Source organism: Rousettus aegyptiacus, unplaced genomic scaffold (assembly GCF_014176215.1).
Source record: "Rousettus aegyptiacus isolate mRouAeg1 unplaced genomic scaffold, mRouAeg1.p scaffold_m13_p_9, whole genome shotgun sequence".
Taxonomy (NCBI): domain Eukaryota; kingdom Metazoa; phylum Chordata; class Mammalia; order Chiroptera; family Pteropodidae; genus Rousettus; species Rousettus aegyptiacus.
The window spans coordinates 74298176-74370264 of NW_023416312.1; the positions used below are offsets into that span (position 1 = coordinate 74298176).

A 72089-nucleotide genomic window follows, 5' to 3' on the forward strand; every position below is an offset into this window, starting at 1 on the left:
AGCTGTTCTCACCACTATGCCACAAACACCAACTGTTACTATTTGGGTTCAAATCCAGATTCTGATACTTCATAGCTTGGTATCTTGGACAAGTTACTTAGCCTCATTTTCCTCAGTTTCTTCATCCATAAAATGGTAATACTAACAGTATTTACTTCATAAAGTCACTCAGAATTAAATATATTAATACGTGAACACCCTTGCAACAGTGTCTGGCTTAAGATAAGTATTCAATAGATGCTAACTATTATTATTGTCATACTTGAAGATATAGGAAAGAGGTAATAACAGATTGAGTAAGGTTACTGAGGACCCATATGTGAATGAGATCTGGAACACAGAAGGAACTAGACCTGGGTTGGAAGAGGGCTATCTCTCATTTTAACAGTAGAAAGATGGCTGTGAATATATTCCTAGTTTGGTAGTAGTAGGTAGTAGGAAGTTGGTTTCCTACGTGAAGACTTTTGAAGGGATTAAGAAGTACAAATTGGCAGTTACAAAATAGTCATAGGATGTAAAGTACAGCATAGGGAATATAGTCAATAATATTGTAAGAACTATGTATGGTGTCAAGTGGGTACTAGTTTTATTGGGGGATCACTTCATAAATTATGTAAATGTCTAACCATTATGTAATACACTTGAAGCTAATATAATATTGATTATCAACTGCGAATGAAAAATAAAAAGAGGTGAGTTATTTTATAAGATCGAGGATTTGGAGTTTTGAAGAAAATGGAGAAGCTTTGAAAGAATAGGTGGGGAGAATGAGAGAGTGAACTGAAAGTATGGAAGGATTCGTAGGAATATTGAAAGTCCACTTGAGTTTGGCAACTATGAATTCAGAGTGGTATCAATTATTCAACTGTGTGATTTTTTTCTTGCAGTATTTAACAACAACACTAGAGTGGAGAGGAAAGGCTGTGATCTAGATGCCAGATCTTCAATGAATGAATAGAGGACAGGAAAGAGGGAGTTGGGGTGTAATCAAATGGAAACTCAGAGGAAGAAGAAGCATGGGTTTTTTTGTTCGTCTTTTTTTTTTTTTTTTTTACCTGAGGGTGAAGGAGGGATTGTCTGGAAGTTGTAGTGTGGCTGGAAGAGGATGTTCACCTCACCTCCTGACTCTGCAGTACATGCAGTTTGTTGGTAAAAATCACTTTCACTTGAAATGGTTGTAAGGGAAGTTCCATCCTCATGGGAAAGCCAGGAATATCAGTGGATAGTCAGAGGTGAGTTGGAGGATAGTAGGAGAATTTGTTAATCATGGAATGGTGTTCCAGGAGGCACAGCAGAAGCACCTGGAAGTTAAGGTAAAAGTGACAGGTCAGGTGTGGGAGAAGCAGCACAGAGGGATATGGGAATGATGTTAGAGGAGAATAACAATAACAGTAATTGCAGTAATTTAATAATAACAATAATAATTTAACAGTGCTGTGCATAGATTATCTCATTGAATCTTCATAACCTCATGAAGTAGAGCTTTTATTATATAGACAAGAAGACAGGCACAGAGTTTAAGTGACTTGCCCAAGGTCGCATAGCAAATAAGCTGACCTGGGTGATTACATATTGGGTAATGACAAAGGAAGATAGGAATGTGAGTGAGACATGGTGGGTTTTGCTTATCACAAAGTTGGTAAGATGTTTAGTCCTGATAGTCTTTTGATAAATAGGGGCTCTCAGATCTCCACAAATTTAGCTGTATTTGGGACTGGAGGTGGGAGCTGAATTTTGTTGGTGTTCCTTATATTTCTCAGTATGAAAGGATCCAGGTGGCGGCCAGGACAATGTATTTTATTACCTGTGCTCTCCAGAGTAATTGGTGGTGGTGATAGTGGTGTAATTCTTAGATATGTCTTGCCCTTGTAGAGCATATGTAGCCAGCTGCAGGATGCTCTAAGGCGTGAGGCTGAGAGGCAGTTTGTGGGAAAAGTGACCCTACTGAAATATTTCACAGGCTGCAGGTACTTAGAGATGTGAGGCCCAGCAGGGGTCTGGCAGTAGCCCAATTCTTTCTTTCCAGGGAAAGTAGCTCTTCCAGTATTCAAAACTGTGTCCTAGCTCCTTTAGAAACTTTTCTTTACCAGAGACCTGAAAGATTTTGGTGCCATGCTTATTGCTCAAAGAAGCTTATGAAGAAGAAAAGGAGGCCTTACTGCAAACATCTGGGGCAGCATTTTAGAACCTCATGTAGAAATGACCCAATAAAATTCTCTCAAAATTCTAAGAAGGCAAATACAATCACTAAATATTTAATGCTTGTTAGAGCTAGGTTATTTATTTTGGTAAGATGTATGATAGACTTGGGTTTTCTGTGTCCTGTGCTGAATGTACATTGAGGATCCTTGTGAAATAAATTGCATAGAACACTAATGCACAAATTATAGTACAGAACATGTATGTCTAAAGCATAAGGGTCCTTTATAACTATTCATTGCATGAATAAGCTCATTATTTTAATTTTTGAAGAGGTTTGTTTTAAAGCATTTCTTCTTTAATGACATATTATTTGTTGTAGCAATGATTTATTTGAAGATGAATTCTTTGTCTGGAGCAAACCCTCAATTATAACCTTGGAAAAACAGAATCCACTTTATGATGATACCATGTGCAATACAAAACTAGAAACAGATTGTGGTGACAAGTGGGCTCTGCTTATGTATCTGTATAGGTGGATTATTAATGAAGGTATTCATGTACACATACAGAACTTAATACCTCATTAATACTAATAACCTGACTTGGCATTTTTTATAATTCAAATTCAGTTTCTGTGATTATCAGAGTGTATGAAAGTGGATTAAAATATGCATGTACAATAATTGAAATTAATATAATGCTGAATATCAACTGTAATTTAAAAAATTAAAAATTTAGCTATATATCTATTCCCATGCATGTGGGATCTGTCATAATTTAGATAGAGTATGTCTAATTTTTGTAGAATTAAAAGTTAGCTATCATTTCTAACTGAAAATATTCAGTATAATTATTTTATTTGTTTGTTTGTTTGTTTGTTTGTTTGTTTTATGCCTCCAGCACCTGGTCTTCCTAGGTGGTTTCCCACCCAAGTACTAACCAGGCCTGACCCTGCTTAGCATCTGAGATCAGACGGGATCAGGCTTGTTCAGGGTGGCATGGCCATAGACTCAGCATAATAATTTTAAACGAGTCTAAAATTAGTAGGTTTCTCAAACCAATAGTTCAGTAAATTAGGAAATCCATCTAGGTGTTATTAATTTGGGGGTCCATCAAGTTAAATTTTATTTACTAGTGGAATATATAGTTATTACATTGTGTATCAATGTATAGATCGAATACAAATTATCTATTTTCACTCACCTCAAACTGCTTAATAGTAATCGTTTATTCCTGTTATAATTTATTTATTGTTACATAGTAGGTACTCAGGATGATACGAGATTTGCCAAGGGAGTAGAAGAGCTATTTGGCAAGGAGCCGGACAGTGTAGTACTAACTACAGCTTGGGGTCTGGGCTTCAGCTTTACATGTTCCAGGACTCAATATTCTAAGCGTCACAGAACTGATTGATGCTGGGAATGCGAAGTCACACTAAGGATGTTCACAAGAGCACTATGTGTAAGCCGGAATGCCAATTTATTAATTTACAAAGACAAACAATCGTTCACACAGATTTGTCAATAGAAAATTCTTTCCCAGCAGATCTTCATGGGAAGCTATTGTATAATCAGAAGATTGCCACCATAGAATCAAGACAAGGTGAGTTAGTTGCACAATTTAAATACATAGTAGCATTTGATATGTTGGCTCCAACCACCCATCTCCTCTATGGAGACTAGTTTTTGCTCCCTAGAGAGACTAGTGTATTTAACAGGTCAGTGCACATCGACCCCAACGCCTAGGGGTAGTGCCTGTTTAGCTTTTGTATTTTTCTATACTTTCTTTGATGATCAAAACCCTTGATTCACTCTACTTTAAAATAATTACAAGTAAAACGTTTATTTAGCTGTTATCTCTTCCATCAGATTAGTCAAGTATTACTCTCCTAAAGGCCGTTCTATCACTCAAAGAAATTACTTCTCTTGATTTATAGCTCACTTATAGGGATGGAGGTGAGGCAGGGGATGGCAACCTAGTGAATAATTCTCTGGGGGTACCTCACTGTGGCAAGTGAATATGGTTGCTGGGTTGAAATACAGGATGCTCAATTAAATTCAGATAACAAGGATTTTTTTTCTATAAGTATGTTCCAAATATTACCTGAGGTATAGTTATACTTTAAAAAGTATTCGTTGTTTATCTGAAATTCAAATTTAACTGGGCGCTCTGTATTTTTATTAGCTAAACTCGGCAAACCCACGAGTGCGTTAACATGAGGATATAAGGCTAGCCTGGGTTCGTGTAGGTCGGTAAGCATCAATCCATTCGGTTGCCTCAGGAAACAATAAACCTTTCTCACTAAAAATTTGTTTAACAGTAGGTCGCAACAAAAACACGGAAGAATCTTGACCCTTTGAGGAACCCGTAACTGATACTACTGCCAATAAGTGCTGTTTTGATTGATTTACCCGCCCCCTCCAGTCTTCTCTTCCTGCAACTAGAATGATTACTTTATTTCTTCTTCCTTCTCAAGTCTCGCCCTTTCAGCTACTTGCTCTGCAGACCTACCGGTTGACCAAATGAGCCGGCAAAAATGCCGACGTCTTCAAAAGAGCGGAAGAAGACAAATTTCACTGAGAATCGTCAAGTGCGGCTTGCTGGCTGTCTCCCTTTCCGGATAACGGCAACAGTTCCGACTGTCAGTGCCAGCCTTCCTTGTGTAAGGGGATCTGCCCGACCCTTGCTAATTCAATTTTTCCCCATTCTGAGCCCTTCCCTATCATCACCCTCTTCACCTTGGATCATGTTCAAGAAGTAAGGACACCCTATGGCCTCCATCGGCTGCTCACAAAGGTGGTGGGGATGGGAGTGGATTAGAGGGCGAGAGCCAAGATCCTCTTTCTCTCCCCTGCCCCTGCCATACTTACTCCCTAAGGTTTTCTATAGTACTATGTTCTCACTCGCAACTTGCAGCACTTCTTTAAGCTTTCCATCCCTAACCCTCAGTCGGTTTTCTGTTCTCTCACTTTTATTTTCTTTCTCCTTACCCCTTTCTCTTTTGCCTTCTCTCCCAATCTTAACTCCGTTGCGAGGGTTCTACCAATCAAATACTTGCACTGTGACTTAGGGGGCATATCTTCTTTAGTTAGCAGGAGAGCTCTTCACCAACTTCGATATGTTTATTAGTTATGAACTGAATAAAGGAGGGCTTGACTTCCTAGGTCATAGGAGTGAAGGAGTCTGGGTGACAGGAAGCAAGCGGGCTGTCATGCCTCTTGCCTAGCTGCCAGATTAACCTTGTCTTGAAAACAGCGTGATTACCCCATAGGCTATTCAGTGTAAAGAAGACAAGAATTCCTTGGGAACCTACCTAGTGGGTTTGCCTTCCAGATTTGGTAGACGCAAAAAGCAAAGGGGGAACATGGGAAAAGGAAGGTGGGTTTTGTTCATCACATTTTGAGCAAAAATAAACAAAGATCTTAGAAATCATCATCATCATCATCATCATCATCATCATCACTTAAAAAAATCTCAGTAGATTGCATAGCCTAGCAGAGACTGATTTTATGTTATATTTATTTGGGTTGGTCTTTTGTATCTCAATGCTTGAGGGCTCTTTTATTTTGATTTGATTCCCCCCACACACAGGCTTTATTATAGGTGGGAATCTGTGTTTCTTCCTGGTGAATAAGATATTTCAGAAAGGCTTTTTTTTTTGGTAGCTGATTACAGATCATAGTGTGGAATATGCCTCATATCCCCTTTCAGTTACTTATGTGTACATGACAGTTTAATTTAATATTGTATTAAGACATTAGTTGTGCTGGACAGAATAAAAGGGAAATGCTATTAAACAATTTCATAATTATTTTAAGCACCTAAATACTGCTTGGGAAGAGATGACTAATTAAAACAATACCTTTAGCTATTCCGATATGCCTACTTATAAATGTTTTTTTTCCCCCTGCAAAAATCATTTGGCAGATTTGATGAAAAAGAAAATGTATCCAATTGCATCCAGTTGAAAACATCAGTGATAAAGGGTATTAAGAACTAACTGATAGAGCAATTTCCAGATATTGAACCATGGCTTAATCAAATCATGCCTAAGAAAGATCCCGTCGAAATAGTGCGATGGTAAGTCTTTATTTTTCTTCATGTAAGTAGCTGAATATTGTATGATTAGTTCCACTCATAATAAGTGGAATTATTTTCACATTAAATAATGTTAGATTAATTATGGGGTAGATAAATAGAATAACTCTAAAACTAAGCAATTTTTGCATTTTTAAGTATTTTTCTGTGTTTGAAAAGTGTGACTTTGTGTACTGATTGCTTTATCGAGGAGCCAAAAATTTTTATTTAGAGTTGTAGTTCATTTATTTCAGCTAGCACTTTAGAGATTTGTTTTATTGAATTATCTAACAATGAAATTAAAATAATAATATGTGCAATAAAATTGATTGTAGCAGGTCATATTTTTCCTTTAGTGGACTGATATGATAGGCAAGACAATTTAAGCAATTTTTTTCTTGAATCTTTATTGAAATGTAAAAAGACCTCACTGTATGTCTGTATATGCATGTTTCATATAATATATTATTTAAAGGATGTTTGGCATATTCATTTTTGAAAGAAAGTATTTAACTTGGTACTTTGTGACATTTGTCTTACAGCCATGAACATATAGAAATCCTTACAGTAAATGGAGAGTTACGGGTTTTTAGACAAAGAGAAGGGCCTTTTTATCCAACCCTAAGGTTACTTCACAAATGTAAGTCTTGTTAGAAAATATGCATTTGGGAATATGGAGAGACATGAAAGGAGCCGTGGTAAACCTGTAAAGTCTGCATTCTCACATCCTAGAAAGCCCAAGAAAGAATATTCATTCACTCATTTGACAAATATTTATTGAACTTAATGTGCCAGGCACTGAGCTACGTACTGAGAATATGATGGGAAGCAAAGACAGACATGGCCCCTGTCCCTATGAAACTAATACTCTAGTTGGGAGAATAGACTATAATTAGATAATTACACAAATATATATTCACAAACTGTGATACGTGCTGTGAGCATTTTCTTTTAAATTTGTATCTAGATTTGCCTCATAGAGACAATTCCGTATAAGGGAAAGCCTTATTTAATTGTGAGAGTCCCAGTTATTGTTAGTTGAATGCCAAGTTCAGGTGTTAGGCAACAGAATAATGTTTGTAATGTACCCATTTTTTCATATCATTAGATCGAATACATTAACAAAGAAAAGAAAATCCAAAGGAAGATACAATTTCAGTGCATGAGAAGTTTTTAACTGAAGATTTCTGCTTTTCAAACCAGTATGTATCTGCCATTCTAGCCAAGAGGCAGAAAGGAAGGTAGTGATTAGAGGGTTCTGTAGGTGGTACTGGTGACTTAATTAATAAGTTTGGTTTTGGGTAAGAGGAGATAAATTTTTACTTACCTCTGAAGCAGTAAAGCTGTTATGCAAGTCTTGAAACAGGTGAAGCAATTTAATATTTCTAAAGGAATATTTATAATTATTTGATCAAGCATTGATTTTATCAGGTGGAAAAAAACTGTGATGGAGAGAAATTGAGTCCTGATGCAATGGGAAAAAGTTTAAAATAAAAATGTTTCATAACATTAAGACATTTTAATGACATTAATTCCTACTCAACTAAAAGAGAACAGAGACAAAATAATCAACTGTATTGTATGAATCTAGATTGGATCCTGGTTTGAAAAACAAAATTCAAGCCCTCCTCCTCCCCCTTAAAAAAGATATGAAATACTTTTTGGGGGACTATTAAGGGAAATTTGAATATGATTTGACTATAAGATGATATTGCAGAATTGTTGTTAAATTTTTAGGTATGATATAGTGTTGTGATTATGTAGGAGAAAAACTTTATTTTTAGGTGATGTGTGCTTATTTATGGTGAAGCATTATGTCTGAAATTTACAATGATAGAGGAAAAATTATGTGTGTTTAGAGATACAGCAAATATAGCAAAATATTAATGAACCATTGTTGAATCTATGTGGATGGTGTCCAGTTGTTCATTGAATTATTACTCCAGTTTTTCCAATCTTAAGCATTTTCATAATAAGGTGGAAGAAAAAGATGCTCCTATTTAGTAGTATTTTGCTGGGAACCAACCTTTTAGAACATCTTGAAGTTATTCTTGTGCAAGAAGCAGGATAATATGGTGGTTAAAAGCATGAACTTGGGAGTTTGGCAGACCTGGGTTCAATTCCCAGTGCATGTCACTTTTGTCCAATCACTTAACCTGTTTAAGCTTGTTTCCTTATTTTTTAAAATGGATATAGTTGTATATTACATCTCCCAGGGTTGTGAGGATTAAATGAGATAGTGCATGTAATGCACCTAACACAATGCCTGGAACATAGTAAGTGCTCAATATATTAATATATGATAGCTATTATAATAGTGTAGAAATTCTTTAATAAATGTCCACTACTACTACTACATATTGTCATAATAATTGTTATTAAAGGGCAGATATTAATGAAGGCAGAGATATAGAAAACAAATGATATCTTGTGAATAGTAAATGCATTCATTCATTCAGGTACCTTTTTATCAGTAAGATGTTTAAATTAATTTGCAGTCTTGGTAGGAAAAAAGACTCACTTGTTCTCTGACTAGAGGGAGGGCTAGTGGTAAAACATTAAAGTGAATAAATTTTATCAATTATTGTTATTCCTAGAGAGCCCTGAGAGTTATAAAAAGTCCCCCTGCCCCACCCCAGTCATTGTTTTAAATCTTCCAGGGATCCTTTCTTTTGTAGGTTATGAATTATTTGTAGACACACATACACACAAAAAAACAATTTTCTAAACATTATAAAAGGAATATGTTCAATCTAGAGATTTGGAAAATACAGAAATAAAATCACTGTATTTCCATGACCTAGAGATAACCATTGTTAATATATCAGCGTACTTCCATCTAATTATTTCCTGTGTTGTGTATGTGTGTGTCTGTGTGTATGTGTAAATGTATATATCTTCCTATTTAAATTTGGCTTTGTTACATAGTTTTTTAAAAAATTAATAGACATTTTAGAGCAGTTTTAGGTTTCCAGAAAAATTGAGCAGAAAGAGTCCCCGCATACTTCTTCCCCACCCTTCCCTTATTAACATATTGTATTGGTGTGATACATTTGTTACATTCGATGAACCAATATTGATGCATTATTAGCCAAAGTCCATAGTTTACATTAATTAGGGTTCATTCTTTATGTTGTACATTCTCTGGATTTTGCCAAATGCATAATGTCCACTGTTTAAGTATCATACAGAGTAGTTTTACTGCTCTAAAAATCCTTTGTGCTCCACCAATTCATTTTTCCCTCTTCCCTCTCGTCACCAACCCCAAGTAACCACTGACATTTTTGGTAGTTTATTCTGCTTTTTCCACTTAACATTATATTATGAACATTTCCCAGGGTGTTATGTATTCTTCAAAAACATAGTCCTATTACATAGATATTGTAGCTCCGCCTTAAGTCACTTATCTCTTACTTTACTGGTGGGCCTTTAAATTGATTCCATCTAATTTCTATCATATAGTGCTGCAATGAATATATTTCTACCTAAATATATTATACACCTCTCATTTTTTTCTTAGGATAAACTCTTAGGAATAGAATTTTTGAGTTAAAGAATTTGAACCTTTTCAAGGCTGTTGATACATGTTGCTAAGTAGTCCTAAAGAAAGGCCATACCCATTTATAAGCCTCTTGGCAGTATATGGGAATGCCAGTTTTCCTACACTCTTGCTAGCACTGGGAATTACTTTCTTAAAAATATTTACCAATTTGATAAGTGAAGTATGGTGTTTCAGTTTTATTTTGCATCTGTCAGAGTACTGTCATTTGGGGAAATATTTGTTCGTGTCCATTGCCCTTTTTTTCTGTTGAGTCATTAGTCTTATTAATTTATGTAATGTATTTTTCTTCTAGATCCTTTTATTCTGCCACATCAGCAGGTTGATAAAGGAGCCATCAAATTTTTACTCAGTGGAGTAAATATCATGTGTCCAGGCTTAACTTCTCCTGAAGCTAAACTTTACTCTGCTGCAGTAGATACAATTGTTGTATCCTTCTCAGACTGTAACTGTTGAAAAATGTATTTATTGTATTCTTGTCATTACTGAAAGATCTATCATCCAAAAGAACACTAGATGCATTTCTTGGAGGTTATCATTACTGTTATCTCATGCCTTTGTGGTTATATTTGAAGATATGGGAAGTAACATTATTTCTTGAGACTAAATTATGTCTCATTGTAGAAGTTTAATGAAAATATGTAATAAAAGAGTCTCAGCTGCATTTCAGCCCAGTTAGGGCCCAATATTATCAGATTCAGAATACAGTATACAACTCTCCATTGTTAATGGAGAGGATATATTTGATATGATTGAACCACATCAGCTTGCTACTTTTACGTTTGACTTACCCAGATACACTGGAGCAAAAGCACTCAAAAGGGAAAAGAAGTTAGGTACCAGGTAGAACGTTAGAAGCAGGTAGTGGGAAATATTGGCAAGCCCCAACTTTTATTTTTAAGTTGGTTCATTTTTAAGTTGGTTATTTGGGCCTCAGAGCATAATTTCTCACAGAGAAATATTAAAGTCCTAGATAGTCCTTAAAGATCTATTCAACTCATGATATAACTGAATAATTCTGTATTATTTCCATTTTTATGGTGCCGTTTCAGCTATAGTCTAGACTAAATAGGTTTTTATCAATTAGTCTGGACAAGGGAACATCTCCTTTGTCATAAATAAAGTAGCCATTTGCCTCATGTTGAGAAAAGGAACCATACTTGGTGGGAATGGAGAAATCAATGTGGAGTGGGAAGACCATTGGGATAAGTTTAAGAGTATATTCTGTGCTCAAAAGGAATGTGTCATCTGTTGTGGCAATTATATCTAAGGGGTAGTATAAGTTGTATGTTTATATCTTAGGAACAACTTGTATTCACATAGATACTGGTCATATAATAGTTGCTCAAATATTTGTAGAACACTGAATGAATGAATTGAAAGTCAGTGGAGAAAAGTCTTCTGTTAAGGCCAGGTTACTTTTTTTTTAATGATTTTTCTGTGTTATAAGTTTACAGTTCCTTTAAATGAAAAATTTTCCTAGTACCTAGCCTTTACTTTTTGAATAAGTTTTATTTTGAAATAATTATAGACTTATAGGAAGCTGCAAAACTAGTACAGAGAAGTACTGTGTACCCTTGAACCTTTACTTTTAAAAATATGTACTGCAGTGTTTAACATTGTAGATGCTTCAAATGATAACCAAGAATGTTCTGGTTGTTCTAGAAAGGTTGACATTTACATTGGGCTCTTAAAGATAGATTGGGGATATACTTACTGTTTTACTGTGATCTTTACATAAAACCACCATTCAGTGATTGAAACACTAGAACAATTGATAACTATTTCACACTTTTTATGTGCAAGAAATATTTCCTTTTTTTGCATGACTTATTCTGGTTTTGTTGGGTTTGGGTTATTTTATTAACATTTGACTTAAAAACCAAGAATGATTATTTGATTTATTCATTTCGCATTTAATGAGCATTCACGATGTACCCACGGACTCTGCTAGGTCCCTGCCCTTAAGGAGTTAATAGTCCAGGCGAGGATACAAGAGGGGCTCAAAGTGGCTTAACTAGTAAAGTTCGACACCTCCTTTTCAAGGCATTTTGATCGTTTTTCTTAGCTGTGTGTTTTCAGGCTATCATTGCAGAAGGAAAACAGCATGCTCTGTGTGTCAGAGTCATGAAGATGTCTGCAGAAGACATGTAAGTCTTAGGTTAGCCCCCCTTAACTTTTGAGATATGCGTAACCTACTCAGGAAGCATAAGAATTACAGGTGAAATTTGCTTTCATTCATACCAGATCTTACAAATATGTAAATATAGAAGCTTCATTTCTGATTTTTCCTAACACTTAGGAAGCCATTGAAACCTATTTTGTCTCTAGGATTGCATTCTTTCTTAAGCATTCTGAAAAGAACTCGTGTGCCAACACAGCTGTTTTATATGTATGGATGTGGCATTTCAGGAGTTTTTTATTTAGTGTGATTTAAACTGGGTGGGGAGAGATGTTTTGCTACTAATTTTTAGATGACATAGTTCAGCACCACACAGTATTTATCTTATATTTTGACCTGGTGGTATAGAATATTAAATAAATAATGTTACTAAAATATAGTCAATATATTTAAAACCTCTGGAACTCATTTGATGACAAAATTATGTGTTAATTTTAATTCAGTGTTAATTGTAACACTTTGATGTTCTCCTGGTATGGTGACACATCATTACTCTGTTTATATAGACCCGCTAATTAGATTTCTAGAATCACTTTAAGATATGAACTGCAGCAGAGTAATGTAGTTTAATGTAGACAATGTTAATGTATTATACTTTCCCTACGTGTGGCTCAGTAATTGCTGAATACCAATGTACTTTGAATTATATTTACCATGACTAAGCCTATAAAAATGCGTAACAATATGTTTATGTGACTTTTTTCCTTCTATAGTGAGAAAGTCAACAAAGGAATTGGCATTGAAAATATCCAGTATTTAAATGATGGGCTGTGGCGTATGAAGACATATAAATGAGCCTCAGAAGGAATGCATTTGGGTTAAATATGAATATTATGCCGTGTGTGTCTATGTGAGACAGGAGGAAGACAATACCTCTGTGGTTATGCTGAATAAATTCAACAGATGCTAAAATTCTGTTAGCTTCAAAAATTATTTTAGTTTTTCTTAAACTCAAGTTAAAATTGGGTAACAAACTTGGACATTAAAAGGTATCTGGTAAGTAACCAAACTCAACTTCATGTCTTTTCTTAGGCTAATGATGAAGGGCTGGACTTGGTCAAGGAACTTGCCAGTATAAGGCTGACACTCTAGAGATTCTGACAATTTAATGGGCTGGAAGGTAGACTGGGAATTTTATCTTATTATCCCAAGGCACCTAGAAGTGCCCCTTCCCTCTTGTGTGTATTTTTGTTTGTTGTTGTTTTTAAACTTTTCATTATGGGAAATTCTAAACATATACAAAAGTATGGGGAAAGTAATATAATGGACCTTTTCTGTATGTTACCTAGCTTCAATTCATGACTAGTTTATTTCATCTATATCTCACTTATTCTTTTCTATCCTACTCCCTGAGTATTTTGAAGCAGATCTCAAACATATCATTAAATCCATAATTACTTTAATATGTATCTTTAAAAGATGTTTTTTCTTTAAAAAACACTATCATTAACACACCTAAAAAATTATATCTGGACTGTGCTCAAATATGTGACAAATGGACTTTCTTATTTCTGTAATAATTGGTTTGCTTGAATGAGGTATCAGACAAAGTCCATATATAGCATTTGGTTGTTATTTATGTCTTTTTATCTATAAGTTCTCCCTTTTTCCTTTTCCCTTTAAATTATTAAAGAAATTTAGTTGTTTTGTCTTAGTTTCCTCCCACATTCTGGATTTTGTTGATTATATCACTGTTAATTTAACTTGTTGTATGCCCCTGTATAGCTTGTAAATACATAAGCTTGATCAGATTCCTGTTGTTTATTTAGTGCCCTTTTTAAGTTACACAGATGCCCAGAACTTCCAGGTTTGGGTCCCCACTTTATTACTCAAATAATGTGTATCTCCTATCATAAGTAGCATATGAAGTCCATGGACCTACTGCAGTAAGAACAGTAAGCAGATGGGACTTAAATGAAGTTATGAATTTACATAGTGATAATAGGCCTTTCTTCCTAATAACCTTGCCATTATTCTAGTGTGTCAGCCATCTTCATTTGGTTGTTGACAAATATATGACATGTAGTTTTATTTTTCAGATGGATATAGACATTTACAAGATTGTGGTGACCTGTGTTACAGTTAGAAGTTGGTGAGAAAGGTGAGGGTGGAAGTAAAAAAGACAATTCGGCTGGCTATTGCACCTGGGCCAAAATATAATATAGGTGAAGGTAACAGATCCAGGGTTTGACACTCAGATGGAGAAACTATTTCGCACTAATGAAACTTGTGAGACTAAGAGATTCTCATGTTAAAATGTAAATATATTAATTTATAGTAATAAGCCTGCTTAGGGTAAACAATTAGTAAGCAAGAAGTTTCTTGGTGAACATGCTAAGAGCTAGAAAAAAAAGTAGGTAATTTGGGGGAATATTTCAGTTGGGTTGGGGTAAGGCTTGGAGAATTTTTCATGTTTCATTAATTAGAATGCTTATGTCTGCGTAATCTTCCTTTCCTAGCCCATAGAGGTTCCCTGATATTTTACTTCCTATATCCTCTTTAAGTTCTATGTAGAAATTTTCCTGTTATGACAGTTATTGTCTACAGTTTACCATATTGTTATATTTTATTATTTATTCCTGGTGGATAAAAGGGTCAATTGTCTCACCAGCAACTCATTTATAAATCATCTTTTAGGGTAGGTTTTTTATAATAGATAATTTCATTTTATGGTGATTTACTGGTTTTAAATTCTGATATCTCCCCATTTGAGGGAGGAAGCATCTTATTTGAGGCCTATAACTAGCTCCTTATAGACTTAAAAAGATAATACCTTAGTCATTTATGTCAAAACTAAACTTTGAACCTTTTTTGTGCTAAGATAATTGACCAAGGTTGTCTTTGGAGTGTTAGCAATGAAAACAAAGCACACACATATATTAGAGAAGTTAAAACCTTTTTATTGCCTGGTTTCTGAAATAATTTATTCTTGTTTCTAACCACTGTTACAGTGGGTGTAGGGAACACTTTAAAAATATTCAACATCATCATCTGTGCTTGTTTTTCTACTATGCTGAGGTACATTGACTGTGTTGCCTTGGTGATATAGACTAAATATGTATGTTTCCTGCTTGTCCTGGGTTTGAGGCCTCAGGTAATCGATGTTAATCAAGAATGTCTCTCTATGTATGGGAGACTTATCAGTTTCTAAACATTAGGTCATGCAGGGACCCATATTCAAAGAGGTTAAACTAACATATTAGCCCCCTTTAGGTACTGTGCTTAAAGGAAATTGGTTTACTCACATTCCTAAGAGTAGGAATACAGGGAGAGACTGTTTTCTCTCAGGCAATGTGTCTTTGTTTCATTTTTAGTTTCAAAGTTAATTTTGTGTCAAGTCAACCTACAAGGTAGCCATTTCTTTTATGTTTCACACTTTTACTGAGGCAAGGTCATTTCAGCTCAATGGACATTTATTTATTGAATATCTACTAGGTTCTAGGTGATGTGGCACAAAGATGAATAATACACAAGTGGCCCTTGTCCTTAAGGACCTTCCAGACTTGTAAACGTACATTTTAAAAAATCTAGCTAATGGTGACAGCCTAGTACCAATTTATAAAGCCAGTTGGAAGTTACTAATTCTTTTCCAGTTTCAGTTATCAAAATTTGCAAATTATACATTAGCCAAATATAAAAATATTCCTTAGATTGTATCCAATGTGAGGTTAAAAAATCCAGATATCTTGGAGTTGCAGCAATTCAGCATTCCAACTTAGATGGTTGTCCCATTGTGCTGTAATGTAAAGGCCTGATCAACCCTCTTCTAGCAGACTGTTACAGTGGTTTGGTGGTGTTCTGTTGGCAGCTGCATTTTCCCTTTTTCTTTTTTAATGTTGTAGATCCAAAACAAGCAGCTAGATTTATCCCAGGGGTAGTCATGAACATTTCAGTTCAAGGAATCTGATAGTCCCCAAACAGAAGGTCATATGGCATTTGTCAAATAATTACATCCAAGTTTCCCCTCTGTATGCAAATAAACTACTGAGGATACAGTATTTCTAAGCATAGTACTTCGGAAAAAGATATAAGAATGGTAAATAACTAAATTTACAGAGATATTTCATTATAATAAATATTTCACTTCTTTTCATGAGAATATTAATGTAGCAATTATATATTAATAGGAATATGGAATTAATGTATGCCCAAACAAAATGTAAATGTTTTAACTTTTAAAATATAGGTTCCATAATTTTGAGATTATATTTCTCAAGGCTCTTCAGAAATTCAAAATATTCCAATTTCTAAAGGAGCATCTACTAAAACATTTATAATGAAAAAATGAAAATGTATGCAGCCTATGTCAATATAACCATCACTTCTGAGGTCTCAAGCAATCAGAAACTTACTCAACTTATTCAATAACTTGTAAGAATTAAGCCATTAAAATATATTTTGAAAGGCCTTCAGAACACTTATATTTAGTATGTTATTAATTGTATTAAGGCAGTAAAAATTAGACTAAATATTATTGTGTTCTTAATATCCCAGTCCCTCAGCAGTAGCTCCTAATGAAATCTTGCCTGTCCAACAGGGAGGCTGATGCATGTAAATGTATACTTTGTATATGTTTTTATACTTCATATATATACTTTATTATACTCTATAGTAGGTAAAAGAATGAGTAGATATAATGAACTATAACACTAATTTGTTTACTATAGTATTTAACCTAATTAGTACTTTTAAGGGACTATAACTGCATCAGAACAGGAGTGAATAAACAAGACTGAGAACCAGTTTTTAAATCTGTTAAGACTACTAGGCAGGCTGGTTGGTTATTTGAAGAGGATATAATTTATATGTGGAAAGAGATACAGGAGATGATTCACTGGAAATTCTAATAATATCATGTTCATTAGAACAGGATTAACACATTTTATCCTTGAACACTTTGAGAAATAAGATTACTGAAATAATTTCTACTTAAAATAACAATTGTTACAGAGAATGGCATGCCTCACTATTGTGCAATTCTAATTAAATGGATTGTTCTATACATTTAAAAAATCCCATTTTAAAAGTAAAACAAAGCATGACTTCCACAAAATATTTTTTTTCATATTTTAGGTTTTTAATACATATTTTACAGTAAGTCCACATCAGAATTTTTATTGCTCTTCTCCCATTTCTTAATTTTAAAATACTTTAATTTCAGCAAATATGTTAATAAAGGGGACTTCTAAGGCATAATCATTTACTTTACTCCCCTCAAGTTCATTGTAAGTGTTCTCAGAACTCTACCATGGGGGGAACCCCTAAATTTAAAAGATATAAAGATTTACTTTTCTTTCCTTCTAATTTTAATTTTTTATCACAAGGCTTGATTATCAATGATAGCTATGAACTTTGTAGTGAAATGATTTCTTCCAATTTTCATAAGCATTAAGAGCAAAAGACTGGGTTTTAAGCAATAAATCATTTGTTTTAACTAAGCACTTGCTTGGTTGGAGAAACTGCCATTTCTACAAGCATGCCTTGAAAACAAATCAAATTCAGTTGCTTGGGGAAAGCCGTATCAGGGATACTTGGGTACTCTAAATTTATTCTTAATAATTTCTATTTTAAAAGGGGACACTTTCTGTCTGTCCCTAAATGCTGGGGTTATCTTATGCTAATGAAGCATTAAGATTTGGAAACTTGCAAGATGATTTTGTGATGAAACTGCATGTTAGATTGACACTATTAATAGTCCCCAAATGAGCTTAAATTTGAGATAGCTTTTAAAAGCACAGCATGCACTTTCTTCTAGTTTTACTTCTCTATTAACGGGGCTTGAAATGTTTGTTTCTGCATATTGACATTTTAATATATTTTTTCTTAAAGATTTTGTATGTACTTTTAGTCTGGATACTGTTTTCATTAGTTCGAATGCTGCCCCATTCAAAATTCATTTTTAAAGCCAAAATCCACTGTTTACTTAAATATCTGGACTAGATTTGGCAGGATGAGGATGGAAGGAGAGTCCTTTATGCTCTGTAGGCTCTGGACAGCTTTCTTAGAGTTGACTCATCCAGGATTAGGAAAAAAACATGCTTTAGCATGACTAAGATCATTCTAAAGGTTGTTTGTGTAAGCATTTTATATTTAAGAAAATTCACCCTGAAACATACTTGAATATGAGGTGGAAACAGCTTCATTTAGTGGGATAACAGCAATCTCTAACCCATCAAATTAATATTTACCTCATAAATAGCTTTCAAAAAGAACATGACTGGAAATTATTTTTCACTGCAATGCTTTATTGTTTTTAAAATAGTAAGAGCTAAAATGTAGTAAAAACTTGGACAGTTACACTGCACTCATTTTATGTTGTGTTTTACAAGGTAAAATTTTTATGCGTTGTAAAATGTTTTAAAAGGAGTCCACAAAATAATTCTACTTTCTTGCTTCCCAATGCAGAGGTCTGAGAGAAAGTGTATGGCCTCATTAGCTTCTAGGTGCTGTCAAACCCAATTCTCTCTCAAGTACTAAATGCCCAGATACATTTACTAGGGATGCAGGAGTCTCACTTAACGTGTGTGTGTGTGTGTGTGTGTGTGTGTGTGTGTGTGTGTGTTTTCTAATATAAAGAGAAACATCTCGATTAAAGTGTGAGGAGATAGAAACCATACTGACCTGGCAATTTTGGCTCCAATGATGTCTAATTTGCTGTGAAAGGGGAACACGATCTAAGTTAATGTTCTTAAAGGCAACTTCTGAATTTCTCCTTAAAAAATCTTTGCATTATAGAAAAGCTGTTCAAGGAAGAGATATTTTATTGGATAGGACAGATTAAATGCACAGATGTTATCTTAAAACCATTAATTACGGAGTTCCCTTGTGAATTTTAATATTCACTACCAGCTGTTATTCACATCAATATTTTAATGTTTTACCATCAAGATATTTAATAAAAAAGATTGGTACATATTACATATTTAACTGTGTAAAGCACTAGTTAAACTTGTAAAAGGGAAAGGGAAATAACATTCTCTGAGTGCCTACTATATGCACAAGCTCTACTTTCACATCTTGTTTAATTTTTACAATGATTTCATGAGGTAGATTTTAATTATTATTTTACAAATGAGGAAACTAAGGCACCAGAGGGGTTATATAACTTTCCTGAAGATACATAGCTAATAAATGGCAGAACTGGGATTTGAACCGAGTCTGTCTGACTGCAAAGCCTGTTTTGAAATCTTCCCTCATTTTTCATAAAATGTTAATCTCAGCGCACAGTTGCATCACCGTCTTTGTTTATGGGTTACCGAAGAGAAGTATAAGTTGGCCAAGCCTCTGTTCCACAATGGGAAAATATGCGTAGGATGTGAATGCATGAGTGGGTTGCTTGCAGAGTCTTACTTGTGCTTCTGAGGGAATGTTTTTCTCTTTCCCTCTTCATCAGCAGGGTATACCTTGTGAAACTGGACTCAGTCCTGAGGTCCGAAATTTTTCTGTTATTAGTCCCCTTCAAGCCAGGTGGTATGTGACCATTTAAACGTTATGCCATTCAAAAGCTCTTGCTGGATCTTTTTAGAAAAGGGTAATGGGGGAGGGTTAGCTAAGAGGTGGGGAGATGAGTGTAGAGTGTAATGTGCAAAGGCAGGACTAGCAGCTGCTTTATGACTATCAGTATAGCCAAAAGATAGATGGGGAGGATTAGTGAATATTAAAATTAATGACAAGTGTAGTTTAGTTCAGTTATAATCTAAGAAAAAAGCTGGGGGCCTAATCTGTATTTTGCTCCAGATCCAATGACTTAATTTTAAGGAGGAACCAATGATTTAATTTTGATAAGAAAGATCCCATGATTGAACTTTTGCAAGGAGATGGACTGGGGCCAACCCTGAAAGTCAGGTTGCAATTTCCATAGCATTCAGGACAACCGGAAAAATAAATAGGACTTTTAGAAGAAACCACATTTTCTCTCATTCTTATGTCAGCCCTGGGGTTAGGGGTGGAGTCCTCACACTTCTGGAATTTAGACTTGTGCTATAACTGTAAAATACATACTGGATTTCAAAGATTTAATAAAAGAATGTAAAGTATCTTAAATTTTTCTGTTGATTACATGTTGAAAGGACAATATTTTGGATATATTGCATTAAATAAAATACTGAAAGTAATTTTATCTGTGTCTTTTTACTTTTTAATGTGGCTACTAGAAAATTTAAAACTACACACATGGCTCACATTATATTTCTATTGAACTACAATGGAGTGGAGAATGGGCAGTACTCCCTGAAGCTTCCTTCTAGGGGTAAGTGTCTTCGAGTGGTAAATATGGAAAAGATTCTCACTGCCAGTATTCAGTTTTCTGTCAAGGTAGGATCAGTTTTTTTCCCTTTTCTCCTCAGATAGTAGGGGGCTGGTGTTTTGACAATTAGAATATCTCCATTCAACAGATGTTAAGTACCTATGTGGCTGTCTCATCACTAGATCAAAGCATTTATTTTTTTCAAATGCCAGCGTGTCACATGTTAAGTGCATCCTTCCTCCCTCGCTCCCATCCATCCATTGAAAATCTGAATCTTATTTTTAGGTCCTGCTCTTCCTTTCAGGGCTTTTGCCAAATTGCCAAAGCAATGGCATAACCAGACTGGCCATTCTTGCATGGCATCAGTAAAAATTACCAAGGTCATTATGTGGGATACAAGAAATAGCACTTATTAAATTGAGGCCTTTTAAGGCAAAATGACCACCATATTCTAATAAAAAAAAAACCCCTATGGCTTGTTTATTGCTCAAAGCTTACACGAAGTGATTGACTCCCTGTATAAATCATGAGTTTGGGCTCCTTTTGCTTTCCACAAAATACCAGGCCTAGTTTTGAGCTCATAGATACTTAATGTATACAAGGAATAATATAGGGTATATATTCCACACTAATAAAGGTGTATTTCTCTATTTATGCAAGAACCTAGATATACATCATCATTTCATCCTTTCTAAACAAGTCATTGTTCCCATTACCCTTTAAATGCTTTATAGTATTTTATCTTTGATGATATTGGAATTATTTTTAAATTATACTTTGGGAGAGTCCTTCACTGAGAGGTTGGCAAACATTTCTAAATTTCTTTGCCAAAATAAAATTTTTTTACAAAAATGCTCTTCATGTAACTACTCAAACAAGCATTGAACCCACCAATCTAAGCCATCTGGCACTAACAGGAAAACAATATTCTTAACAAATGAAGGGCTAATTAGTGGTACATCATCACTAGACTCTGCTTTCAGTAACTTTTCTAATTCAGGTGTGTCCTGCTTTAAGAAAGCCCAATAGACAGGTTTGTTTAAAGGCATTACAGGAAAATCTGGGTATTATAAATCAGATTTGAGAAGCAATCTTAGCTACATAAAAAATTGTCAAGGGGTCTAATCTGTAATTTCTTCCAAATCTAATATTTTAATTTTGAGTAGGAATATCTAGTCATTGAACTTATGTAAGAAGATGGCCTGGGGCCTGCTAAGAGTCAGATTGAAGTTTCCACTGCATTTAAGACAACCAGAAAGATAAACACAACTTTTGGAGGAAACTTCAAGTTTTCTCTCATTCATATTTCAGTCAGTAGGTCTCACACTTTTGGAAATTGTTACACCTGTGTTGTCCAATATGGTAGCCACTAGCCATATGTAAAGTATATTCACAATTATGATCAATTTCCATTAAACTTTCATTCTTCCTGGCTCTTCCTACAATAAAAGTGTGGGGTTAGAGTCACAGTTTTTGGCTATTGAATGCACAGTGATCAAATCTGTAACCATAACCTCAGTAGTACTACTTTCCATGTTACTGATTCAGATTTTATTTACAAGACTGGGTACAAATAATTTCAAACAGCATATTATTTAAGACAACATTTTATAAAGAAATACTCGTATAAAAATATAGTCAACAACATCAATATGATTTAAAAGGCAATTGTTACCTTAGCACTCACTAGGAAATCAAACAATGGAATACATTCTCTGGTATATTTATTACAACTATACTGTGATACACTAATGTAATTGGAAGTGATAACTAAAGCAGAAATTTAATATACTAGTGTTGGGGGCAAGGTGCCACTTACAAAATGGGTGTCACAGTCAGTGAGATAGTTTATCATTGTACTCACATTGAACATGATTTGATCCATAGTAATTGCATCTGAGACCACATATTAGGGTGCTTGATAAAGGGGTTTTATTATTTTTCAAAACTAATAACCCTTCATTTTAACCAAAAGTCCCAATAAGGAAAGTCCGATAAATTAAAACAGGGATTTTACACAATACTCCGATGAGCAGTAATTTGAAGCTCAAGGCCCTTCTGAGGAAATTCTTTTTCTAGTTTGTGAAAGCTGTAGCAGACCATTAACAACATGAGGCCAGTTACAGGAAATATTGAACTCTAAAATGTCTTACACCCTATGGGGGCTTAAAGACCTGACTCAATATAGCATGTGCAGGCCCAATTATAGGACAAGTTAGCTCTAAGTATTGCACATATTTATAAGCACTGGCACTAATGTATTCACCACTGGATAAAGCTTCTAAGTAGCCACTAAAATTAGGCAAATGGTATTGTAATCCAACGTGAATGGTGAGGTTAAGGCTTCCATACCAAAAACAGTTGGATATGTTACAGTCATGAATGTGGGGAGATCTCAGAATTTGAAAAGGTAAACAAAACCAAGACGGACTCAACTCAGGTAAGTGAAACTGCCGGATTGCCAAAAGAAGTTTTTCAAAGGAGACTTCCACACAACTCATTTGCCTACCATGAGTAACTAAATCTCAACTGATATATTTTTATCCAAGCCACAGTTGAGAGCTTGATTAACTGAGAAACAATGCAGTTAAATGACATTACATTCTTCATAGTCATCACTCCAATTTCTGTGTCTGCATAGAGAAGTACAGAGAGTTACACTGAAATTGTGTATGCTAAGGAATGCCCTAGATTAGCTCCCAGGAAAATTATTAACCTTTATAAGTAATTTTCACAAGGATAGATTTTAACTTTCACTTTTACATTGGTTGGTAACATTTCCTTTTTTACTTGGTTGTGTATTTTGAGGAAGCAAATCCATTGGTACTGGTGGAGGCTTAGAACATAAACCAATGTTAAAAGTAATGGAAACATAGCTAAAAGTTTTACTTTACAAATTTACAACTAGAGATTCATTTGCATATTTTAGAAAGCTAAAAAGACGTGTTACACTTTTAACCAAATCAGCAAAAATATGTACCACAGATTTTTAATGTTCGTAATTTAGAATTTACCACATAATATTTATAAATATATCCTTTATTTTCAAAATTCTTAAAACATTTCTTTCCGACATGTTTGAAATTTTCATGTGTTTTAAGGAAAAAACCGCCTATTTTAAAATTGCTACTAAACTTTAACGTGTGATGAAACCTTTAATGTGTAATTAGTGCCACCCAACTAAAAAAAGAAATAAAAAGAAACATATTGCTGTGTCAGCAATGTAGTCGTTACTACAAATAACAACAACACATGTCTTATACAGTGATCATAGACATGCTCTTGTTTCACTTCTCAGTCATTGTCAGAACCATTTGGAGGTAAGAAAGCTAATGCGTCATTGAAACTATGCCCAAATGCCCTAAGACGGTATACTCCATACATCATCACATGCATCTGATTAGGAGTCAGTCCATTAAAAGTAACAGCCATATCTGAACAACATCCTTCTACTACCAGGTTGGGGTGATTTGTCATTGCCTCTTTAATAAAAAGCCCAACAGATTTGGTATTAAACACATCTTTTCCTTCAGAATCTTCTGCATTTTCTGCAAACACTCCGGCATATTTCAGGCAGACTGCTAGCTGCTTATCTTCAGATATCTTCCAAATCATCCCTCCCTGTTCAGGACACTTTTCAGGGACACCAAGAAGGCTATTAAGTCTTTTCATGGATTCTATACTTAAGACAATTCCTCCTTCCACACTCACATATTCAAGGTCTCCAGATTTTATAGTGTGGCCTAGATAGAAAGGTTGTGATGGATCCTTTTTTAACAAAAAATACTTTAAGTTTTCAATAATAGCAAACGTCGAGGGGCGTGCAAGGAAGAACCAGTTGTACTGGTCTCTATATTTATCAAAGGCGTATTTGTAAGCTTTTCTCATCATTAACCACATGTCATTTGTTTCCATGTTAAGTGACTCAAACACTTTAACATTTTCAGAACTGAAGAACTCCGCTTTGTCACAGTGTTTGGTCCAAGTCTCCTTCACTGCAGCCCAAAGACTCACATCTTTGGGTTTTACAAGGATGATACAATATACCCGAAAGCTCTTACTGAGCTCCATGCGTTCATCCTCTGAAATTTTCAAAATATCTTCTTTATTAGGAGCTTGTAGGTGATGATGCTCATGGTGGTACATTCTATTTCCATAACCAATCCTAATGTGTCCTAGCATAGTGATCAAGGCACAGAAAATGCTTCCCAGCATCACACCCTTCAAAAATGAACTGCTTTCAGAAAGCATTTTTCCTATAAAGAAGAAAAGAATCCTTAGGATACTTAATAAAGAAAAGATTAGTCTAGTGATTCGATTTGGTATTCTTTATAGACTCACATTTTGCTCTTAAATTAAAATCAAGTTAGTTGCATACAGTACCAAGGAGTCTAAGAATCATTAGCTTCTAATTTATACTGTTCAGTATAAACTGGAACTTTGAAGCAACATCTCTATGCAGTATAATTTTCTGGAAGGCTATTTCTGTACTTCATTTATAGGAATTTAATCAACCTAGTAGTAAATCTAAGCATTAACCTGAGAAACCAATGTTACAAAGGTTATTCATCCATCATTCTCCTTAAAGGAATTTTATTTCAAAGGCTTGCATTATATAAATACATCTGCATATATTAATAGACTTTTAAATCAAAACCTTAAATCGAACACGTAAAACCTTCTACAATTGGTAAATCACCAATGGTATCTGTATTGGCATTTTTTGTTTTCAACCTAGTGCTTTAGTTAACTGATAGCCGCTGTCATTAGGTGTTTTGAGTACATTTAAAGCAAGTTTCTTGCAATTGACACCATGTTAGTATTTACCCTTTTGTTCCTAAGACTAGATAGTTTCCAACACAGTATCCGAATTGATGTAATAAAAGCCCATAATGAAAATAGTTAAATTATTTGGTTGAGAACTGAGTCAATATAGGCATATCTGGGGACCATTAATAAACATTTTTATTTCCTAAGGCATTTTCTTATTCTTTGGAGAATTAAAAGGGGGAAACTCCACTTTTATTTCAATTAGAAATTAAAAGAAAAACTAACATTAAATACAATTGTTGAGATTTTCCCAATCTCTCCTCTATCTCCACAAGGAATGGTCCACTTAGCTACTGAGATTTCTCTTTTGTCTCAAAGTTGAAAGGGGTCTTAGAGATATCTAATATCATTTCTCTCATTTTACAGATGGGGGAACAGAGGGTATTGAGAGTTTAAGTAACTGACCCAAAGTCACACAGTTACTCAGTGGTAGAATTGAACTAGAAATCAGATCTCCTGATATCAGTTTAATGCTTTTTCTATTACAGAAATGCCTCTACCCACATTATTGAGAATTTAATTAATAAGTTACTGAATAACCTTGTTTTACTACAAATGAAAAAAAGAAGTGGTATTTGTTACCCATAATTTACATTTCACACATGTCACCATACTGCTACAAGGAAACCATTCCTTGATTTTCTTCCAGAGGAAATAGACTTTGGCATCTACTAGAGGGACAAGGTGTGGAATAGCTTGGCAGATGTAATTCCTGAATGGGGATAGGGATTGGGGAGAGGCAGGATGGTTTTCTGGTGTCACTCACAGAACATGGTCAATAAACACAGCTCTAAGAAGGAAAAGAGAGCTGACAGGAAACAATATTAGAATAGTCAGGTGCACTCTAAAATTAATTTTAGGATTTTGGTATTTCATATTATGCAATTTTCATTACTTCTGACCAATATATAAAACAACTGTCTCTTAGCTTGATAATACATGTCAGAATTCTTCCTGATGTGGACACGACTGATGGATCATTTGCAACAATTATTCTAAGGAGCAGATCTTTTTTTCCATTAGGGTAGGCAAACAAAATGTAACACTGGAGATGCACTTGATAGGAGATTTGGTGTAGAGGAGGAAACATAAAACTGCCAGGGACATAAATGAAGCAGAAACTACCAGAGTGGTTTCTCAGATGTACTTTTTTAGAAGGTGAAGATGGTTGGGGTGGAGTATGGAAAAGGGAGGAGGGAGAAATGGAGAACAGGAGAGGGTGGAGATGGTCATCTCAAAACCCCTCTGAGGGGCCAAGGAGGAAGATGGCTCAGAATCTCCCTCCCCTCACCACTCCTCCCACTGCACCTGTCCGGGTTCCTCGCGTAGAGCATGCTGGGAATGGGTTAGGGCCCAGGTCATCCCCCGAAGAGGGGCGGGGTAGGGCCACTCTGGGGGCCGCTCCTGATGCAGGCCGATGCCCCCGGCACTCACCCGCGTCTAGAACGGCTCAGGGGCAGGAAAGCGCAGCTGCTTGCGGTTTTCCTTTCACGTTCGTTCACTCCTCGCTTACGTTCCCGATGGGCTGCTCTAGATGCAAGAGGAGTCCTCTCGTTGTTTTTGCTAAAGATAGGTAGAGTCAGGAAGTGGACGCCGCGGGCATGGGGCGGGACAAACGAGCCCTCAGCCAAGGGGAGCGACAAGCCCGCGCAGACGTCGGAAGGGCAGTGCACACCCTTTCTCTCCGCCCTCTGCCGAGGTCAGAGAAGCACGTCCTGCTGGCGTGACCCGCACGCTCGCCTATACCCAATGGGACGCCCAGAGAGGCGTGTGTGCGTAGGACCCGCTGGTACCTCCCACCTTCCTGGTGTGAAAACCGCGAGAGTAAGGGAGGTGGTTTCTCGCTGCAGCTCTTCCGTTAGACCTTTCATTGGTTTCTCTAACATACTCCTCCGTCCTTGCACTCTCCAGCTGACAAGAGGGTGCACTACCCAATACTCCTGGGCCGGTACCAAAATGCAAGCCACTGAAATAGTCGTCGAATTATGAGGGCAAGCATTTTCTATGGTTATTGGAATGACATCTGAAATCCCGCTGTCTGGAATTCTGTCTTCACTGTGTCCTTTGGTATGCTGGGGAAGTTACTTCACCTCTCTATGACTTAGTTCCCTCCTTTGTGAAATACAGAAAATATCACGGTAGCGCTGTCATAGGCGATAAAATGAGATAATGCTTATGACTCCATCAGTGAAAGACCAAGCATAAAGTAAGCATTCATTAAATGTTGGCTATTATTTTCACTCCTGTATCTCTAGCGCTTAGCCTAGTACTAGCGTGTAGTAGACAATACATGTTTATGGAATTAATGAATGCTAGAGCTACCCATGAGGAACCAGAACCAGAAAGCATAAGACACTCTAAAAGTCACAGAAATAAATGGCAGAGGTGAGACTAGAACCCAGGTCTAATAACAAGCACAGAGCTCTCCGCTAAACATGTCATCTGTCTATAAATTCATTTTTTGTGTGTGTAGACGGGTTTTTGCTAAAGAAGCACAAATTCTTACAAATATTTAAAACGTAGTTACTAGGTTCCATCCAAATAACATTGAATGGTGACTTACTCAGGCCTGAGTTCCTAAAGATACACATATTTGACTAATGGAAATGACCCAGTTGAAGTAGAAGGTTTCAAGAAGCACTGTAACAATGAACAAGTAGATTTTAGGCATTTAATATCCTGACAGCAGTACCCTAAGTTCTAGAGATAGAGTGGTGAACAAAATTGGCCCACTTCATGGAGCTTTCAGTCTAGCAGGGAAGAAAGACATTAAACAATTCATTACAAATAATCATAATGGTATTATGTTCTCTAAAGGAATACAAAAATGAATCTTAGAACTGAAAGGAACTTAAGACTGTGAGTATTTTCACTATATTGTGTTAAATAATATATATAGTCTTTTCACATAACGTATATAAATATATGTATATGTATGTACACATGTGCATATATATAGTTAAGTGAAGCGTGGCAGAATAATGTGTATGGTATGATTATACTTTGATGAAAACAAGCACAATTTTATATATGTATACACATATATTTGATCGGTTTGTATGAGCAAGGAGAGTTGTGGAAGGTTCCTCAGCACTGTTGTTATTGATTACATCAGGAGGTCGAGGTGTGGAAATATGATACATCTTCATATTTCACAGGTTATAACAAGTAAAGGGATCTTTAAAATTAGAGCAACAAAATGGATGAGGAAAAAATACCAATAGAAGTGCCTTTTAAAGGTTGCAGAGAACCAGTCTCTCCTTGAAAAAAGGGACCAAGGAAGGACGCATAGAAATGACACTCAGAATTCAGAGACAGTGATAAGTAGGCAATTTAAAATGCATCTTATATTTCATACAGGGAGGTATACCAAAGTATTGCTACAAGATGTTCTGAAACAGAATAAACCCCAGGATTTTCAACACCAAAAGCACTGTTAAGAGATTCTCTAAAAATCTTATTCTCTAATTAAAGAAGATCTTAAATATACTTAGCATTTGAAGTGATGTTAATGAGATAATTGACTTGTAGTTTGGTGATTGCACTTTTAAAACACCCTTCCACATTATAGCTTTAATTTAAAAATGCATGCAATTAGTCTTTAAAATTAAGAATATTCATACTCATTGGACTAGCAAACTTGCTTCTTGTACTCTCTCCCCCAGAAATTAAAGCACTAGAATGTAAGGCTAAATGTATAAGGGCAAATGCATTGTTTATAATAGCAAAAGTGGGGAACATCCACCAATAAGAAAATGGTTGAATTAATTATAGCACATCCATGTAGTGGAATATTAAGCATAATTTCAGTAACCTGCTCTAAACACTTCATTATACACACAAACCTGCACCTTGTGGTGGAGGGTTGCTTTTGAGTTTGGTTGCCTTCATGTAACCAGTAGGTAAGGCAAGATTGCATTCAAAATTGACGACACTGCAGTTTTGGTAAAGCCCTCATGCCAAGTGCACACATACAGCATGAGAAGTCATTAATTTCTAGTAATTGACAATTCATTTGCATATGAGCAGTCGGATTTCCTAAATCACTGCAAATGCCTTTGGGAAATAAGTATAGCTTTCTGTAGTTCACTGGAATAAAAAATGTTGAAGAAAATCAAAGATGGATTGTTTTCTGCATAACGTTTTTTTGGAGGGTCAAAAATGCCCTTTGTGTTTACCAAAATTAAGTACCTGTAATAAATATATTTACTTTTTTTTTGGCCAGAGTTTCACAGCTGTTCATCTTCAATAAATACATTTCCTTGTTTGAGCAAATTCATTATTGTTTCCATTTCAGTGAAGTTTGGTTCCTAAATAAAACTCATTTGTGTGTTCAGACATATTCATGCTTGCAATCTTGTTTCAAAATTGTTTTTCTATTTGATGGCCGTCTGAGAGCTTTCCTTTTTAAAAAATTAACAGACCCATTTACCTGCCAACAAATATATATTAAGTGTTTACGGCGGGTCAGGCACTGTGCTAGGATATTGTTTCTTTTAAAAACCTTTTTTTATGGGGAATTTCAAACATATACAAAAATAGAAAAGTATAATGAAACCACATGTACTTTTTAGAAAGCTTTGACATCAGTTCAAAGCCAATCTTGTTACATTTCGACTGCTTCTGGATTATTGTGAAGCATCTCCAGGACATCATGTCATTTCATTCATAAAAATTTCAAAATATATCTATAAGAGGTAAGGGCTCCTTAAAAACAACCCACAATACCACTAGCCAACTAAATAAAATGAATAATTCCTTAATATAATAAAATGTCCTGTCAGGGTTCAAATTACCAATAATATTAATATCATGATTTTTTAATAATCTGAATCAAAATCCAAATAGTCTACATATTGTGATTGGTTTTTGTGTCTCTTAAGTCTCCTTTTAGTCTTTAGGTTTCTTCTCTGTGTGTCTCTCTTTCTCCCTGCCTTGATATTTCTTTGTTGAAGAAATCTGGTTATTTGTCTTGTACATTTACCCACAGTCTGGTGCAGATAGCTTCATCCCGTTTCCTTTAATATGTTTCTCTGTCCTCGTGTTCTTTATAAATGGGTAGTTGGATCAAAAGTAAGGTTGCCTGATTTAGCAAATAAAATTACAGGGTGTCCAGCACAAACTGAATTTCAAATAAACGATAAATACTCTTTAGTATAAATATATCCTGAATATATATATATTTAGTGTAAGCATGTCTTACATACACACACACACACACATATATTTGAAAAGCAAATTTAATTGAATCTGAAATTCAATTTTAATTAGTAATTGGTGATTCATTTAACTGGGCATCCCAAATTTTATCTGGTAACCCTAATATAAGAGCTCTGTTTGATTCAGTTTTAATTTTTTTGGTGGGGAGCAGAGTCAAAATTACTTTGAAGATGGCGACACGTGCTTCCTTCAGGTGTTACATGTTTGATTTTCTCTTTGTGATGATAGTTGTCATTGATGCTTAATGCCTCAATCCATAACTCATTCAGGTTGCAATATAATGATATAATTTTCCAAGGCATATTTCTAAGAGGAAGTTTGGGGTAGTGATTAAGAGGTCAAGCTCTGACATTAGAAAGACTTGGTTTGACCTCTAGTTCAGCAGCTTACTAGCTGTGTAATCAGGGACAGGATAGTTTACTTCTTGCAGCCTTAACTTCCTCATCTATAAAACAAGGCTAATAATGGTACCTATTTCTTAAGATAATGGGTATATGTGGCTTCAATGCCCCATTCTCTTTATGTTTGGAAATTTGTGTAATAAAAATGTTAAAAGCTTAAATAGGTCAAAAACCAAGTTGATTAATCTTGCCTATATCCATCTCCTGACAATCATCTTTCTATTAATGTCCACTTACCTTCCTAGTCACTTATTATAGAAACCCAAAGCTCTTTTGGGTTCCTTTTTCTCCTTGACTTCTGTACCCAATCAGTTGCTAAGTCAGACTGAGACTCCCTTCACAGTGAATCCTGCTTTTATACTTTCTTGTCCATTCAAATTGTCATCCTTCTATCAAGTCCCTCATTACTACTTTCCTGAACTAGTCTAATGGCATTCATAAATTTCTCATCATTTATAGTTTCTCCTCACTTGGTGTATATAAAGCATCTAGCATAGTGTTTGGAACTTAGTCCCTTCTCCCTTTCTCCTGACTCATGAATTCATCTTCCTTACTGCTTAACCCTCTGATGACATCTTCTCCTTTCCCTGAGAGAGACTGTTCCTCACTCCCTTTTAAATTGCTTTCCTACCTATCTCTACTGGATTCTGCAACTTCACTGCTGCCTCCACTCAACCCTAACTGCCAAACTTTGTGGAGGAAGCATGTATGACTGAATAAAGACTGATTTCTCAGTTTCAAAGTTAGATTTGAGCAGAAATTTTTTTCTAGCTATAGATGAGGGAAGCCTTTACATACAGACAAAACAGGCACACTAAATGTGAGTAAAAGAGAAGCAAATTATAGAGCTGCCTCTTGTCTCCCCAGTGGGAAGAAAAAGGAGGATCTCTAGCCCAGGAAGAGCAGATTTTAGATCCAGGCAGGATAGGGTAAATGCTAATGGCAAAGAAGGAGCTGGATAGATATTATACTAGCAAGCTGGGGGATTCTTGAGGAAATACATCTTGCCCAGTCTGACTGAGGGAGGAAGAGCAAGAACTGCCTTCAGTGGGTCTCAGGGGCAACATCAGCAGTATGGAGTGGGCAAAAAGGTCCTATAGGCCAGGGCTGTCTTAGAGAAATGGCTATAGAACCCTTGCTTTTGGTGGCCTGGGTTGGGTGTCATTCTGTTATGGAGAGCAGCCAAACATTCAGGGACTGGGCTGGGCCGAAAAAGCACAAAGAAACCCCCTATCTTTTAAAAAGAGAATGTGGTAAGTCAGTTACATTCTTACATTTTGAGGATGACACTTGCAACTGAAACCAAAATGCTGTATTATAATCAAGATGCATCTGCCTGTTTTATATTTAAGGCCCACAGGCTTCAACTAATTTAAGGGACCATCTGGTAGATAAAAGAGAAAGTCTTATTACAAAGTGGCATTTGTTCGAATGCTCAGGCCTCAAAAGAAATTGTACTGGGGACACTAACCAATATCCTGTGCCAGTAGCCAGTGCTCCTGACCTTAGGGAGAAAGCACGGATTTGGAGTCAGATAAGATTCAATTTCTCCTCCAAGATTCACGAACTGGGTGCCTTGAACCCAGGACTTTCGAGGTTTGAGTTTCCTCATATAAAAAATTGGAATTAGATTATCCCTGAAATTGTCGGGAAAGTTGAAAGAAATAAAGTATCCCAGAGGGAGCCTAGAACTATTGCTTTCTTTCCCATGACCCATAACTTAATCCTTCATTTTAGTCCCTCTGAGCCTTGTTCTTCTTGCCTTCTTTGCCTAATATATACTTGCACATGCATATACATGAGCATGACTTTAAACAGATCTTTGAAAAAAAGTCTAAAAAATAAGTTTTCTTCTCATACTGTTATTTGTTCACTTCTTCAGAAGGTAAAGAAATGAAATTTCTCTGGGTAGACTGGTCAGAAGGCAATTTTCCCTCTTCTGCAGTATGCTAAGCAAATCTTTTCTCAAAGTCCTCCTGTCCTACATCCACGTAGTTGAAAGGATTAGACCAGTTAGCTGGGACAAATGCCAGTTGCAGCTCAGACTCAGGAGGAGAGGGAGTTGGGGAGCAGGTTGATTAGAGATAGAAAATTTAGGAATAGAGATGCTTTTAGATTCTAACTAGATAACTGCTACTTAGGTGACAGTTTGGTTTCAAGCGAGAATATGAATTTGGCTGTATTCCTAGTTAGAATCTAATGTTCAAAAATTTCTCTAAATCAAGAAACAAAATGAAAAAGTAATGATTGAGATTGGCAGAATGTAATTACTGAAGCTGAGCAATGGATACGTGGAACTTCATTGCACTATTCTCTATACTTCTTTTTGTGTTTAAACATATCCATAAATAAAAGGTTTTTTTTTGCTTATATGAAAATTATGGGACAATGGAGGTCACTCAAGAATTGGGGAGTTTGACTGTAACATCAGTAAAGCTTATAGGTGATATTTTAACCAAAAGAATTCCTTAGAGGAAATGTGGTGATTTCTATAATGCTCATCTAGTTAACTGGATTTATTTGAAGGATTAAATAGCATGCAGTTAAAAAATTTGCTGGATATAATATAAATTGACCTCAAAAAGCTTTTGGCAAGATGTCATGATGACTATTTTCAAGGAAATTGAGTCACCATAAGAGTGTGACCCTCTTTCCTCTGAGTAGATATTGCCTTAGAAATTGGAAACAAAAGTAGAGATAAAGGAGTTTAAGAACATTATTTTGACATTTCCAAAACATGATTTCTTAGTGATAAGAGGTAGGTTAGTTTTTTAAAAATAAAACTTTACAAAAGATGTGAAGGGAAAAATTGCAGTGAAATCTCCAAGTAGGCATTTATGTAAAATTATTTCTGACAATAAGAAGCTTAGTTGAGGATTTCTGGTCAAGATGGTGGAGTAGGAAAATGCTGTGCATGTCTCTTCTTATGACCACATCAAAATCACAACTAAACTACAGAACACCAATCATTGAGAATTGCCTGAAGTCTAGTGGAAGAGAAATCCTACAACTAAGGACATACAAAAGAAGCCACCTCAAGACTGGTTAGAGGGGCAGAGACACAGAATAAGCTTGTCCCATACCTATACCTGTGTGTGGCAATTAAATATTAGGAGGGATACCTTGCCTGCAGAGGTCATCCCTGAGGAGTGAGGGGTCACAGCTGACACCAGGATCCCCAACTGAGGGTTCTAGTGCTGGGAAGATAAGTCCTCACAAATTCTGGCTGTGAAAATCAACTGAGATTGTGGCTGAGTCAGATGAAGCCTACTGGAGCCCTAGATGTTTCTCTTAAAGGTTCCAAACATGCACTTACTCAGTGATGGACTCATTTTATCTGAGCTTCAGCACTGTGGAAGCAGCTTGAAAGTTGCCAGGGTCATATGGGGAGGGAGGAACTGAGTTGTCTGGCCTCAGGGCAAGGACTGGAGGGGCAGCTTTCTCTAAGACAGAACTTGAAGAATCCATTATTTCTTTGTTGAACCCTATCCTCTCTCTTCCTGCAGACTTAGGTAGGTGCCACATCCGAGTCTCCATCAACTTCACTAACTCTTTTTGCCCCACTCTAGTGATTCCCTGAGACTCCACCCCACCTAACTTGTGTGCCCGCTCATGCTACTTCCAGTGGATTTTTCATACAAACAGCCTATCTTGGCTCATGCTGCAGACTTTCCTAAAATCTCTCAAAGTTTCACAAACCCCAAAGAGCATCATCTTGCCTTGGTGTGGCCCATATCTCTTGCTGAATAGCCTCAAGTATGGCAGTAGCAGCAGCTGCCCTTATTCTGTGGCTTGGCCTCTTGAGGCACCTCCAGCATGTTTGGTGGCTATCTGCAGATTGTTTAGTGGCTTATGCCATGTAGCCCCAGGCAGGGCACAGGCTGCAGCTTAACTTGGCTTGCAGTAAGGCCCTTCCCTGGAGAGCTGCATCTGAGGATGGTGCACTGAAGGGCAGACTAGGAAGGCATCAGAGCCCTGCTAAAGAGTATCCTGCTCTGCAGGGTCAGCCCCTGCACAACAGCTCTGCCACAATAGTCATTGGCCAGTCCTCACAACAAATCAGCTCATGGGTCAATCTCTCCCATTGATGTGCAAACAGCAACCAAGGCTCAACTATAATAGGAGGGCACACACAATCCATACAAGAGAGATACCTGGAGCACCCAGCTCAGGTAACCTGGGAGACTGTGCCACTGCGCCTCACAGGACACCTACTACGTAAGGCCACTCTACTAACACTGGGAGACAGAGCAGCTCTCTCTAATACATAGAAAAAAATACAGGGAGCAGCCGAAATGGGGAGACAACAAACATGTCCCACATGAAAGAACAGAACAAAGCTCCAAAAAAAGAATTAAACAAAATGGAGACATGCAATTTACTAGATGCAGAGTTTAAAATACTTGTTATCAGGAAGCTTAGTGAACTTAGAGGAGCATAGATGAACTCAGCAAGAACTTCTACAAAGTGGTAGAAAACATAAAGATGGGGATATAAAACATAGGACCATTCAGAAATGAAGAATACATTAGGGGGAATCAACAGTAGATTAGATGAAGCAGAGGACTGAATCAGCAATTTAGAAGATAAGGTAGTGGAAAATAGTCATTCAGGACGGAAACAAGAAAAGAAGAATTAAAAAATAATGAGAATGGTTTAAGGGCCCTCTAGGACAGCAGCAAGCATACCAACATTCACATTATAGGAGTACCAGAAGGAGAAGAGAGAGAACAAGAAATTGGAAACCTATTTCAAGAAATAATGCCTGAAAACATAAAGAAAATTGACATACAAGCCCAAGAAGCACAGAGAGCCCCAAACAAGACGAACTCAAAGAGGCCCACACCAAGACACATCATCATTAAAATGCCAAAAGTTAAAGACAAGGAGAGACTCTTAAAAGCTGCAAGAGAAAAGCAGTTAGCTACCGACAAGGGAGCTTCCATAAGACTGTCAGCTGATTTCTCAACAGAAATGTTGTAGGCCAGAAGGGATTGACATGAAATATTCAAAGTGATGAAAAGTAAGAGCTACAACCAAGATTATGCTACCCATAAGGCTATCATTTAGAATCGAAGGACAGATGAAGAGCTCCCCAGACAAGTAAAAGCTAAAGGAGTTATCACTACCAAACCATTATTACAAGAAATTTTAAAAGAATTTCTTTAAGAAAAATAAAACAAAAAAGATAAAATGGCAATAAGTACATGTCTAGCAATAATTAGTTTAAATATAGATATATTAAATACTCCAATCAAAAGATAGGGTGCTGAATGGATAAAAAACAAGATTCTTACATATGCTGTCTACAAGAGACTCACTTCAGATTGAAAGACATCAGACTGAAGGTAAAGGGATGGAAAAAGATATTTCATGAAAATGAAATGAGAAAAAAAAGCTGGAGTAGCAATATTTATACCAGACAAAATAGATTTTAAAACAAAAGCTATCCCAAGATACAAAGAAGGACCCAGTAATCCCACTTTTGGGTATTTATCCAAAGAAACCCAAAACAGTACTTTGAAGGGACATGTGCATCCATATGTTCATTGCAGCATTATTTAAAATAGCCAAGATATGGAGGCCACCTGGGTGTTCATGAGGAGATGAATGGATAAAGAAGTGGTACATATATACAATGGAATATTATTCAGCCACAAAAAAGAACAAAATCTTGTCATCTGCAACAACATGGATGGATCTAGAAGGTATTGTGCTAAGTGGAGTAAGTCAGACAGAGGAAAAAAAAGTGACATATGATTTCACTTATGTGTAGAATCTAAAGAAGAAAACAAACAAACAAAACAGAAATTAAGTCACAGATACAGAGAACAATTTGATGGTTGCCAGATTGGTATAGGTGAAAAGGGAAAGGAATTAAGAAGTACAAATTGATAGTTACAAAATGGTCATAAGGACGTAAAGTATAGGAATATAATCAATAATATTGTAATAACTATGCAGTGCCAGATGTGTACTTGATTTACCGGAGTGATCACTTTATAAGTTACATGTCTAACTAGTATGTTGTACACCTGAAACTAATATTGTATATCAACTGTAATTGAAAAATAAACATTAAAAACATGCTTAGTTGATGGGAATAAAGGGAATCTCAGGGGCATGGGCACACACTCATTATTGAATGATCTAAAGATAATTTACATATTTTACATAATTTACACATTTGCATTTGATGATAGAGTAGTGGCTGGATTGATTGTGGAACCCACAATCCATCATGTCAAGCTCTGTGAGAGAGTGTAAAGCTAAAATCTAGTAGGAGAGAAAGTAGTCTGGCCTCAGAGGTTTCCCCTCCCCTTCCAAAGAGAGAGTTGATTGGCTTGATGACAGTGGGAAAAATTATTCACCCCCCCCTCTTTTGAGAGGTTTTTCTTTTCTACTTTAAGGAAGATAAATGAGAGTGGCAAGTTCTCCTAGTGGTGGTGCTTACAGATCAACACACTTCAGGATGAGAGCTGAAGAGGCAAGCTATACTGTAAGCTATACTGCTGACAGGACCAGCTACATAATTTGCAGAACACAATGAAAAATGAAAATGTGGGACTCCTCGCTCATGAATTATTTAGAATTTTAAGATAGTGACAGCAAAATATTAAACCAAACATGGGCTCTCTAAGCTCAGGACTCTGTGACAGCACAGGTTGTATTCCCATCAAGCTGACCTTACTTTTAATGATAGCAAAAATTCAGAAGGCATAATAGATAGACATAAAACATAAAACCAAGCTCATCTAAAATTTCACTACTATTGTTATCATTTTGGTATATATATATATATATATATATATATATACACACACACACACACACACACACATACATACATACATACATACACACACATATGTCCCAGAAATTTTCTATATACATATACATGTGTAGACACATTCGTATAATTTTACACTATAGAAATGGTGTATTGTACATTCTCTACCGCAGCCTTTAAAAAACATATTACATTTTAGAGAGTTTTCTATGTTAGTAAATATAAATCATTTCAATCTTATTGTGGGGGAGGAAAAATAATTTCCCGTATGCCTTCCTAAGTTCTTCTAGCTTGTCTAATAATGAAATTAACATGAGACATTAATAGAAGATGACCAAATTTATTATAGATGTGAGATCTGAGGACATATTAGGCAGTGGAGGCTTATATGTCATTCTGGATTAAGGAGACAGAGGAAGGGGTCTGAAATTTCAAAGGGGAAGTAGGCAATTCCCAGATAGGTGAGAAAGAGAAAGCATGTGGTAAACAAATTTGTGCAAGGCCACCTAGAAACAATGGGACACAGAGGAGGGTCTAACGGATATTGCTTGGCTTCTTCCTGTCTGTCACACTTAGATCATATTATGCTAAGGTGATAGTTCCCTGTCTTTAATCAGGTTTTCTATCTGAATTCTTTTAGGCAGGTAAAAGGGGGAGTTTCACAGGTTCTTTCTGAGTCTTTTGTTTCCTAAAAATAACCAGTTTAAAATGCTAAATATCCCAAAGAGGCATATTTTGGGAAGGGAAACTCTATTCCCCCTTACTATTATATAGAGGTTCCATGTTCCATTTAACCAAACTCTACCATTGAGTGTTTGAAGAGTCTTGATCCTTTCATTATTAAATATGATGCAAATTATATATCTATAAAGTTGAATAAGGACTGAATAAGTCAATCAATGCAAAGCACTTCACAAAGTATTTGGTAAATAGCAAGCTCTTTATAAATATTAGTATTATATTGCCAAAATTGCCCCCATGTCAAGATAAATTATATTTTCAACAGCAGGGTGAGAGGGCTTGGTTTTCCTAAATCCTTACCAATTCTTTCAATTTTTGCCTTTTGTATTTGTTCTTGTGTGAATGACCTGGATATGTTCTATAGTGGTTCTATTGTTGGATTACTCATGCTTCGAAATTTTTAATTAATATCTGTTTGGGGGCTATCATTCCTTGGTAATAAGAATAACAAATGCTTTTTTTTCTAGTATTCTGTTCGATGTTTGATTTCGTTTGACTTAAGTACACAGATGATTTAAGGTTTAATATAGTACAATTAGGAGTAACATCAGAAACATGGTAGAGTGAGAGACATCCCTAGATCACTCCTCTTGAAATAACAATAAGCTAAACATATAAAACTCAACAAAAAACACCCAAACAGCACACCAGCAACATCTGATCGTGGAACCTGCGCATAAGAGCTACCACAGGTCAAAACTCCGGGAGTCCAGAGCTGGACTGGGAGAAACAAAGAAGCTGCCTCTCACAGCCAGAGCTCTCTGCAGGAAGAGAGGGAGGGGTGAAAAGGTGTGCTGAGTTATCTGAACAACCCTGCCTGACAAAGATGTGAGCTCCATGTGGCCGGTGGCAGTGCCCAGGGTTCGGGGAAAAGGCAGAGAAGTAGGGATGGCAGAGAAACGACAGCTGAGTATTACCAACCTCAGTTATAAAATGAAAGGCCGAGCTGCAGCCCCAATCCCCCAAACCAGAAGGACCCTCCCACCATTTCCTCTGAGATTAAACATCGTGGAGACACAGGGGAATCTGAGCAAATGCTACCCAACTGTCACTAACACAGAGGGACAGAAATGGAGGGTAGCAAGCCTGATTGGATATCTATAAGAAAAAAAGGCATTATTAATACTTTAAATAAAGCAGGGATCCAAGAAGCTTGTTTATATGGGCTTCTTGTTTTTTGAGATAGGCCTGTAATGATATGAACTTTCTTCTTATGACAACTTTTTCCATGTCCCAAAAGTTTTGATATGTTGTACTATCATTATCATTCATTTCTATGTATTTCTTGATATCTCTTTTTTATTTTTTCTCAGACCCAGTTATTCATCTACAGTAGCATGTTATTTAATCTCCATGTATTTGTGGTTCTTTCTGCTTTCTTTTTACAGTTGAGCTCTAGCTTCAAAGCATTATGATCAGAGAATATGGCTGGTATGAGTTCAACTTTCGTGTATTTGCTGAGGCTATCTCTGTGTCTCAGTATGTGGTTGATCCTTGAGAATGTTCCATGTACACCAGCAAAGAATATATAAGCAGCTGTTTTGGGAAGGAAGGTTCTGTAAATGTCAGTTATGTCCAGTCGGTCTAATGTGTCACTTAAGGATGTTATTTCCTTATTGATTGTCTGTTTGTATGATCTGTCCATATCCAAGAGTAGAGTATTTAGGTCCCTTACTATGATAGTGTTTTGGTCTATTTCTTCCTTTAGTTCTGTTAGTAATTGCTTTACATGTTTCGGGGCTCCCTGATTTGGAGCATAGATATTAATAAGTGTTACGTCTTCTTGGTGCATGATTCCCTTTATCATTATGAAGTGTCCCTCAATATTTTTCTTTACCATTTTTATTCTGAAATCTATTTCATGTGATATTAGTACCACTACTCCTGCTTTTCTCTGAATGCCGTTTTCTCGAAATATCATTTTCCGCCCTTTCATTTTGAGTCTGTATTTGTCTTTGGAGCTGAGATGTGTCTCCTGATGGCAGCATATGGTTGGGTTTTGTTTCTTGATCCCATCTGCAACTGTGTGCATTTTTATTGATGAGTTCAGTCCATTTACATTAAGGGTGATTATTGGAATATGAGGTTTTCCTATAACCATTTTCTGTTTTGCTTTCTGATAGCTCAGTGTTTCCATTGCTTCCTTGTCCTTTGTGTCTTTTTTTTATCCTAGTTTGGTTTTGTGGGTTTTCCCTCTAGTCCTTCTCGTTTTATGTTATATACTTCAGTTCTGAATCTTTGGTGTGTGGTTACCATTATGAATACATAAAGGATAGTTACATATATATAGTCATATATTTTCTTTTGTGCATGCCTTATCTCCATTCCCCTTTGTGAATTTGGATCTTTGAATCCTCTCCTTTTCAGTCGCTGTTGTCTCAGTTTGTCCTATGTATGCTGAATATTCATTACTATCTCACTATAGCAAATCTCTTCTTATTGTTTAAGCTTACAATGATCTGTTTTTAGTAAGGGTTGCAGTCCTCTGCTTCTATCTGCCTGCTAGTTGCCTTACTCATAGTTATGGGGTTTTATTTGTCATTTTATTTTCTGTGAGCTGACCCCTTTTAGTATTTCCTGTAATGCAGGACTCATAGTAGAGAATTCCCTCAATTTGTGTATGTTTGCAAATGCCTTTATTTTTCCTTCATATCTAAAGGAGAGCTTTGCTGGATACATTATTCTTGGCTGCTAGTTCCTTTCATTTAATAGTTTGATTATTAGATTCCACTCCTTTCTGGCTTGTAAGGTTTGTGTTGAGAAGTCCGACAATAATCTAATAGATTTTTCATTTAGAGATTACGGTCCTCTTTTCCTTGGCTGCCCTGAGAATTCTATCTTTGTCATTGATTTTTGATAATTTTAATACAATGTGTCTTGGAGAAGGCCTTTTTGGGTTGAGATAATTGGGTGTTAGGTTGACTTCTTGAATTCCAAGCTCCAGCTCATGCCTTAGATTTGGGAAATTTTCATCGACGATTTGTCCGAAAATACTTTCTAGACCCTGTTCCTTTTCCTCGCCTTTGAGAATGCCCATTATTGTGATGTTTCCTCTCCTGATGGTATCAGGTAGTTCTCGAATTTCTCTTTCATTATTTTTCATTCTTCAGTTTCTCTCTTCTTCCTTCTGATTTATTTCTAGATTTCTGTCTTCGATCTTACCAATCCTTTCCTTCATTTCATCGACTCTATTTTCCAAGCTTGCTATTTCATTTTTTAACTCTTGTAGTTTTTTTTTTTAATCTCCAGAAGGTCTATTTCAGGTTTTCAGGCTCCTTGTTCTCCTCTTCCAGTTTTTCTCCAATTTCTGAAATTGTTGATATGACTCGTATTTGATCTCACTGAGTTTTTTTGAAAGTACCACTCTGAATTCCTATGTCATATAAGTTGCATATTTCTATGTCTTTAAGCTTATTTCTGGATATTTTTCTCTTTCTTTCTGAGATGCTGCATCACCTTGGTTGTTTATGGTGTTTAATGGACTTTTACTCTGCCTGGGTATTAATGGAAGTATCTTCCACTTTTTCTTCCAGAAAGAAGATTTATTATATAAAAGTCTCTCTTTAGACCATTGCAAAGAAGGCATTTTTTTCTTTTGGTTTCCAGTAGGTGGTGTCTAAGCATCTTGGATCCTTGCTTTATATAAAGTCTTAATAATGCACTTTTTTTCTTACAGATATTCAATCACACTTGCTACCCTTTGTCTCAGTCTCTATCAGTGTAGTGACAGTTGTGTAGTGTTTGTTCAGATTTTCGTGGGGCTCCGTGGTATTCGATCTTGGAGGATATGAGAGGAGGGTCCCTTTGGGTTGGGGGTTGGGGGCTGCAGTTCAACCTCATGTTTTGCAACCTTGGCTGGTAATATTCAATTGTTTATTCTCTGTTGTCCTCACTTCTCTGCAGTTCCTACATCTCTGCTTTCTGTCCTGAATGCTGGGCACTGCGGCTAGCCGGCTGGGAGGATCTCACAACTCTCTCAGGCAGGGGCTATTTAGGGAACTCACTGCACCTTCTTCCCTACATCTCTCCCTCCTCCTACAGGGAACTTTGGGTGTGAGAGGCAGTTTCTTTGTTTCTCATTGTCCACTGCTCAACACCTGGGGTTCTAACCTGTGGTACATCTTATGCACAGATCCCATGCTCGGAAGTGCTGGTGTGCAGTTTGGGTCTTTTTTTTGGGTCCAGTTTTAGATATTCAGCTTATTGTTCTTTCAAGAGGAGAGATCTGGGAATGTCTCTCAGTCTGCCATGTTTCTCCAAAATTTCACATTATTCCATTTGTATAACATTCTTGAAATGACAAAATTACAGAGATGGAAGAATATTTCGTGATTACTAGGGTTTAGGGAATGAGAGATGTCAGTAGATTATGAAAGGGCAACATGAAGGATCCTTGTGGTGATAGAAATGTTCTATATCTTAATTGCAGTGGTGGTTATGCAAGGCTGTACTATATGTGTGATAAAATTTGTAGAGAGCTAAACACCCATACTCCCATACATACCTAGACACAAATGAGTACATGTATAACTGTTGAAATCTGAATAAGCACTTCAGATTGTACCAGTGTCAATTTATTGGTTTTGGTATTGCACTATAAATGTGTAAGATGCTAATATTTGGGGGCTACTGAGGAAAGGGTGCATGGGAGTTTCCTACACATTTTTTGCAAACTTCTTTGAATGTACAATTATTTTATTTTTTTAAAAGTCATTATATAATTTTATTTTTCCTTTATCTTAATCATATACTTTAAATAAAAAGATGTAAGTGATGTTAAATACAATTCGGGAAATTGGAACAGGCAAGCATTGTTAATGCCCCAGACACAAATTCCAAATGGTTTCTTCACATAGCCACATATTTAGATGTATCCAATTTTCAAATCCAGCTGCCTGATAGAATGCACCCTGGTCTGACAGAAATAGTGCCATGTTGTCACCCAAGGCCAACAGTACACAAAAATGGTGCTGAGAGAAATCGCACTCTTTGGAGGTGCTGTTGTGAATGTACAGTTATTAAAAAAATAGTACAAGAAGTAGCCGACCAGATATCAAAAGGAGTACAAATTGTTGTGCTGCGATCAAATCTAAGACTCACGGAGCCAATTGAGATGAATTTGGAGCCTTTATTAGCTGGCCAGCGACTGACTCTACCATGCAGGGTTAGAAGAGATCAGCCCCGAGCTCCCAAAAGAGGCAGTTTATATAGCCACCAGCACATCCCTGAGCAGATCACCACACCCTGGTTAACAGAATCCTTGATTGGATTACCACACCCTAGTTAACAGAATCAGAAGTAAATACTTAATGCTGGCTTACTTGAAAATTGTCCACCCATAACAAAGTGTTAGATGCATTTATAAATGTAAAACCATAAGTGGCTACATTAGGAGAAGCTGGGAATACAACTATTCTTTGATGTTATAAGGAAGATTATTAAATTTAAAAAATAGATAAGTTTCTCTGTTTTTTCCAATTAAAAAATTATTTATTGTAGGATATTTAAAATGTGTAGCTCAAGAAAAGACATTAGTAATTCTGTTATTTTAAGATAACCATTTTTTTTTACATTTGGGATATATCTTTTCAGTTTTTTCTATACATAAAATTAAAACAAAAATTTTCATACTCAGCAAGAATTATATTTTCATGTCTTTAAAGAGGCTTTTATTAATATGACTTTAATGTATATACAGTATTCTATCATAGGGATGCAGAATGAATTATTGACCCAATCCTCTATTTTGGATATTTAGATTATTTTCAAGTTTTTAGTCTTATAAGTAATGCTGCAATGCACATCATTGTACTTACATCTTTGTATATATCCTTGGTTATCTCCTTAGTATGAATTCTTAGGAGCAAAATTGCTGAGTCAAAAATTATATAAAAATTTAAAGCTTTTCCTATGTTTGGCTAAATTGCTTGCCAGAAAGGTAGTATGAATGTTTCACCTCTGTTTTTTTCCAGAGCACATTCTTTGTTGCTGATGTTAGCAACTAGGTAGTAGGCTGGATAGACCCATTGTGGCAATTCTTCTGTTCCTTGTTATGGTATTATAGGATCTGGCACAGTACAGGGTACACACTAGGTGCTCAGAAATATTTACTGATTTCATATCCTTCATATCGCGTTCTTTGAAACTCTTATCTGGGGCTGGTGGGAAACAACATCATCAAAATATTAGTGTGTTTTCACTCCAAATTATATCAGTGACATCTAGTAAAGAGTAAAGACTTTAGGAAATGGACAGGAACATTATATTAGAGAGGAAGGACTTGGAAAAAGTCTGGAGGCTCTAAAGTGGGAAGCAGAAACCATCTGAGGTTTCTGGGAATAGACCAAAGTGGTATGAAAAACAGGTTTCTTGGGAAGAGAGGTGGTGCCTGGGGCATGAATTGTTGGGAGGGTGGGAGAGAGGAAAGTTCTTGCCCGCTACCCTATTCTTCTAAGCAAGCACTCAGAATGTTAACAGGCTTGGTGGCTTTTATGTAAAACATTAGTGTGCATGTTTCTCCCAGCATAAGTCTGGATATGATTATACTATACTGTGTTTTTATTTTGGGGCACAGTTTTCATCTGTCTTTCTAAGCTCTTTCTTTGTGTCCTGCATGTGGCTATTACCAGTCAAATGGGACCGGTGACCAGAGGTCTGAGCTTCCCATCATCACTGCTCCTTCCACTCTTTTCCTGAAATACAAACAGAGAGGATGACCACACGAGCCCCAGGGCTCTCTAGGAGGAGCAAACCATGGTTTCAGAAAAGAGCAGGACATGGCCAACTCTGTTCAACAACCAAATGGGATTAACTAATAAAAATATGTGAGCTCTTAAAAAATGACACCAGACTCTTCTTGGTCGACTTTACATCATCTCATTTAATCTTTCTAAAAACCTGGTGATATAGATCTTTATTATCCCCATTTTATAGTTAAGGAAATGGACTTAATTAACTAACCTGGACTGCCCCCACCCCCAGCTACTATGTTGCAGATCTAGGATTTGAAATCTCACCTGATTCCAAACACTCGCTGCTAACGATTGCCTAATTTGAAGCATGCAGGGTAATATGCTCTTCCTGAACGTATTTTATGTTCTGCATGTCTTACTTTTTTTTAGAATCTACCATTTTAAATTTAATTCCTTGGATGGTAAAGGCTTTTACTACCCAAAGATCCTTTTTAAAATGGTATCTAGCTGAAGGAGTGGCAATGGCTTAAGCACATCAGATAACATTTGAGTGGATGAAAATGGGCTTTTACCTAACTAAGCCCTCCAAACAAAAGACAGGGACAATCAATTCAGTTTCTTCAGGGTAATATGTTTTGGATAATCAGGGATGGAAATGTCCAAAGAAGGATAGATGAGGTCAAGTGTAAATTTTATACTGGTACCCTCAGAGGTTTGCTACTATTTAGATAGCCAACCCTTTGGGGAATCCTCCATTATTTTTACATTTCAGACAATGTTATTGGCACAGTAAACAATATATTTTAATTCTCAGAAGACTCTGACTTAATCTTCTGTAGTCCTGCTTGCCTTCTTGAAAGTTTCCTTTAGTTCTCAATATTACAAGAAGATTCAATCATGATCATATATAATGAGGGAATATCTTTCTCCAGCAGGTTGGGACAGCATGTTGTCACAGGCCCTTCGATATTCTGGTTTTGCTATACATTTTAATAGATACTTGTTCAGATTAATCAACAATCTGTAAAATGTAACAATAATGTTGTTGAGTGCATATTATATTTTAGACACTGTGTTAAGCACTTTCCATGCATAATCTCATTAAGTCTCATGAATCTGAGAACAAGCTCTGGCCCAAAAAGGCTAACTTGTTCGAAGTCACAAAGATAGTAGCAGAACAGGAATTTAGGTCTAGTCTGACTTCAGAGTCTAACCATGCCTGGTGGTAGCTGTAGTTAGATAATAATAATTGATCTAATACAGATATAAAGGCTCTTAAAAAAGGTGGTAGAGTGCTTACTGACCAACAACATGGCCGGTATCTATTTTGCAAAGAGCTGGTTTCTGGAAGGATAGCTATTAATGAAATAGCACATTTGTAATAAGAATAATAATTTAATATAATTAAATAATAATTAATACTTATCATTACTATTGCTATTTACATTATCTTTATTTGTAGTAGTAGCTAACATCTCCATAATTTAATCAACAGATATTCATTGAGTTCTTCCTAAATGTAAAGCATTGGACAAAGTTCTGGGGATTCAGAAGTAAGCAAAAAATGTGTTCCTTGCTTTCTCGGTGCTTATAGTTTAGTGACAGAAACAGATATTAAACAATCTCACTGAAGACTATGTAATTACAGAGATAAGTGATCAGAAGGAAAAGAACATCCTCAGTGGGCAAATAACAAATAACCCAAAATAGATGATGGGCTGGCATCAGGGAAGTCTTTTCTGAAGAAGAGAAGTAAGGATGAGTTGTAATGAATTAGGTAAGTAGTGGATGAGAGTCCAGAACTAAAATGGACATCTCAGGGAGGGGAGCAGCATTAGCATCTGTCTTAAGGATTTAGTCTCTATCCTAAGGGGAGAAAGAAGTCACTGAAAGATTTTAAGCAAAGGTGTGCCATGATCAGATTTACATTTTGGTAAGATCACTTGAGTTGCTGCAGAGATAATGGATTTGAGGGGAGCAAAAGTGGAAGTCAGGGAACCAGTTAGCAATAATAGTCCATGCTAGAGATGGTGACTTGGACTAGGGTGGTGGCAGTGAAAACAGAGATGAATTTTGGAGGTGACAAATTTCTTGAAGGTGGTACTTATAGAACTTGGTGACATATTCAATAAGGGGGTGCAAGCTACTACCCTATGACGGAGGTGTTACTATTTTCCCTCTTTTACAAATAAGGAAACTGAGACATCTCATTGCTTTAGCATAAAGTTCACAGCCTTCACAGGGCCCTCTTAGTGTGATGATCATGTCATAAGATAAATAAATGTTGAATCATCATATTGTACACCTGAAACTAACATAATATTGTATACCAACCATACTTAAACAAACAAACAAACAAACAAATAATTTTCAAAAGATACTATATGGCCTAAGCTCTGTTGACTCTTATAACCTGGTCTCCTCTCTGCCCTTGTCCCCCTAGTTTTCTGTGTTCCAGGTACTGTGGCCTTTTAGTCCCTTGATATGCCAAGCTCCTTATAGTTTTAGAGCCCTTTCACATGCTGTTCACTTCACCTGAAATTCTTTTTTCCTGTTCTTTGCTTAGCTCATCCTTCCTTGAGGAAACTGTCTCTGACATACTAGACTGGGTTAGGCCTTCAGGTTATCTGCTCTCAGTACTTATTACAATTGCATTTAGTTTCCTGTGTGGTTATTTTTGGACTGTGTTCCTGACAAAACTATAAGCCCCAGAGAAGTGATCTTGTCAGTTTGTTTAATCTCTCTATTCCTAATGACTAGCATAGGGCTTAGCATGTAATATGGTAGTCATTACGTATTTGTTGAATGAATAACTGATGCTTATGGAGGCTAAGTTAACTTGTCTACTATTGAACAAATGGTAAGTCACTGATCCAAGACTTGAACCAAGTGTAGCTAAAAGCAGAGCCCAAGCTGTAACTACTCTTATAGACTGTCTTTGTTCATATTTGCAACAGAAAAACATCAAAAGCCATAGGAAAATTGCTAGGAAACTTAGAATCAGTTTCCTTTTTTCTTTCCTCCTTTCCCCTCTCTTTCCCTCCACTATCCTCCTCTTCCTTCATTCCTCCATCCCTTCTTACTTCTCTGCCTGCCTTTCTATATTTCTCTCATTCTTTTATAAGATTTGGAAAGTGTATTAGAGGTCATGTTATGCAACCTGACCTGAACATTTTACAAATGATGAAACTGAAGCTAGACCAAATTGCCAGCCCAAAGGCTATGGTTATTGGCAGACTTAATAGTTAGCTTTTATGGTGAGCATCATTTTAGCAAAATCAATGGAGATCTAATATACTTCAATCTTATTTGCCCAATATCCATTTGTTATAACCAGGTTAGTTTCATCACTGACCTGGCACATGTTTTGCTCATTTCTACTTCAGTAGCATGACTCACACCAGTCCTTTTCCTGGAATTTATTCTTTCTTTCCAACTTATTTTATTCATCTTTCAAGCCCCAGCTCAGTTCTCATCCCCTCTATGTAGACATCCCAGCCCATTCTGGCTGCTTGTGAACTCATACAGCAAGCAGTCTCTATCGCTCATTTGACCTGTAATCACACGTATTTTCACTTAAATGTTCTCAGGCATTTTTCTTCCCAGTAGACTTCCCCTTCCCTCAAGCTCACTAAAGGCAGGAACCATATCACATAGTGTGCCTCTTTTGTAATCAATTTGATTCCTAGAAAAGCACTGGACACATAGTAGACACACAAAGAATAATTCTTCAATAAATGAATGATGATGTAAGCAAGAAAAAAATGAAACAGTAAACTCTGCCATCTTGTGGCTGTCAGTCTTTGCCATTTTCACTGCAATTTTTAGTGTAATTAGAAAAGTGGCACATGGTAAGGAACAAAAGTGATGTTGATGGAATGGGGACTTCTCATTTCTCTTTCACACAATATACCAATGACATCATTAATGAATATTTAGAGAAAACAGAGATAGAGGGAAACCAAAAACAAAACTAACCATGTATCTAAGGATTGAATATAGACCTGGATTTTCTCAGGTGCAATCCCTACTTTACAAGGACAAGTAAAAGAAATTGTCCTAACATATTCAACATTTCAGAGCTCTGATAAGATGCCAACCTACTTTTTTTTAGAGGAATCTATTAATAGACCTTTTATGAGTCATTTGATAAAAAGAATCTGCCTTTTTGTTAATGGTCCTAAAATCCAGTCCTAGTTTTGCTGAGCAATCTTGTGTGGAGCACACAACCTCTCTTGTCTAAGTTTTCATGTCAGTTAATTTGCTACCCAATTTACTTACAAGGCTGTTGTGAGAGTCTGCGAGACCACTGGATGAAGATTTGTAGAAAGTGTTTAATAAGTGATATATATGTTTAACATATTCATAAAAGAAAAATAACGTGTATACTTTTCATTTGTATAGCACCTAAACATTTATAAATTTCATTTACAGTTATTATCTATTTTCAGTCTCACAGCAACTCTAGGAGGTAGGCAGGCAGACAAACATTATTACTCTCGATTTACAGATAAAGCTAAGAGATTCATATTCAGAGTTAATAAAGATATATTGGGGACCTGTTACATACCAGGTATATTGATAGATGCTTTCATATGTTAGAAAAGTTAAGGTAGTTGCCCAAAAGCACCTGACTAGTAAGTGGCAGAATCTGTAATCTAACTTAAAGAATCTGACTTCCAAACTCAATGCTCAACCACTACTATCTTTAGGTCAGTCTAATTCCTCTCCTGGGGACATTTGCCAGTCTTATGGGAGTGCCCTTGTAGGTAACTGCTTTTCTCTTGCTGTTTTAAAGATTCTGTCTTTGTATTTAACCTTTGGCATTTTAATTATGATGTGTCTTGGTGTGGGCGTCTTTGGGTTTCTCTTTCTTGGGGCTCTGAGCTTCCTGGGGTTGTATACCTATTTCCTTCACCATGTTAGGGAAGTTTTCTATCATTTTTTTCAGATAGCTTTTCCACTTCTCGTTCTTCCTCTTCTCCTTCAGTTATCCCTATTACACAGATGTTTTTACACTTAATTTTGTCCCAAAGACTCCTTATATTATTATTATTATTATTATATTCTTGGCTTCTTTTTTCTTGCCATTTTGATTGGGTGACTTTGGCTTCCCCATTCTCTATATTGGTGGTTCAACCTTCTTCATTCACTCTGTTAATCCCCTCTAATATACTCTTCATCTCAGATAATGTAGTCTTCATTTCTTACTGGTTCCTTTGTATAATTTCCATTTCCATTTTTATGTTTTTGTCTCTTTGTTAAATTTCTCACAGAGTTCATCTACACTTCCCCTCAGCACTGAGCATCTTTATAGCCAGTGTTTTAAACTCTGCATCTGAGATTGCTTGACTCCATTATTCCCAGATCTCTGTTCTGTTCTCTCATATGATTTTTGCTTCTTTGTCTTCCCATTTTGACTGTCCTTCTATGTCTGTTTCTATGTACTCAGAAAAGCTCCTAAGTCTCCTGATCTTATTAGTGTGGCTTTGTGAAGGCACAGTCATGAGAGGGGTTCAGCAGCAGGGAAATTTTAACCCCAGTCAGTGTCCCTCTGGGGTCACATGTTAAGATTTGGCAAGCAATCCACAGATGTTGTGCTTATAGTTGCTTCAAGAAATCATACCAAGAACCAAGGTCAGCTGCCACCAGTGTGAGTCTTGGAGTTGACTCAGCAAGGAGCACTGGACCCACCCAGGACACAATTGGATGTGGCTTGGGTGGGGCCATGAGTTGGGGGAGGTGAAGTGTCAAGGAATCTTCAGCAACCTCTGTTATCCAGTTTGATGACATCTCAGCTATGGCAGCGCTGAGTCTGCACACTGGGAGTGGGGAGGGTACAACAGAAGAACAGTGGATACCACCAGCACTTCTGCCCAGGAGAAAGCTTTGCCTCTGGCTATCACTCCAACAACTCAGCATCCCCCTGTAAGTCCTTGGTGCTACCCCAAGCAACGAACTGGGTGCTGGTGCTCAGAGTGAGCAAGTCTGTCACTGTGAAAGTCTAGTTGCAGACACGACTGTTTTAAGAGGAGTGTCTTCAGCTACTGGCTGTTGCTGCTGTGGCCTCTGTCCCACTTAGCCTCTGGGGAATTAAGCAGCCTCATATCTTCGTTCCATCCTACCTCCTTTTGTTGCAGGGTGATTTCTCATTTCTCTCCCTAGTTGTAAGGCTTTATTCATCTAGACCCCAGGCAACTCTGCTTGCCGTTTGCTCAGTGTTTCCATCACAACTCGATGGGATCATGAGAGCAAATGAACAAAGCCTCTATCTATGTCATTTTGATTTCTTACCCAGGAAAAAAAATTTAAAGCTAATTCTAAGGTGTAGCCAGTGTTGAGAACCACACTGCTCAGAAAGGTCAGTGACTCAACATTCTAACACAGACAGTCCAATTTTCTGAGACTGGTCCTGGAAAATATCAAGAGTGTTCAATAAGGAAGAGGAGTAAAGAAACACCTTTGAAGTGTCGTTTGTTGAATCTGATTTTAGCAGTGCATGCAACCTGAACACTAGTGACAGAGGTAAATCATTAAAGAAAAAACAAGAAAGAGAAAGACATGGATCCTAATTTGAGGTAGAGAGAGAGAGAGAGAGATAGATGGCAGATACATCCTTTTCATTTCATAAGAGCAGATATTATAAGTCCTTATTCATCCATCCACTATTCATCCATCCATCCATCCATCCATCCATCCATCCATCCATCCATCCTTCTATAAATTATTTACTGAGCATTTACTATGTGTCAGGCACAATTCTAGGTATGGAGGTTATAGCAGTGAATAATCCAGATACAGATTTTTGACTCATGGAACTTTTATTCTTATTGTGGGTGTAGGGGAGTGGTTGTGTTATGGTATCCTGGTGACCTCAAATGTTTCCACATAGGCCACATAGCCAATGCTCAACCAAGGGTCGATGCAAGTCTTGCAGGCATGCCCTGTAATCCTCTCTGGAACATGGCAAGATAAGCAATATTGTAAAGAGTTGTTATAAGAGGTGTCATCTAATTTCCTGCCCAGTTGTCAGCTCTATGTGAGCTTAGAAGTCACCTAAACATTGGGACAGGCTTTACTTGCAGTTTAATTCCAATTAAGAAATTGAGAAAAAATGAGAAAAAAATACCACAATAATAATTGTCATGGACAAGATAGATGCTAAAATCAGTGAGTGAAAGTTTGAGAAGGGTCTCAAAGTATCTCTTCCAAGATATTAATTACAAGGGGAAAAATAGTAACTTTACAGTGGAGAAACTTAACTCCCTCTGTTCAAGAGGGAACAAATGGGGGTCAGGTAATAAATGGAGTCCTGGCCCAGGAGTAGTTCACTGTGGGTATGTTGGGTCTATGAAGATATCTGATGGTCATTTTCCTAGTTCTGGGGTATATAATTGGATTAGAAAAACTTAACAGTTGGTAGAACCTGCACATTGATTCCTTGACCAGTAGTAAGTAGAGTAAGAGCTATTGCAATAGGAAAGCACAAGTAGAAACTTCACAAACTCCTCACTCCCACCTACCAAGATAGTAGATAAATACAATTTAAAACCCATATTAAATATCATGGAGAATTGCAGAATTTAGTGCTCTCAGAGACTTATATAGCACCTATCAGGTACCTATTTAATTCACTAGTGTAGCCCCTAAAATAAAACAAAAACGAAACAAAAAAAAAACTGATGAATCATGGCAGGTAACAAAATGAAGTACCACAAATTTTACTAAGTAGTAGTACCAACTGTTGTTTCACATGTGGTGTCTTCACTAGAGCAGATTAACACAGTCATGTGTATGTGGCTATTAACCTGGTGAATCTCAATTTTTTTCCATACCTATTAGAAGGCAGATCAGGAAGTTTGCATTCACATAGTATGGCCATGAGTACATGTGGCAAATGCGTCGCCCAGATCTCCCTTAAGCAATGAAGATGTTATTCCTCCAGTTGCTGGTAGTACATCTAGAAGGTGGTCCTCAGTTGTCAGCCTTCTTTAGGGATTGCCTTGGCTAAAGAAAATTATCTCACTCAAGATCATGCCTCCTTTCAAGGGAAGCCTACATTCAATGACTAGTCAATTCAAGGGTATAAAGACCCAGTCCTCCTAACTGAATTTGGGACAACCAGTCATTTTAGCTCCAGTGTTGCCTGAGACCTTTGTTGGAACTGCATCATAGCCTTACTTCTCCCTCTGCCCAATTCTGTTTCCTCCACTTCCTTTCCACAGATGTTGATCCCAAGGGCACTCCCTAATAAATATCTGGCATACTAGTCTTCATATCATAGTGTTTCATAGAGAACCCAGACTCCATGACAGTTGGTGCCAGGAGTGGTTTTAGGAAGCAGGTATTATCATAGGCTTTCATACCTGAATCACCATTGCCTGGTTGGCATTGAGGACTCCATACTGGTGGTAGGTGGAACATGGATATTCTCTGACACAAGGTAGTGGTGCAGTTAAAATGTTCATTGGTGGAAGGGAATATATCACCTATTGGGTTATATCAGACATTTGAGAAATATGGGAAGAATAGTAATATTTGAAAGAATGGAATTTGGTGGTTATTGCTAAGTTTGACAATCTGGAAAAAGATAAAAAGCTAAAAGTAATTAGTTGGCAATTTAAAATTAGGTGTAAAATTTATAGAACCTCCTTGGTGGCATATAAAAGAAACTCTCACCTCCTGCAGCAGGATAATAGAGAAAGCAAAGGACTAGGCCCAAGACTTAATCATGAGTACTCAATTTCTAAAGGTGGTTAAAATCCCAACCATTGCTATGGCAATGGCAGGGCTCTGGTTAGGAAAGAATAAGAATTGAACATAAGAGAGAAGAACTTCTGGGCCTTGAAAACCTTGAATTCCCAAATTTCCCTGAACACTCCGAGCCTATAGAAGTGGCCCACTCCTTGCCATTAATAGCTAGCATGTTCCATTTGCTCAAACACAATACAGAGGACTCTCTCTTGCAAGACAACATGCTCCTGCACCCTCAGGACTTGCCCTCCCCCAATTCCCTGCCTTGTTCTTCCTAGACAGTAGGCCAAGAACTAGGGTTAAATCTCAGTGTAACCCAGGGGTGGCTCCATAGTGTAGCAGTTAGTACGTCTGCTTTACACACAGAAGGTCCTGAGTTCGCACCCCAGCTGGAGCCATGAACCATACCCTGGGTGTGCCAGGCCCCCTGAGTGCACCAGGTCCCCCTTAAGAACTGAAGGGGAAATGGCAAGATCCATAGGTCAGGGGTGGAAGTAGGGAGGAATTTAAGAGGTGAAAAAAAAATCTAAGTGTAACCCGACTGGATGTGTGCTATGCCTGGTAGGCACAATATCCTGATAAAAGTGAAGCATTTAGTCAAAATATACCAGTAGGATCTAGGACAGTAGGTATGGGCAAGGATTTTGCTGAACCAAGGGAACACAAATTTAGATAAAAGATAGTTTGTAAATATAGGAGTTTCTCCAGAGATCCAGGATTTAACATCCTGTCAAGGTCCCCCTGGAAGATGGTGCAAACACACTGCTAGGATGGGTCCTAGAAGCATGAAAATCATGTTGGCTGATACTAAATTGGGTAGAAATGACTGAATTGCCATGACAGAAAGTGATTAGAAGGCTCAGAGTGGACCCTGATGAGTGAATTAGATATGTGAGGCCAGACAATTCACTGGAGGATTATGTTGCACAGGAGGCCTCAGGGAACATACTGTTTACCAAGGCCATGAGGCATGTACTGAGAGAGAGCACCAACATCAATAAGAAGTTTATGTGCAGGCCATATGCAGCCCAGGGTGGATGGTAGGAGAGGCAATCACAGAACTGGGTCGATAACTAGCAAGGGGGGTGATGGGGAAACCAAAGTAATAGAGGCCAGGTGGCTATCCTCACTGCCAGAAGCTAGGTGGATGCAAAAATCATAATTAGGAGATAGGTCAGAGTAGCAGCCAAGTGGGCCTGACTCAGTGGGAGCTATGGAGATGGTTAATAAAATATGATATCCCTAGGGGGAAAAATATGTGAGCAGACAATAAAAGCACTGCTCAATATGCAAAATCAAAAGTAATCAAGCTTTGGATGGTCAGGAGGCTGAGAAAATTTGCCCCAATAAAAAGTTGTGACCTCTTGCTGAGTTTCTGGACAAAAGCTAGTTTTCAGACCCAGAACCCATGGACTAAATGAGCTCTAAGTCCCCAGGGAGGAAAGACCCTGCAATATACTGCAAGCATAAGGACTAATGATTCTGTCGCTCCTTTCAATGGGACTCCTGGCCTTTTCACTGGGTAAGTGTGCATTGGAGAAAGGGAACTAAAACATTTTGAGAACTGTTGGACTGATGGGCATGGGAGTATGAAAGTTCTTTTTCTTAAATTTGGTGGTGGGAATATTTGGTACTGAACTTCATTCTCCAGAGGATTTCTGTGGTACCAGACTGAAGCTAGTCTCCAGCTAAGACCAAATTCTTGCCTAGCTTTTTCCTCTGACCCTATCCTGTTTGCCTTTCTTCCTTCTCCTGAGAGCAACTCTCCAATAAATCATGTACACGAGAATCCTTGTCTCAGGTTCTGCTTCTGGCAAATCCAACCCAAGACCAACTGTGTCCATTTATGCATGAAACATTTATAGTAATCTACAGGACAGTTGTGTCCTGGTACATTAAACCATTCTCCAAGTGATAGACATTTGAGTTGATCTAGTCTTTTTCTATTACCAGGCATACCTCATTTTATTGTACTTTGCTTTACTGCTCTTCACAAGTGTTGCATTTTTTGCAAATGGAGGGCAAGACTCTACCAACAGAGAGATTACGACTTGCTTTATTGTGATACTTGCTTTACTGTGGTGATCTGGAATCAAAACCACAATATCTCTGAGGTATGCCTTTACTAGCTTTATTACAGTGGTCTGGAACAGAACCCACAATGAGGTTTGCCTGTACAAACAATGCTTCAGTGAATATCCTTGCATCTGACTCTTTATCTTCCATATATCCTCAAATCTCTTTATATAACTCATCTTCAGAAATGCCCATCTAGGATTTTAGGTAGTCTCAAGAGGGCTATGAATATCAGTTTTTGAATTATGGCTATAATCCAGGAAATTAATTACCTAAGTTTAATAATAAAAGAGTTCATGATTTATAAATCTACTCAGAGGTATTCACAAAAGATGACATATTAGAGAAATGGAAATGATAAAGGATGGTTGGAAAAATAAGTTGAATTAGTAAAAATAGTTCAGATAAGCTTTGAGAAAGTGGTTAGATTTAAGTTGCATTTAGGAATATTTTTACTAGAGGAAAATTAGAATATTGAAGCTAGGTAAGATTAAATGGCAAACACAGGTTTGAATATTCTGATTGATAAGGAGACTGAAGAGATGAGGCAGAGGACTAAAGTAAGTATCTTAGAGTATTATATTGGAAATCACAATCAAAGTGGTTAAACTCAAAGGTGCACCTAGGAATGAACTATTAATGAATATGAATGCCTATGAATCATTTTTCTTTCTTTTTTTGAATAATTTTTCTTGAACTCATTTCCTGTAGTGCTTTTCTGAAAAAACACTGTGCTCCTTTCTAAGCTTTTTGTTGTTGTTTCAGTTATCATTCTTCCCTTACTTCCTGTCTTCATTGCCAAGATCCAGGAGGCAAATATAGGCAAGAGAACATGTCATGGACCATAACTGGATAAGCTGTGTGACACAGGCGGTCAAACAAAGGTTGGGGTACAGGAATCTTGTTTTGGCTATGCTCTTACACAAATAGGTCATCTGGCCTATTTTTTAAAAAATGTATTCATTAATATGACAATGTGCATTTTCTGATTGTTCCAATCTATATGTTCCTATGGTATGCTGCTTTTACTCCCATTATACCACTGTTTTCATTCTGACTTGCATTATAGTTAAATTATTCACTATTCTGCGGTCACAAAGTGGTGGCTTATGAACACCTCTGGTTCATAGATGTGCTTCTTTAAGCTAACGCATGTTCGTATTAAAAAATAATTGCAGATATTTCAAAAAAGATGGATTCCTGACTTCTGAAAATGGAATCCAGCACACAGGGCCCCTTTCCTCACTGACTTCAACTGAACAGTGGCTGCCCTTATTATCAAATTGACATTTAATCTGAAGTTGGTTACCAGTTCTCATGGAACTGGCATTGTCGTTCTTCTGAAAGTGACATTAAAATTGAGACATTGAGATATTTTTCTTTGTCCAATTTCTATAAGAATCGAACAGACAAAAGCTATATTGAGATGAGAGAGGACCAAGAATTAAAGGACAGAGGGTGGGTTGAAGAATGTGTTAGATTAGGAATGGAGAGTTTATACAAACCCACTGAGGTGGCAGAGGGAGAAATTAGAGGATGTAGGTGGGTCATTTCTCTTACCAGGCTTCTACTGGGGAAACCACTTCTAGATAATATTGTATGGTTTCTCTGCCTTCAACCAAAATTTTCATTGAGGTTCTACATTATACTATACACTGGGGATATGGTGGTGAACAAAGGATACATAACCCCTGCTCTCCTATAGCTCACAGTTGAATAGGGGAGCCAGGCATTAATAAATACTATGAGGGAAAATAAGAGGGTGCTAAAAAAACAAACATGAAAGAAATATTTTTCCTCAAGTTCCATTCATGTTGTCACAAATGGCAGAATGTCCTTCATGGCTGAATAATATTTCTGTGTGTGTGTGTGTGTGTGTGTGTGTTAGTGTGTGTGTGTATTATCCATATGTAGAGTCTATATTATACATATTATAGTATATGTAACATATCTCACGTTTTCTTTCACATGAGCACGTTATGCTAAATGAGATAGGTAGGAAAAAGAAAGACAAATACTGTATGATTTCCTTCATATGTTGAAGCAAAAAAAAAAACAAACTTGTAAAAACAGAGTAAAATGGTGGTCACCGGGGGCTAAGGAGTCGGGGTAGGACAAATGTTTAAGGGTACAAAGTTGCAATGAGTTGCAAAAAACCCTAGAGCTCTAATCACAGTACAGTGAATATAGACAACGATATTGTATTACAATCAGACCACCTAAGAAACTAGACATTAATTATCCCAACCACTAAAAAGATGATAATTATGTAATGTGATAGAGGTGCTAGTTATCCCTACAATGGCAATCATAGTACAATATATAAATGTATCAAATTAACATGTTGTACAGCTTACATTTACATACTGTTGTATGTCAAATATATTTCAATTGAAAAAGAACAAAAAGAAAGAAAAAATTTTCCAAATCTATGGGATCAGGGAAGGCTTCCCTGTGGAAGTGACACCTAAACTGGGGCCTGAAGACTAAATAGCAAGGTAAAGAGGAGGAGATAGAGCTTTATAGACAGAGGGAACAGTATGTGCAAATACTACAAAACAGGCAGGAGTTTGGCACCACTGAAGACCTGACAGAGAGTCAAGTGGCTGTTGTTAGAGAGTAGGGGGGACCATGGCTGAGAATGAGGCTGGAAGAGTCAACAAGACCATTGTACAGCCTTGGAGGCTGTCAGAAGGCATCTGGATCTTATCTTCAGAACAGCAATAGTCACCGACAGGTTTTAAGCAAAATGCACTCTGATTTGAATTTTGCTTAAACTTTTGCTTCAGCCACCCAATAGTGAGTTCTTGGCCATAGAAGGACTATTATTCTCAATATTTTCTATGATTAAAGCAACTAAAGATTTTTCCCGTAGACGATTTTTTGATTTTTTTATTCAAAAATAATAATTGCAGGTCATCTCTGACCACTGTGGACAATACAGCTTTTAGGAGATGGAAAATAAGTCTAGAAAAAAACTCCACTTTTCCCTAGCTCACTGGTCATATTTAAACCAATGTGAGTGGAGAGAGTGTATTTTTCATTCAATCATGCCAATTAATTTTAAAATGTAGATGACTATAAGCAAAATCATTTTATTAATTAAGTCCTGTTCATTTCACCTTAGAAATATTTTTCCTACACCTCTCTGCCATTCTAACCACACAATTACTACCCTCATTCAGGCCCTTGATACTCACGTGTGAATGTGGTCTCCTCACTATGTTCCCTACCAGTCTTCCAACTATTACATGCTTGAGCTGTCATCGTCCCTTGTCAGCAGGCCTGCCTATCCTATCACCACGTAACTCCAAAGTTCAAAAACCTTAACAGCTCTTTTATTGCCTACAATATTTTCTAAATTGTGGTCCATGACTCTGTTCAAATACATGTATTTGCTTTCACATGCATAAAACATCTCTGGAAGGATACACAAAGAACTGATAACATTGATTTGTGCAGAAATAAGTGGCTGGGGGTGGTAGGGGAAAGAGATTTTTCTTTTTTATAATCTTTTGTTCTTTCTGAATTGTGAAACCTGTAATTTTACTACATTTTTAAAGGAAGTATGGTTCATGAGTGAGTTAGTTTGCTAGGGCTTCTATAAAAAAATGCAGGTTGTCTAGACTTACAATGATTTGACTTTTGATTTTTCAACTTTATGATGGTGTGAAAGCAATATACATTAAGTAGAAACCATACTAGGAGGGAGGAATACCACTCTTTCATTCTGCTCCTATTAACCTCTTGGCACAGGCCAGATCCTGGTCTGTACAGTACTTCTGCTTTGTATCCCTGGATGTAAACCCCTGTCCAACTTCTACAAGATCAGAAAGCATGTACTGTACTGCTGTCTACTCTGTTTCAGTTGCTTTAAATGGACCTTATATTTTTATACATGTGGGAACAATAATAGTAATAGTAATAGAAATACTATCCAATATTTATCGAATGCTACTATGTTTCAGGAATTGTGTTAAACACTTTATACTATCTTATTTAATATTTACAGCAAAGTTATGGAGTTATAGTCATTTCCATTTTACAGGTGACAAACAGGATAAGAGAGGTTAAATAAGTTAGCGAAAGTGGCACAGTTAGTAAATGGCAGACTCTGGATCCTAACCAAAGTCCGTATATCTCTACAGTCCATGTTTTTCTACCATGATGGAGATTTTTGCTTCTAGGTTAATGAGAAATGTTGGCCTATAATTTTCTTGTACTGTTTTAATCTGGTTTTGGTATCAGGGTGATGCTGGCCTCATAAATGCATTGGGAAGTGTTTACTCCTTTACTATTTTCTGATAGAGAGTATGTAGAATTCATGTTATTTCTTTAAATGTTTAGTGGTGAAACCATCTGGACCAAGATACTTCTTTTTTGGAAGTTTTTAAAAATATAACTTCGATGTCTCTAATATTTGCAGGAATATTCAGGTTATGTATTTCATCTTGGATGAGTTTTTAGTTTTTAGTCTTTAAGGAATTAGTCCTTTACTTACAAGTTTTCAAATTTATGTGCAGAGTTATTTGTAGTATTCCCTTATTTTCTTTTTAAATATCTGAGGCATTTCTAATGATATTCTCTCTTTTGTTTCTGGTATTGGTAATTTGTGTCTTATCTTCCTTTATCATTCTGTCAGGTTTATTAATTTTATTAATCTGTTAAAATAATTAGCTTTTATTTTGATTTCATTAATAGTTATCTGTTTTCAATTTCATTAGTTTTTCCTCTTTATTATTTCCTTCATACTGCTAGCTTTGAATTTATTCTTTTTTTTATTCTTTTTTTTCTAGTTTCTTAAGGTGGGAGCTAGATCACTGATTTGAGATTTTTCTTTTTTTATGTGTATATATACATATGTATATATATTTCCACCCCCAATCTGTGGCATTCCTTATTATTTTCTTAACAATGTCTTTCAAAGAACAGAACAGAAATTTAAATTTTTGATGGAGTTTAACTTATCATTTTTTTATGCTTTATTTTCCCTGGCTAAGAAATCATTTGCTACCCTAAGATTGATAAGATTTCCTCCTATGTTTCCTTTTAGATTTTTTTCCTGGCTTTATTGAAATATAATAGACAATTATTATATTGCTTGTATTTACATTGTACAATTCAATGAGTTTTATTTTCAATTATAGTTGGCATAGAATAATATATAAGTTTCAGTTGTACAGCATAGTGATTCGAGATCTATATAATTCACAGAGCGACCCCACTAAATCTAGTACCCCTCTTGCCCCTTACGTATATATTACAACATTATTAACTATTTCCTTATGCTACACTTTATATCTCCATGTCTATTTTGTAACTATCCATTTGTACTTAATCATTTTGCTCTTTTTGCCACACCTCACAAACCACCTCCCATCTAGTAGCCCTCAAAATATTCTCTGTATCTATGAGCTTATTTCCATTTGTGTTGTTGTTTATTTTGTCCTTTAGATTACACATGTACATGAAATCATGAGATATATGTCTTTCTCATTCCGAATTACTTTATTCAGCACAATACCCTCTACATCCATCGAGGCAATATGTTTTTCCATCCCCTTCCATTTAGTCTGTGTGTGTCTTTTAATATGAAGTGATTCTCTTGCAGGCAGCATATGTAAGGGTCTTGTTTTCTTATCTATTCAGCCACTCTATCTTTTGGTTGGAGCACTTAATTTTTTTCCATTTGAAATACTTGTTGACAGGAATGTAGTTATTACCATTCTTTATTCATGATTTTGATATGTTTTCTTTCTTTTTTTTCACTTTTAATTTATTTTTACTATGATGACATTTGTTAATGAAATCCAGTAAGTTGGAGGTGTATAATTCAACAGCTAGACATACACACACACACACACACACACACACACACACACATATTGCATTGTGTTCACCACCCATAGTTAGATTTCTTTCTGTCACCACATATTTGACCCCTTTTTCTCATCTACCTTTTTCCTCCCCATCCCCTACAACCTCTGGTAACCACTAGTATATTGTCAATGTCCATGAGTTCATTTGTCCTGTTTATTTGTTGTTATTAGGTTTATATCCCACGTATAAGTGATATTTTCTATCTGGTTTATTTGGCTTAGTATGACTATCTCGAGATCTATCCATGTTGAAACAAGTGGCAATATTTCATCTCTTCTTATGGCTGAGTAATATTCCACTGTACCACAGCTTCTTTATCCAATCATCTGTTGTAGGACAAGTTGGTTGCTTCCATGTCTTATACATCATGAATAATGCTGCTACGAACATCGGTGTCCAAATATCTTTTTGGATATATGTTTTCAAGGCTTTGGGGTAAAAACCCAGTAGAGGAATTGCTGGATCATATGGTAGATCAATTTTTGAGGAACCTCCATACAGTTTTCCATAGTGGCTATACCAAGCTGCAGCCCCACCAGAAGTATATGGGGGTTCTTTTTATCCACTTCTTCTCCAACACTTGTTATTGCATGTCCAGGTGATAAAAGCTATTCTAACAAGTGTGAAATGGTATCACATTGTGGTTTCGATTTGCATTTACCCAAGAGCTAGCAATGTTGAGCATCCTTTCATATGTTTGTTGGCCATTTGTATTTCTTCTTGGGAAAAGGGTCTGTTAAGGTCTTCTGCACATTTTTTGATTGCATCATTTCTTTTTTTGTTGTTATTGAGTTGTACGGATTCTATGTATATTTTGGTTATTAGGCCCTTATTGGAGGCATTGCCTGCAAATATATTTTCCCATTTGGCTGGTTGTCTCTTTACTTTGTTGATGGTTTCTTTTGCTGTGCAGAAGCTTTTCAGTTTGATGCAGTCCCATTCATTTATTTTTGCTTTCACTTCTGTCGCTTTTGAGGTCAAATTCATAAAATCCTTTTTTTAAGTCCAAGGTCTATGAGTTTAGTTCCTATGTTTTCTTCTATTCACTCTATTGTTCCACATCTTAAATTAAGGTCCCTAACCCACTTTGAATTAACTTTGGTGTGTGGTGATAAAAAACAGTCTAGTTTCATTTTTTTGCAGCTGGCTTTTGAGTTTTCTCAGCACCATTTGTTGAAGAAACTGTTCTTTCTCCACTGTATGTTTTCAGCTTTTTGTCACAATTATTTGCCCCAATAAATATAGGTTTAATTATGGACTCTAGATTCTTTTCTATAGGTCTGTGTATCTGTTTTTCTGCTAAAACCATGTCGTTTTGATTACTGTCACTTTGTACTATAATTTAAAGTCAGACAGAGTGATGCCTCCAGCCTCATTCTTTTTTCTCAGGATACCTTTGAGAATTCATGGTATTTTTTGATTCCATACAAATCTGATGATGTTTTGTTCTATTTCCTTAAAAAATGTCGATGGGATTTTGATGGGGATTGCATTAAATATGTATAATACTTTAGATAATAAAGTCATTTTAACTATGTTGATTCTTCCAATCCAAGAACACAGAATATCTTTCCATTTCTATGTATCTTCTTGCATTTATTTTAATAGGGTCTTATAGTTTTCATTATATAGGTCCTTCACATGTTTCCTTAGATTTATTCATCGGTTCATGTATTTGTGGTTCTTTCCACTTTCTTTTTACAATTGATCTCTAGCTTCAAAGCATTATGATCAGAGATGATTTCAGCCCTCTTATATTTGTTGAGGCTATCTCTGTGTTCCAGTAGGTGTTCAATCCCTGTGACCCTTTGTCAGCTACTAATATGTACTTCTTTGCCCTTCACCCCATTCTCCCAGTCCCCCAAACCTCCTTCCCCTGTGTCTATCACCAAATTGTACACTATATTTGTGAGTCTGTTTTTGATTAGTTTGTTCTTTTTAGTCCTTAAATTCTGCATATAAGTGAAATCATATAGTATTTATCTTTCTCTCTTTGACTTAAATACCTTCTTGGTTCATCACAGCAATATATTTTTCTATTCCCTTCCTTTTTCTATGTAGAGGTCTTGTTTTCTTGTCCTTTTAGCCACTCCGTCCGTTGGTTGGAGCACTTAATTCTTTTCCCTTTAAGGTACTTATTAATAGGAATATAGTTGTTACCATTCTTTATTCCTTTTTAATACATGTTTTTTCTTCTTAAAGAAGTCTCTCCAACATTTCCTGTAATTCTGGCTTGGTGGTGATAAATTTCTTTAGTTTATTTTTGTCTGGGAAGCTCTTTATCTAACCTTCAACTCTAACTGATAGCTTTGCTGGATAAATTATTCTTGGCTGTATATCTTGGGTCTTTATTCTTTCAAAAAATTTTTGCCAAGCCCTTCTGTCTTGCATAGTCTCTCTTGAGAAATCAGCTGCTAGTTGTATGAGTGTTCCTTTATATGTAATTATTGTTTTTTCTCTTTCTGCTTTTAAATTTTTTCCTTCGTATTTATCCTTTGGCATTTTATTCGTCATGTGTCTTGGTGTGCACCTCTTTGGATCCCCGATTTTTGGAATTTTCTGAGCTTCCTGGAGTTTATGTCCATTTCCTTCACCAGGTTAGGGAAGTTTTCCATCATTATTTCTTCAAAAAGCTGTCCAACATCTTGATTTTCTTCCCTTATGCTGATCGGATGAATATTTGGAGCCTTAATTGTGTCCCATATCCTCCCTGAATCATCTTTATAGCCTTGGCCTATTTTTTCTTGCCATTCTTTTGAGTGTCCTGATTGGCTTTCCTGTTCTCTAGATAGGGCATGTGATCCTCTTCTTTATTTACTTTGTTTATTCCATTTAATATACTTTTCATCTTAGATAATGTGTTCTCCATTTCAGACTGGTTCCCTCGCATAATTTCCATCTCCATTTTTATCTCTTTGTTGGAGTTCTCTACATTTCCCAAAAGTTCATCAAGCATCTTTATAACCAGTGTTTAGAACTCTGCACCTGTTAAATTACTTGACTTCATTATACGTGGATCTCTGTTCTGGTCTGTCATATGGTTTCTGCTTCTTTATCTTCCCATTTTGGCTGTCTTTGTGTGTCTGTTTCTATGTACTAAGCAAAGCTCCTAAGTCTCCCAGTCTTATTAGTGCAGATTTGTAATGTATGTGTCCAGTTGCACAATCCTGAGAGGGGTTCAGCTGCAGGCCAAGTTAAGCCCAAGCCTCTACCCGTCCAGGGCCACCTGTCGAGATTCAGTAAGCAATCCCCAGATACTGTGTTTATAGTTGCCTCAAAAGGCCACACCAGAAACCGAGGCCAGCTGCCTCCGGTGTGAGTCTCAGCACTGCTCAGCAAGGGGCATCTGACTCACTGAAGATAAACCTGGATGTTGCTTGGGTGGGGCCTGGGTTGGGGGAGGCGGGGTTTCAGGGAATCCTCTGGGCAGAGCAACCTCTGTTATCCAGTTTGATGACGTCCAGGCTATGGCAGCGCTGTGTTTGCGCACTGGGAGGGGAGAAGGCTCAACAGGGAACAATAGATACTGATAGAACTTGTGTGCCAAGTGAACCTTGCCTCTGGCCCTTACTCCAGCAACTCTGTGTTCTCCTGTAAGTCCCTGTTCCCAGCAGAGCAGCCAGCCCAGTGCTAGTGCTCAGAATGAGCAGGTCCATTGCTGTGAAAATCTGCTCTCAGACATGACCCCTTTAAGAGGCATCGGCTGCTGCCACTGCCATAGCCTCCATCTCACTCAGCCGCTTGGGATGGGGGCACCTGGCGTCCTTGCCCCATCCTACTTTCTGCAGTTTCAGGGTGATTTCTTCCCAGTTGTATGGCTCGTTTATCTAGAACTCAGGTGATTTTTCTTTGTTGCTGCTCCTTGTTTCTGTCACAACCTTAATTTGATTGTCAGAGAGATGAACAGAGCCTCTATCATCTACATCATTTGAAACACTCTCCTAAATTTTTATTTTTTATTTTAGTTGGGTTTTGTGGGATTTGCTGCTTGTTTTCTTGTTTTATGTTATATACTTCAGTCCTGAATATTTGGCAAGTGTTACCATTGCGAATATGTAGAGGATCGTTACATATATATAGTAGTCCATTTTCTTCTGTGAGTGCCTTATCTCCATTCCACTTTGCGAATTTGGATCTTTGAATTCTTCCCTTTTCAGTCATTGTTGTCTCAATTATTCTCTATGTATGCTGAACATTCATTACTATCTTGCTATAACAAATCTCTTCTTATTGCTTAAGCTTATAATGCACTGTTCTTAATAAGGGTTGCACTCCTCTGCTTCTATTTGCCCGATAGTCACTTTACTCTTAATAGCATCTCACTCTGAATAATGTATTTTTTTTTTGTTATTTTGTTTTAGATGAGCTGACCCTTTTTCAGTATTTCCTGTAGTGCAGGCCCTGTAGTGGAGAATTCCCTCAATTTTTGTATGTCTGGAAATTCTTTATTTCTAAAGGAGAGCTTTGCTGGATCCTTTATTCTTTGCTGGTAGTTCCTTTCACTTAATAGTTTGAATATTTGATTCTACTTCTTTCTGGCTTGTAAGGTTTGTGCTGAGAAGTCTGACGCTAATCTAATGGGTTTTCCTTGATAGGTTACCATCTTCTTTTCCCTGGCTGTCCTGAGAATTCTTTCTTTGTCATTGATTGTTGAGCATTTTAATACAATGTGCCTTGGAGAAGGCCCTTTTTGGTTGATATAATTGGATGTTCTGTTCACTTGTTGAATTCCAATTTCCAATTTATTCCTTAGAGTTGGGAAGTTCTCATCAACTATTTGTCTGGAAATGCTTTCTAGTCCTTCTCCTGCCTTTGATAATGCCCATTATTCTTATGTTTCCTTTCATGATGGTATCAGCTAGTTCTTGTATTTCTCTTTCATTCTTTTTCATTCTTCGATTTCTCTTTTCTTCCTTCTGATTTATCTCTAGATTTCTGTCTTTGATATCACCGATCCTTTCCTCCATTTGGTTGACTCTATTTCCCAAGCCAGCTATTTAATTCTTCATCTTTTTCAGTGTGTTCTTCATCTCTAGAAGTTCTACTTGGTTCTTTTTGAGGGGATCAATCTCCTTGGTAAAAAAACACATTCTGCTCATCTAGTTGATTTTTCAATTCCTGAAATTGTTGATATGACTCGTTTCGGATCTCACTGAGTTTTTTCAGAAGTAGCATCCTGAATGCTCTGTCATTTAAGTTGCATATTTCTATGTCTATAAGCTTATTTTCTGGAGATTTTGCTCTTTCTTTCTGAGATGCCTTGTTACCTTGGTTGTTCATCGTGTTTAATGGACTATTTCTCTGCCTGGGCATTAATGGAAGTTTATATTTATTTATTTATTTATTTATTTATTTATTTATTTATTTAGCTGTCTGTCTGTCTGTTTGTTTGTTTGTTTATGTCCAGAAAGAAGATTTATTATATAAAGGTCTCTCTTGTTGCAAATAAGGCACTTTTCTTTTGGTTTTCAATAAGTGGTGTTTAAGCCTCTTTGACCCTTGGTTTATATAAAGTCTTAATAATGCCTTTTTTAAAATAGATATTCAATCATGCTCACTACCTTCAGTCTCAATTCCTATTAGTGTTAGTCACAGTTTCAGTAGTGTTTGCTCAGATTTTCCTGGGGCTCTGTGGTGTTCTGTCTTGGAAGCCATATGGGGAGTAGCCTTCTAGGTTGCAGTATGGGGTCTGCAGCTCATCCTCAAATTTTGCAAACTTGACTGGTAATTATCAACTGTTGTTTCTCTTCTGTCCCTACTTCTCTTCTGTCCCCACTTCTCTGCTTTCTGGCCTAATCCGTGGGCAGTGTATCTGTGTGGAGCTCACAGCTCTCCCAGTCAGAGTTGTTCAGGGAACCCACTGCATCTTCTCCTCTCCCCCACTCCCCTTCCCTTTCTCCCGTGGGGAGATCTGGCTGCAAGAGGTAGCTTCTTTGTTTCTCCCAGTCTACGCCTGACTTCTGGGGTCCTGACCAATGGCAGCTCTTATACTCAGATACCATGCTCAGATGTGCTGCTGTGTAGGTTGGGTGTTTTTTTTTTTTTGTTGAGTTTTAGATGTTCAACTTATTGTTGTTTCGAGGGGAGAGACTGGGGATGTCTCTCTCTCCACCATGTTTCTGGTGTGACTTCTGCAATTGATTTTGTGTATTGTCATCTCATTTTTATGATATAAACTTTGCCATTTTAACCATTTTAAATGTACAAATCAATGGCATTAATTACATTAATAACAATGTTGTGCATCACCTCTGTCGATTTCTAAAACTTTTTCTCTCCCCAAACAGAAACTCTGTACTCATTAAGCAATAAGTCCCCATTCTTCCTTTTCTCTTTCCCAGCCCCTGGTAATCTCTAATCTATTTTCTGTCTCTATGAATTTGCCTACTCAAGATCTTTCATGTGAATCAAATCATATAATATTTGTTCTTTGTGCATGGCTTATTTCACTCATAATATTCCAGAGGTTAGTTCATGTTGTATCATGTACTAGTATTTAATTCTTTTTTATGGCAGAATAATATTTCATTGTGTGTTTACCCATTCACCTGTCAATGGACACTTGGGTTGTTTCGACCTTTTGGCTATGGTGAATAATGTTGATATGAACACTGATGAAGGGGTTCAGAACAGGCCTCCACAAGATACCCTACTTTGGAATGTGGATCATTTTGAGCTGAAGGCAATTGAGACTCTGCAGTCCCAAGGGAAACTTTTATCTCTCCCTTAAAGAATTTAAATTGGGCGCATTGCCCATAGTAAGAGTTATTAACAGAAATAACTTTTTATGACCTATCTATACAGCAGGGCTAATTTCTAATTACTAAATATTTGTTCTTCTTATTGTTCTCTGAAAGACCCTTCCTCCCCTCTGAAGCCCCAAGGTGCCTTACCTCATCCTTAGCTCAAAGTATCATACATACTTCATTTTCTCTTTCTGTCTCTGAACCTCTCATATATGTGAGGTCTCTGATTCTCTCATGTCAGTGAGGTTCCCATACATATGTATGTAATTAAATATGTTCATGTTCTCTTGTTAATCTGTCATATGTTTATTTTATTATTGAAACAACTGAAAGAACCTAGGAAGATAGAGGGAAGTTTCTTCCTCTCCCACATTGGTATACAAATATCTGTTTGAGTCCCTAATTTCAGTTCTTTTGGGTATATACACAGAAGTGGAATTGCTGGATCATACAGTAATTCCCTGTTTAACTTTTTAAGGAACTTCCAAAATGTTTTCCATAGCGATGACACCATTTTACTTTTCCATCAGCAATACACAAGGGTTCCAATTTCTCCACATTCTCATCAACTTGTTATTTTTGATTTTTAAAAAATTATTATAGCCATTCTGGTAGGATTGCAGTGATATTTCTTTGTCGTATTGCTTTATGTTTCCCTAATGACTAATAATGTAGGGCATCATTTTGTGTGCTTATTGGTCATTTGCATGTCTTCTTTGATGAAATATCTATTCAAGTCTCTTGCTCTTTTAAAAATTGGATTGTTTGTCTTTTTTGTTATTGAGTTGTAGGAGTTCTTTATCTATTTTATATATTAAATCCTTATCAGATATGTGATTTGCAAGTATTTTCTCCCATTCTGTGGATTGTCTTTTTACTCTTTTGATAATGTCCTTTGATGCACAAGTTTTTAATTTTAATAAAGTGGAATTAAATAATTTTTCTTTTGTTGCCTCTGCTTTTGGTGTGATAATTAAGAGCCATACCAAAATCCAAGGTAATGAAGATTTGCCCCTTTCTTTTATGAATTTAGGTTTTTGATCCATTTTGAGTTAATTTTTAAATATGGTGTAAATTAAGGTTTACTGCTTTTATCACTCTTGATTCATATATTTTCTTGGCTCTTCCTCCAAATTTGACTTCATACCATTGTTCTTATCTTTTAGAAAAATCTGCATCCTTGAATTGGCTATGCAGCTAGGACTTTGGCCCCATCAAGTCTCTGCAATCATGAATAAGTCACGTAACCTATGTGCTCTCTGCAAGTGTGTCAGAGAATGATATCAGACATAGTCATAGAGCACCAGATGATTGATCACCAACTCTAAGAGCTGTATGTTTTCTTACATTATAATGTAGGATAACCATGTCTTATAACATGCCTAATTGAATATAAAAGGATAAAAGTATAACATATATATTTATATAATAATATAATTTATAAAAAGTATAAAATAATATTGTAATACAGAATTCAAAAGAGTTGAAGAATCATAGGTTGTCCGGCAAATAGCCGTAACTGAGATGTGGCTCTCTCAGTGTTAATCAGATGACCCAATCTCTGCTGCATGTTAATCCTTGTTAATATAAATTATGTATCCTAGAGGATAGGATAAAAGATAATATAAAGTATATATCTTAACCCTTTAGAGAATTAAGACCATACTGAGAAGATAGGCAGATGACAGGCCACTGAGGGGATCGCTTTGGACAGGAAGCACCTTTAGTGCTGCTAAGTATTCACCACACCATGCTGCTGGTGGTTGACCATGACAAAACAGAAGGCTGAGGCCATCTCGAAGGAGTAATGAATTTGTACCTAATGTGAGAGAAATTGACTCTGGAATGAAAGCCTTGCTATGTCCCTACTAGTGTTGTAGATTACAGCATCTCTCTTTTAGTTCCTCTACTGCCTAATGCTTTGGCATCTGCTAAGGTTGGGAATTGCTTCTTCCTTATTGTGCAATTTAATGAAATTTCACTGAGTATCAACTTTGGACTAGGCCCTGCACTAGATTGGAGCTTGAAAGGTGAAAAAAAAAACTTGATTCTTATTCTCGAGAACATTCTCAACACAGACTTGTTTCTTTGCTGCCTGGCCTTATTAATTTATGGAAACTTGAGTGCTTCAGTCTATATTGGTTTCTGGGGACATTTGAAGGCACCTACATATCAAGGAAACTCAGAATCTTATGCTCAGATTTCCATAGAGGAAAGAGACTTTGAAGATGCACGTGAGAAATGTATAGATTTGAACAAGGGAAACAGAGCATGCTCCTACAAAAAAATTTCCCTCTGTCAACCACTATGTGATTGTAGTTTGTTAGACTGTTGTGGTTTGAAAAACGTATTAATATAATAATAATAATGATAATAATAATAACAATAACAATAATAAAAATAGTTAACACTTAGCACTTACGGTTGTCACGCATTGTACTAAGCATTTTACATGTATAACTTCATTAAATCTTTGACTCAGCCATATGAAGTGGGTGTTTTTATCATCTCCATTTTACAGATGAAGAAACAGAGACATAGACTGTTCGCTATTTATAGGTTTATGTAAATGAAGCAGCACTCTTGGGAATAGATGTTTCCTTTCAAGGGGTGCCAGTCCAGTTGAGCTCCAATTGAATCAGGGTTGCATTTATTGCCTAAGGATCTCTGGCTACCATGACGTTGATCCTGTTGGCATGGATGATGTCCTGAAGGCTGTTAGAATTCTCTTAGGAAACCATGTCTCTTCTGCCTTCACCAGGCACTGCCTCTGCCAAAAGGGGCTATGAAATACCTTAGAAACATGTTGGTAAATGTTAAAATGTGACTGGAAAGGCGAAACTAATGTCACATCTTGGGAGAACAACCTAAACTCCATAACTTGTTATAACTTACTTAGCATCAATTGAGAGATCCATGACAGGATTTAAAAATCAGGAGTTCTAACTCTGTAAATCTTGATTAACCAAGCAAATTATCCCCAAATCGTGCTTTGGAATTTCTTACCTCAGTCAGATTTCTCTGGCTAATGAACTTAACTCTTTAACTATAACCTATATAGCTATTGGCCAAAGATATCTTTGAAAGCTTTTGATGGTGGTGGGGTGTCAAGTAATGAATTATAACATCTCTGGGATAGAACAGTCCCTCTTTATTTTCCTCCTGTCTCTTCTTTCCCTCCTCTCTTCTTGCATATAAAAACTTTCAGTCCATTTCTGTCACTGAAATACACAATCTACCTTGCAAATGGATAAAAAGAAACTCACTCTGTTCAGATAACCCCTAACTCCATCTTCAGTTGCAATGTGAGCTAATTTTGCAAATTGTGCTAATTATATAAAAAAAAATCAGGTAAACTACTTTTAAGGGAGAATAGAAAAATAATTTTATCAAATCCTTTCTGATGGTAATATAGTAATAGTCAGCCAGTATGTCTATTTCTCATATGTAAAGTTCTCTGCTAGATGATATAATGTAGGAGACAAAAGCACAAGACACAGTTTCCACCAGAGGCTTAACCCTAAACCCTACTATTCTTCTCCACGAAGTCTCTTGAATCACCTGTTCCACTTAATTCTCACTACCGAGGTAGTAGTGTCGGCTGCTATTCCACCATACCTGCTTAAGTTGCCAACAGTCTCCCAGCCCACTTTCATCTCATTTCAGCCTTTCCTGTACAGCATTGCCAGATTATTCTTCCTAAAATTGTATATTCCAAATTGTGCTTTGGGGAACATTAGCCCTGAAACATGTT

The 72089-nt window shown here is 36.6% G+C and overlaps 2 protein-coding genes and 1 pseudogene across 2 annotated transcripts; 1 reads left to right on the top strand and 2 right to left on the bottom strand.

Moving 5' to 3' along the window:
* Nucleotides 1–3033: 3033 nt before the first annotated feature.
* LOC118608217 lies at nt 3034–3152 on the bottom strand (annotated as a pseudogene).
* Nucleotides 3153–4538: 1386 nt separating this feature from the next.
* MCTS1 (MCTS1 re-initiation and release factor) lies at nt 4539–13391 on the top strand. Its single transcript, XM_036226510.1, is given in 6 exon segments — nt 4539–4899; nt 6070–6222; nt 6762–6859; nt 10074–10207; nt 11861–11928; nt 12674–13391. Coding segments are annotated over 6 exon segments (756 nt in total). The 5' UTR covers nt 4539–4678; the 3' UTR covers nt 12756–13391.
* Nucleotides 13392–21727: 8336 nt separating this feature from the next.
* On the bottom strand, nt 21728–26714 carry C1GALT1C1 (C1GALT1 specific chaperone 1). The gene is made up of 2 exons (XM_036226509.1): nt 26470–26714; nt 21728–24461 (listed from the first exon to the last, which is right to left on the bottom strand). Exon 2 carries the CDS (start codon nt 24454–24456, stop codon nt 23500–23502), a length of 957 nt encoding a protein of 318 aa, XP_036082402.1. The 5' UTR covers nt 24457–24461; nt 26470–26714; the 3' UTR covers nt 21728–23499.
* Nucleotides 26715–72089: the final 45375 nt, after the last annotated feature.

What these genes read in the sequence shown, in the direction of transcription:
- C1GALT1C1 (XM_036226509.1), bottom strand. Translation starts at nt 24,456, where the DNA reads ATGCTTTCTGAAAGCAGTTCATTTTTGAAGGGTGTGATGCTGGGAAGC.